The sequence below is a fragment of the Episyrphus balteatus genome, chromosome 2, assembly GCF_945859705.1.
Source record: "Episyrphus balteatus chromosome 2, idEpiBalt1.1, whole genome shotgun sequence".
Lineage (NCBI taxonomy): Eukaryota > Metazoa > Arthropoda > Insecta > Diptera > Syrphidae > Episyrphus > Episyrphus balteatus.
This window is the reverse complement of record NC_079135.1, coordinates 90,868,495-90,940,583: the sequence shown is the minus strand read 5'-3', so window position 1 is coordinate 90,940,583 and position 72,089 is coordinate 90,868,495. Positions and strand designations below refer to the sequence as shown.

The 72,089-nt window shown below is 30.8% G+C and overlaps 4 protein-coding genes across 7 annotated transcripts; 1 reads left to right on the top strand and 3 right to left on the bottom strand.

Annotated features, from left to right (window-relative positions):
- Positions 1 to 20,115: 20,115 nt before the first annotated feature.
- LOC129910603 (uncharacterized) lies at positions 20,116 to 22,066 on the bottom strand. Its single transcript, XM_055988039.1, has 2 exons — positions 21,353 to 22,066; positions 20,116 to 21,104 (listed from the first exon to the last, which is right to left on the bottom strand). The coding sequence occupies exons 1-2, from the start codon at positions 21,846 to 21,848 to the stop codon at positions 21,091 to 21,093; spliced, it is 510 nt and encodes a 169-aa protein (XP_055844014.1). The 5' UTR covers positions 21,849 to 22,066; the 3' UTR covers positions 20,116 to 21,090.
- Positions 22,067 to 22,073: 7 nt separating this feature from the next.
- LOC129909560 (uncharacterized) lies at positions 22,074 to 25,715 on the bottom strand. Its single transcript, XM_055986634.1, has one exon. It carries the CDS (start codon positions 25,713 to 25,715, stop codon positions 22,074 to 22,076), a length of 3,642 nt encoding a protein of 1,213 aa, XP_055842609.1.
- Positions 25,716 to 37,314: 11,599 nt separating this feature from the next.
- LOC129908985 (39S ribosomal protein L38, mitochondrial) lies at positions 37,315 to 40,367 on the top strand. The gene is made up of 7 exons (XM_055985858.1): positions 37,315 to 37,498; positions 37,554 to 37,709; positions 37,774 to 37,919; positions 37,984 to 38,103; positions 38,170 to 38,261; positions 39,708 to 40,000; positions 40,060 to 40,367. Exons 1-7 carry the CDS (start codon positions 37,354 to 37,356, stop codon positions 40,347 to 40,349), a joined length of 1,242 nt encoding a protein of 413 aa, XP_055841833.1. The 5' UTR covers positions 37,315 to 37,353; the 3' UTR covers positions 40,350 to 40,367.
- A 705-nt stretch (positions 40,368 to 41,072) lies between these two features.
- On the bottom strand, positions 41,073 to 66,979 carry LOC129908984 (xenotropic and polytropic retrovirus receptor 1). 4 transcript variants are annotated; one of them, XM_055985855.1, is made up of 9 exons: positions 64,633 to 64,675; positions 64,431 to 64,498; positions 46,591 to 46,675; positions 45,876 to 46,533; positions 45,437 to 45,807; positions 45,039 to 45,381; positions 44,795 to 44,964; positions 41,844 to 41,974; positions 41,073 to 41,777 (listed from the first exon to the last, which is right to left on the bottom strand). In XM_055985855.1, the coding sequence occupies exons 3-9, from the start codon at positions 46,657 to 46,659 to the stop codon at positions 41,498 to 41,500; spliced, it is 2,022 nt and encodes a 673-aa protein (XP_055841830.1). In that variant the 5' UTR covers positions 46,660 to 46,675; positions 64,431 to 64,498; positions 64,633 to 64,675; the 3' UTR covers positions 41,073 to 41,497. The 4 variants fall into 4 exon arrangements, with proteins under 4 accessions (XP_055841830.1, XP_055841831.1, XP_055841829.1 ...); XM_055985856.1 differs by lacking the exons at positions 64,431 to 64,498; positions 64,633 to 64,675 and adding an exon at positions 66,956 to 66,979; XM_055985854.1 differs by lacking the exon at positions 64,633 to 64,675 and having other exon boundaries at positions 64,431 to 64,626.
- Between the last annotated feature and the right edge of the window lie 5,110 nt (positions 66,980 to 72,089).

Genomic DNA, 72,089 nt, shown 5'->3' with positions numbered 1-72,089 from the left:
ACGAAAAGTCAAAGTCAGAGTCAAAATCAGCTAGTTTTACATTTTTTTTTTTTTTATTATTTGTTTGTGCTTTCACTTAGATGGTCACTGTGGCGTATGCGTACTTTTTTTGACTGAATAATCTAAAGGGTTAATGCAAATTGTTCTATTTTTCAGTAATTAATCTAAGAAGTTGACATTGAAACCAAAATTTCTTTAATATTTTTCAGAAAGTAAAGTATTGGTTGAATAAAGTTCTACAATTACTCAACTCAAAATGACTAACAATTTTGCTTCTATAATGCTTTACAGAAGCAACAATTGCATCTGTAAAGCTTTATAGAACCAAAATTGTTTGTCGGGTATATTATTATATATCTGTACAGTGTACAGTACACTGAACCTCGATTTATGCATAACTTACTTTTACTGAATTAAACAGTTTCAAACTAAAATGCGATAACTCAAAAGAATATACCTCTATCTATCAAAATATTATACCGGTCAATCTCAAAGAGATGGTTCAGTTCATAACTTTTTTTTTTCTTTAAAAACAATTCCAATTGTTCACTATGTGTTTTTTTTTCTCAACAACAAAGTATGTAATCTAATAATTGATAGAGTGTGGCAAGTATTTATACAACAAATAATAATAATCCGATACAATACTGTTTCAGTTGCATGTCTTTTGTTAAGTTCATCCAACTACTTTCCCTTATTAATGAATTTATTAAAAAAAAAAATAAATAAAATATTCAAATGCAATGTTATATCTCTTCTCAAGCCATATCGCGCCTTATCCGTTTCTCTTGGTGATTGATAGATGTGTTTGAAAAACCGTAGCCTCCAGATCATACTACGGTCTACAGACCGCTTTGAGAAGAGTGAAGAAGCTATTTTCTTTTCAATATGATAACTCATTAGACAGATCAGTTGTTCGTCTCAAACATACCATGACAAATAATAACTGTATTATAGTGTACCAACAATGTAAAAAAGATTCAAAAATCCCCAACAGCTGACTATACAATTCATAATATGAATGCGAATAAATAATACGGCCGCATTGTCTAGCCACCCACGTGAGAAAATTGTGTTATTTTTTTTTGTGCGACTTTTGGTTTTGGCTGGTAGTTCTATGTTTGTTGTCAGTCTTGCGTATTTTTAACGAGACTCGCTTGTCTCTGTATCTATCTGTGGTTGAACAACCTTCGCATAAAATCCAACGAAAAGAACTGTGAGTATGTAGAAACATTTTCAAACGTTCGTACTTACTTCCCATTCATCGCCCATGGAGGAAGTATAAAGTGTGGTTATGGTCATTCCACTTTTAACACAGTCGACAGTCGCCCCAATATAACAAGAATCACAAGGCGGAGCTGGAACTGGAGTTTAGAGTGGAGGTTGCTGCTTTGCTCAGCAAAAAGTATATTCATATAAACATAATTATTATTATTTCTTGCTTTTTGTTTTGATAGAGTTACAATGGTATGAGGTGAAATGAGTCATTTCTATATTTGTATTAAAGTCAACCGCCAAAGTGTTTAAATAGAGTTTTTACGGTAGGTTGATAAAATGTAGTCCTAGACTGATGGAAATTTCACCATAGTCCAGTGCATTTATAATTTGACCCAGCAGCAGTTTGTACCACCCCCAAATTTTTTTGCTGATTCGATAGAGCATTGGCTGAATATCATTACCCTGATTTTTCGCACTCGTGAAATTCACCTATCAGACGCCATCTTGGATTTTAGTTTTTATCAAATATCTCTATTTCTATTTATCTTACATAAAAGTTGTGAATTTAAAAAAAACGTAGAAAATTTAATTTCGCATCTTTTATGTTAAGAACATTTTTTTGATATTCTGAATATTAAAAAAGTTACAAGCCAAAAAAGTAAAAACAACGAAAATAAATGACAATTTTAAAGTTTTGAGCACTTTTTATCAATATTATGAAAAAACTTTCCGAGAAAAGATTGTTCACCTTAAAATTCTCTACAACTTTGCTATACAACTTTTTTTTTATATCGCTAGAAATATAAAAGTTGTAAATACTTTTTTGTTAAAAAATACCCCTTTTTTACGAAATGAATAGACTTAAAAATAAAAAAGTTGCAGGTCCTGAATTTTCTCTTGTTACACAAAGCTATAAAATACTCACTAATCATTCAAAATTCAAGATTTGGTAAAAAAGAAATTAAGAAAAAAGTAAAGATAAAACACAAACAAAAATGAGCATTTTTTAACAAAAAAAAAAGTATTAATAACTTTTTTATTTATAGCCATATAAAAAAAAGTTGTATAGCAAAGTTGTAGAAAATTTTAAAGTAAACAATCTTTTTTCGGGAGGTTTCTTCGTAATTTTGACAAAAAGTGCTTAAAACTTTAAAATTGTCATTTTTTTTCGTTTTTTTGACTTTTTTGCCTTGTAACTTGTTTAATATTCAGAATATCGAAACATTTTTCTTAATACATATAGCCCAGGGAAATTAGTAATTTAAATCGCATTTTTCGCGGGACAAAATTTTTTTCATGGAATGTGTTCGGGTGGTTGTCCTTATCATAAAAGTCAATTTGTTGGGAAAATTGGAGGTTGGGAACAGCCGCCATCTTGGAAAAGAGATTGGTAGCGTTTTTATTGAATAGCTCCATTGTTATTCATTTTAACAGAAAATGACAAAGGTAGGACTTATTAACAATAAAATTATCTAAACAATGATATACAAAACAATTCCGTGAGTTGATTAAATAAAATTTTATAGTTGGTCAAAGTGCGGGTTTGTATCGCAAGGTTGGGACAAAATGACATTTTTTCATATATCTGACGAACTTTTGATTTGTTTGGATAATTCTTCAAGAATGAATTATAGTACTTATAATTACCTATAAAATGAGCCCACAATTGTTATTGTAACCATCGTATTGTAGAAGTAATCTAACTCCGAAACTCTCCATGTACTAGTCAAAAGTGAGAAAAAAGCTAGTTTTTTGCTAGTAGGCCGAGAAAATTTTGGGAGTAGAGGTATAACCAAAATATAAGTACGCAGTTTTGCTGCCATACTCGTGTTAATGTCGATTTCAAAGGTCTGACAACTCTAATTTTGGGCTTTATACGGTTTTTGGGGGGTTAAATAACGTAAGTTTTCCAGCTAACGTGAATGGGCTAAATTTATACTATTTGAAATTATAAATATAAAAGCTGATGCTCTATTATTTTTCCTAAATCTGGACACCTTAATCTCGGCTATGGGGTTAATAGAACTCACGATATAAGCTTTTTTAACTAACCATATCAGGCTTTTCAATTCAAATAAACAAACAAAAATCGAAACAAAAAAGCCTCTAAAACATAATCGTATAAACGGCTTATATCTTGAGTTCTATTGGTCACATCCTCAAGATTGGGGTGTCTAGATTTAGGAAAAATAATAGGGAATCAGCTTGTATATTTATAATTGCAAATAGTATAAATTTAGCCCATTCACGTTAACTGGAAAACTTACGTTATTTAACCCCCCAAAACCCGTATAAAGCCCAAAATTAGAGTTGTCAGACCTTTGAAATCGACATTAACACGAGTATGGCAGCAAAACTGCGTACTTATATTTTGGTTATACCTCTACTCCCAAAATTTTCTCGGCCTACTAGCAAAAAACTAGCTTTTTTCTCACTTTTGACTAGTACATGGAGAGTTTCGGAGTTAGATTACTTCTACAATACGATGGTGACAATAACGATTGTGGGCTCATTTTATAGGTAATTATAAGTACTATAATTCATTCTTGAAGAATTATCCAAACAAATCAAAAGTTCGTCAGATATATGAAAAAATGTCATTTTGTCCCAACCTTGCGATACAAACCCGCACTTTGACCAACTATAAAATTTTATTTAATCAACTCACGGAATTGTTTTGTATATCATTGTTTAGATAATTTTATTGTTAATAAGTCCTACCTTTGTCATTTTCTGTTAAAATGAATAACAATGGAGCTATTCAATAAAAACGCTACCAATCTCTTTTCCAAGATGGCGGCTGTTCCCAACCTCCAATTTTCCCAACAAATTGACTTTTATGATAAGGACAACCACCCGAACACATTCCATGAAAAAAATTTTGTCCCGCGAAAAATGCGATTTCATGCCCATATTTTGACTAATTGCCCTGAGCTAATATAAAAGACGCGAAATTTAATTTTTTACTCCTCCTTTGAGAATTCAGTTTTTTTCAATTTTTGCTTTATGAGGTAAGTACTGTATTATCTTCCCATAAATATGGTTAAATTGTCTTCTTCGAGCTCAAAGCAAAGGGTACTTTTGCTAACAAAGTTTTTGATGAAAGAATAGCATTTCCAAATTCAGACTTTTTGGAGTCAATCCCCGATTTAAAGTGAATTCTTCAAAATGCGTCTATTTTTTTTTTAGTGCATTTTTTCATTTTTTGTCCATTTATGGTAAATTTTGAATAGTATAATTGTACAATTATATTTTTGTGTTTTCATATTTGGTAATTTTTAGTTTCCCGTGATAAATTCAGTTCTCCACACATTTTTAACAGACACACCGAAATTATGACTTGCAACAGAAGATGCACTAATTTCAATGTTAAGTTCCGCCGTTTTGCCCAATTTTTTACAAATCGGGGCCTTAACAAGTCTGTCAGTTTTATACGTGCTTGAAACACGTAAAATGCATTACCTTACCCTACCAACGTTGAAAAAGAACGTTTGTCAAAATATTTTTTTCCCTCAAAAATTAGTACTTTTTATAAAAAAAATGCAGACTCGAAGCATAATACCAACTATATGACTGACATTGACCATCATGAGATTCACCATAATATACTTAATAAATAACAGTCAACTTCCTTATTTTATGTTTAACCGTTACAGATTATTCTCATCAGTTAGAAAAATGTTCATTTTGTCAAAATAAGTTTCGTTGAAATCGAATAAGCAGTTTCGGAGATAATCGGATTTGAAAAAAACGGTTCTATGGCATGTACCGTTAATAATGATTTTCAAACAGGCTGACAGACTGACAGACGGACAGACAGACGGACTTCCGGGACCCACTTTTTTGGCATTCTCTATCATCGTAATGTTATGGAAAAATGTTATCTCAACTTTTTTTTTTGTACGAATGCATAACTTGATATATAGTACCTATATCGCAAGTAAAAATCATTAGTCTTTTGAAGTTTCTCGAAAACACAATTTCTTATTATAAAGCAAATTTAATTAATAAATAAATAAAAATAATCTGAGACTCAAGATACCTACATACATTTTTTAAAAGATATGCAAAGTTATAAAAAAGTAACAAAATATAGATTTTCTCGTTCCATCGTTTTCTTTCGTTGAAATTTCTTAAAGCTCCAATCGAAAAATGGCTATATCAATTTTTTTTAATTGTTCAATAAATCAACTAAAGAAATTTTCAATGCTAATTTTATCCAATTTTACCTTCATTTATAATCAAACTCTTTAAATGAAATAAGTTGGCACATAATGTAAAAGTCTTTTCCTATTACGTATCAATCTGAACATTATTCTTCAGAACAGAACTAAAAATTAATTTTTGACTGCAATCAAAAATTTGTTAAATACTTCCACTCTTTATCTCAGAAATGGTGTACATATTATGAGTTTAAAACACTAGAAGGGCAGAATTTTTCCTTAACGTAAGGCAACCTCAAAATCTACTTCCAAAATTCTGTACCGTAAAAAACTTTTTTAACTGTTAAATTACAAGGATCACCGCACGTTTTCATTTAAATAAAAAATGTTACTTAAGAAGCAGACTCTCAGTTCAAAATATAAAATATATTAAAAGTATTTAATTTAGGCAAAATTTATTCACTCTCTTATTATATTTAAAGACGCCATTAAAAATTGAAAATCTGTGAAATCGCATAAGAATTTCAAAATTTCCTATTTTAACCCTTTGCTTCCTAGTGGTTTCAGCATGAAACCACCTATTAATTACTTTGTTAGTGTTTTTTTTACTAAAAAATGGACTTCTCCTTTTGTACTCTCAGCTCAAAACATTCCTTATACAATGTTATTACTAGTACAATCATTATTTTTGGGAAACCGACTAAGTTACGAATACCAGAGTTACGGGCGACAAAGTTACGAGCGTCAAAGTTACGCGAAACCGAAGTTACGAAAAACTAGAGTTACGAATTCTAAAGTTATGTTAAGCTATGACATGTGATTTTTGGGTTGGCAACAATTGCGAGGAACGATATGGAATTATGGAAATACAAACAAGAGATTAAGATTTTTCTCATTGGTCAGAACTAAATGAGTAAAGCGAAAATGGGTGTTATTTAAAATTGGTTTTTGTTTGATTTTTAACTTATCCTATGTCAAATAAATAAACAAGGAATAGGGTTGTTTTTTTGCATAAAAAGATTAAACTACACCCATTTTCGTTAAAATCTATTAAAATAACCAATAAGAATCGATATTCTCTTATTTATGTTTCCATAATTCCATATCGTTCCTCGCAATTGTTGCCAACCCAAAAATCACATGTCATAGCTAAACATAACTTTAGAATTCGTAACTCTAGTTTTTCGTAACTTCGGTTTCGCGTAACTTTGACGGCCGTAACTCTGTCGCGCGTAACTCCGTTACCATTTCATTATTTTTTCATTTTAGTGTGTCATTAGAAAATATCAAAACTTTTTTCAAAATATTTGTATTTTTTTTCCGGGAGCAAAGGGTTAAATAGCGACTTTAAAATTAATCTAGTGTTAATAAATTGGGCCTTAATGGATTTTCAGAAAAGTTTGTGATAGAATATGAGTATGAGCTACATATCGTCTGCGGAAAGCAAAATTTTCGTAGCTCCATAGGATTTGTTAAGGACTTAGATCAATTGCTTTCCGCCGACGCTATTATTCAAGTCGATATTTTCATTTTTTCTGATTTCAAGCATATCTATCAATCGATATCGCAAACGATATCACTTGCCCTACGGGATGAAATCCCCTTTTTTTTTCTTTTATTTTATTATGAAATTCTTTAAAAAATATTAATTTATATATGTAGGTATACATAAAGCAAATGAACATATACTTCATACATACATACATAGCATATTGATTATTTTCTGGAATCGAATGCCCATCAATATAAAACGAAATAACGAACTTACTTTGATATATGAACATAATTATTTACCCCAGTCTATAAATAACGTTGCTATTACCCTGACATTGAACACAAAAAAAAAAATAATATAATGCATACATAGGAGTATGTACATATTATCATGCGAGGGTGGTGTCTGCTGCTGAATGTATCTTGAAAGACCACAGCTGATTCATTTTTCGTCTACCAAAAATGATTCAAGAATTTTCGGCAAACAAAAGTGATTGACACAGAATAAAGAGAGGAAAAAATAAACAGGGAAAGTGATTCACATGAATCACACCTTCTTTTATAATCAAGCCGAAACAACGGTCGGATTTTTGTGAAAAACGGGTAGGCTCAATTTGACCACACCTAGTTTTACAGATATGCTTTTTCTAAACGTAAATAATCATACCATAATATCGTTACCGGATTTGGCCTCCACAGCTAAAAAAAGCGAGACAAAAAAATTAAATCCTTTATGAGGAAACGCCTAAATTTTCTATAAAAAAAAAAAAAAAAAAAACAAAGTAAGATAAGGCTCTACTGTATTCTATTTTTTAGAAATCAACTGAAAAGATATGAGAAGCAGGCTTTTAGAAAGCTCGTTGAAGATGAGTTTTGAGTTTAATAGGGTGCCGCACAAGGTTGGATACTATAGCCTATGTTATTCTTATTGAAGATAACACTGGTCAACAAGGTTTTTGTTACAGACACCAAGATATACTTTTCTATAGGTTTTTTGGGTGCTGAGCTTGAATCCGAAGTCAGAACAATTCTACCACATCACGTTTTTGAGATAATCCCGTTAGAAAATCGAAAATGCCGCTTTTTTACCAGTTTTCGAGATTATTTCTTAGCTTTTGGTTATTTGTTTTAAATACATTTGTAACGGTTTCTAATAGAACTAAATGTTGTCTTTCTAAATCCGTTTAAATCTTTTAAAAATCTCTTATCTTCTTTGAGAAATCTGAAATTGAAATCAACGTGTTTGGTATATCTCATATTTATTTTCTTTTAATAGTAAATCTCGAAATGTTCTTTGCCAATCGATTTCAAATTTTGACACAACGTTTCATTTACATTCCAGTAAGTTCTTATCTTGTTTTTAACAAGAAAAAAAACTATAATTTTCTCACTAGTAATTATTTAGTATAAGTATCTGACACGGTCACGCTTTGATGTATCTCACTGCGATTCACCACCTTCGCAAATATAAAAACTTGCAAGATTCTAAATGGAACGTTGTGTCAAAATTTGAAAGCGATTGGCAAAAAACTTTTCGAGATTGGCTATTAAAAGTAAATAAACATGAGATATACCAAACACGTTGATTTCAATTTCAGATTTCTCAAAGAAGATAAGAGATTTTTAAAAGATTTAAACGGATTTAGAAAGACAACATTTAGTTCTATTACAAACCGTTACAAATTTATTTAAAACAAATAACCAAAAGCTAAGAAATAATCTCGAAAACTGGTAAAAAAGCGGCATTTTCGATTTTCTAACGGAATTATCTCAAAAACGTCATGTGATAGAATTTTTTTGACTTCGGATTTGAGCTCAGCACACCAAAATCCTATAGAAAAGTATACCTTGGTTTCTGTAACAAAAAAAAGTTTAATTTTGTTGACCAGTGTAATGCTATCTACTCAGCAAAAATCCTGTCTGAAATGAAATGGAAAAATTGGCTGAAGGTTAGCATCCCAATCAGCGTTGCCACAAATTGCCCAAACGGGCCATTTGGCTCCCTATTTTATATTTTGCCAGGGCCAATTAGAAATGACCCTACAAAATCTAAATTTTATAAGATTTAACTTCATATCGTGCTTAGTAATAATTAAAAGGCTTTACAAAATTACATATAAACAATCACAAATAGGTATATAAAAAATTCATTCATTTATCTCATTAAAGCGATTTGACTTTTCTCACGTCAGTGGTTATTATTTATTTTTACTAAATGGCTCAAAGCCATTAAAAATTAATTAAAAATGTAATGTATGTACCTACAACTGTGTTTTTTTTTTTATTTCTTTTTGGAAACTAATAAGATTTAAGAAATTTAATGCATTAAATAAATAAAAAAAGAAAAATAATTACAATTTTTAATAAACTACAGTTCAATGTTTTAAAGAAGAATTGGTTAGTATTCGTTAGGCCCGAACTTTTGTCAAATGGCCCCCAAAAAATTTCGAAATGCGTTTCTCTGCGCGGCAACGCTGATCCCAATGTACTAAGAAGAATCTGCACAACTGGGGAGTTGGGGTCGAAGCCTCGAAAATCCAAAACCCCGAAAACCCAGAATCCCGAAAATCCAAAATCCCGAAAACCCATAATCCCAAAAATTTAAAACCCCGAAAACCCAGAATCCCGATAAAACAAATTCCCGAATGGGCAATTTTTTTATTTTATATAATTTTTTGGGACATATTGATTTCGAAAGATAATCTTAAATGTGAAGTCAAGAAATAAACACTTAATAAAAAAATAACTGTACCTATAATTCCGTTAAAATCTTTTTGGACATGATTTCAAGTTCTTATTGTGATTGAGTTAAGTGGAAAAAAATGTTGAACTAAAATCAATACAATTTTTTATTTTTAATATTTGAGTTATAATTACTGTATGTTTAAATTGTTTATATAATTGGTGTTTAACTCAATTTTGAAGAGTTTTTAACTTTTTCTGTTTTATTTTAAGAATTTTGGCCTTTCTGGATTTTCATCATTTTGGTTTTCGGGTTCTGGGTTTTCGAGATTTTGGATTTTCGGGATTATGGATTTTCTGTATTCAAAATTTCGGAAAGTAGGAAACTGAATTAGATTTTACTTTAAGGAAACAAAGGAGAGCAACAAAACCAAGTTTTACTAGATTGATCCAGCACTGCTATAGTTAAGCCATACAAAATTTACCACAGCAAACCAATGCCCAGCCGATACATTTTCGTATATGTGATCAAATTATACTGCTAACCTAGGTCGCAACCCCTCTTTAATTACAAACAAATTTTACCATAAAGGGGATGATCGAAAAAACAAAGGTCATTCGCCTGTTTATGTCGACAAAACTACCGATTTTGACTCTATAGAGACTCACTATTTACCACCCCTGAGTTGTTTCATATTGAACCGGCATTCTCCCTGGTTAAGTACAACAAAACCAAACAAGGGTGTAGTTCGCGAAAATTCGCAACAATTTGGGATGTGGGTCTGAGGAATTCTAACAGAGCACGTGCTCTGAGCATGACAACAAAAAAAGAAAAAAAAAATTAGAAGACACTAACACTGCAGCAATTAGGGTTGTCTGCAGCCGGACTTTTATCTATGTTAAAAGGTTCAAGAACTGCATCAATTTTTCTAAGAATAATATAGAAAATAAAATAGTTTTATTTTTTGTTCCTAAGCATAGAATCACATCCACCCTCATCCCTTTTTATATCCTGCTTTGATATAAATTTTGAATGCAAGACAAGTCGGTATAGCTATAGGGTATATTCATCGACTATAGCTTGTTCATTATGAATTCCGGGGGCATTTGCGGTGAGTCATTGATTTTATGCTTCACTTCCGACTGCGATTATATATTTTCCTTTTTTTTGAAGATATTTTTAGTTTCAATTTTTTTTTCAACTTCCAGTCGTTTGTCATTGTCACTGCATTCTGGGAGAAATAAATTTTTTACATATAAAATATTTTATGTACAAAAGAACAATGTATGTACAGTACATTTGTATTACCCTCACAAAACCAATAAAATCAACATAATATATCCAATGAATCACAGTGTTAAGTCGCCATCCGTCGTTAAACTCTCATGACAAACTATTTAACTGAAAATATTATGTAGAGATTGGATTTTATTTTTTTTTTTTGTTTTCATATTTTAAATTCATTATCACTACACCACTCTCATGCTCAGGCTTGAGGCATTATTTATATAGCAAGCTACAAGTTCAAGAGTGCCTCTATTGTATCAAGTCTTTCGTTACAGAGTGAGGTTTAAAAATAAATATTATCGTTAGCTTTGTGTTCAACTATATGGAAACCCAAGATGAATGCATAAATATAAAAAAAAACACCCATCTTCTTGAGAACAAAAAAAAAAAAAAAAAAACACTTGGGCTTATTGGCACTTGCACTTGCTGCACATAGGTACAATGCGATTGATTGAACGTGACTTTTTTGTGGCGCGTCATAAAGGATGTTACTGCAGCAGTATAATATTAGAGCCAGTTCAACTGGCGCTTGTCATTGTCGTCGTCGACTTGGTTTGGCTAGAAAGCATTTGAGAATATCTATTAACTATTAGAGTTTTAAGTTTTGTTAGAACTGCAGTTTGGTTTTGTTCTGCAGTTTACAGACAAAAAAAAAAGTTGGTTGTCTGTTAAGTCGATTAACAAACTTAATTTTACCTATAGTCATAAAAAAATTAAAAAAATATTTGAGCAAAAAAATAGTTTTAAAAAAATCTTGGGGTGCAAAAGATGTATTGTTCAACGGTTTAACACCCTGAACTGCAGACTCTATATGTATGTATACTAGGGTGTGTCAAAATGCTAAAGTATGGAATTTTCAAATGTATAATAGCTTTTAAAATTTGCATTGCTTATCAAAATTAAATCCTGCGTTTACAATTTTTATTTTAATTAATATCTTTGGCTCGCTCAAAATATAGGAAGAAATCGAAGAAATTTGAAAGATTTTTGAAATATATGTTTGGATACAAAAACAAATATTAAATATTTTTAGGGTTTCACGTGAAAGATTATTCCAAGAAAAACTTTTAAGCTTATTTTTATGGGAATTGAACACTTAAGTAAAGAAGCTGCGATAAATAAGCGAAGGAAAAAATATCATTTTTTCATATAAAATCGTTTTTTTCTTAACAACTTCAACCGATTTGAGCGAGCCAAAGACGAACGATATTATAATATGTTTTTTCATATTATGAAACCCAAATATAACTTTTGACCACTATTATATTGCAAAATTATAGTACTTTTTTTCGGCCATACAGAAGTGACACACCCTAATGTATACATAAGGGCGTTCGTTATTTAAGGATTTTGCGAGAATCAAGTTCCTAAGTGGAAAAAATATTTCAAAATAATAACAAAAATTCCCTAATTTTTGCAGATTTTGATTTTGAAGCTGTGTGGCGGCCCAAGATGATTAATTTTTTTTTTTTAAATTTGAATATGAGGCAATTTTTAAGATATAGCTTTAAAGGAAAAAAATGGATTACTAAAAAAGAAAATTGAATTTTTTTATAAGAAAAACATAAAAATGGGTTTTTCTGAAAAAAGTAGGGGAAAGGTGCGAACAGTGAGACAGTGCAAACAGTGGGACAATCCATTTTTCTCTTTTCTGAAAGCAAGAACAGTAACGCTAGTTTGGGCCAAAACGTTTATTTCCCCATCTGCGTCTTTTAAATTTGTTCCGACTGAATTAAAGCTGTCCATTTTCCTACACCGAAAAATATCACACAAAATCAGGTGGAAGTGTGTAGTTTTTGGAGTGTTATGAAAAGAGTTTATAACACAAAAAAATCAGATTAATACACAGAATTTTTTTACATATGCATCACTTTTATATGTTCTTTCATAAAAAAAATATCATGTACTTAGAATTCCTTCTCGATTTTTGTAATTTTATATTTTTCCGAAAAATGACAAAAAGTAAACAGTGAGACATTTTTAAAAAGAAAACAGTGAGACATAGATTTTTAAAAAAATCGATGATTTTAAGATAATTTCAATATGATTTGGTGGTTTTTTTTCGGCTTTTTTCTAACTTTTTTTGAAGAAATGGGTTAAAGTTACATAAATTAATTAATTATACACTTGTTAATTAATTATTTTACCTTTTCATTAATTTGTTTCGGTTTTATCCGTAAGTCTCATTGTTCACCTTAGCCTGTCTCACTGATCGCACCCCTTGCAAACAGTGAAACGTTTTTACTTTTTAGTCTAATATGATGCTCTCATTCATTCTTTAACTAAAACTTTTTCTGCAACATTAAGAAAAAATATGTCTTAAACTGACTTCAAAGTCTGGTTAAGCTAGCTTGGAAACATTTTAAGATATAGGGTAGAGTTGCCTATTTTGGGCCGTCTTCAGTTTCCGGCCACCTTTCGGAAAATCGTTAAAACTAGGGATTTCGTAGAGTTTAATCCAAAATTTTGCTCTTATGCTGTTCTCTTATATGTTAGAACATATGTGAAAATTTGGAATAAATCCCTTTGAAATCACTAATTATAACGATTTTCTGAAAGGTGGCCGGAAACTGGAGACGGCCGCAAATAGGCAACTCTACCCTACCCATTTGAAAGAAAGGTGTCTCACTGTTCGCACCTTTCTCCTATTTATTTTTTATTTTTCGGTTATTGAAACGCATTTAGATTAAAATTGTACATATGTATGTAATTGTGTTTAAAATAGACCTTTCTCACTCGATGGATTTGGTCCACGTATACTTGCTCTTATGGTAAAATATGTATGCTTAGAATGTTTCTTATACCTGTATATCTGTATAAAATAAAAATTTTAATTTAATTTTTCAATTAATTTTTTAAGAATTGCAAAAATAGATTAAAAATTGTTTTTAAAACAAAGAAATCACCCTTTTGAATGGATTTAATCTCCCAACTGAGTATGACATTTAGTTTCTTGTATAAAAAAAATTGTATAGGTTTTTTCAAAAGTTGTAGGAACCTATTTTTTAATTAGTTTTTTTTTATACAAAATTTCAAAAAATTGCAAAAAAAATTGTATGCTATTCTGAAGAAAGTATTATGTATTTGCCACATAAAAACATAATATCAAAGAAATTAATCAACCCGTTTTCAAAACTTGATCTTTCAAAAAAAAAAAAAAAAAAATATTTTTTTTTAATCCAAAGCTGAGGCCTGAAGGTTTTGAAAATTTTAAGACATCAAAATACTACGGCTTCGTAATTTCATGTGTCTGATTGTTATCTCGAGTTCGATTTTTTTTAGGAATCCTAAACTTGCCCTATATCTAGTACATACATATATAGCAAGTAAAAATCAATATTGCCAAAAACTCAGCAACCAAACCTCAAAGAAACTTTTCAATTTCATGAATAGAACTTAAATAAACCTTGCTTTGGATATCTCACTCTCGGAGGAAATTTATTTCTTAAAATGCATTATTTTTCGGCAAGGGGTTAACCTTGTATCTTTTTCGAAAATCCCAAAAAAAAATGGATTTGTAATTTTTGAATCTAAATGTACTATATGAAAAAAACATATCCTTTCGAGACTTAGATCCGGAGATATCTATTTCCGAATGTATGAACAAAATATTTATGTTGATGATGCGATGAATAACCAAAAACCGTGATAAAAAAAAAGAAATCCTTAAAGCCAAAATCTCCAAAACTCACCTGGGTTAAAGATAAAATCTGCAAGAAAAAATCTCCCAAAATGTCAAATTGGCGGCATCCCAAATTTTTCTAAAATCAAAAATTTTTTCGGTTCATTTTTTGATAGCAAAACTTGCTATTTTTTTCAAATTAAATTTGCCAAAAATCCAAAAATTTATATTTTGTTGAAAAAATTACAAATAGGGAAAACATATAAAAAGGTAGGTAAGTTTAAACCAAGTTTTGTAAAAATCTAACTATTGTTGTTAAAGATACAAATGAAAGCCAACAAATCGTGTTTTTGCTTTTTTCTAACTTTTTTTTGATGTTATATAAAAAAATGATTTGAATATCTACAAATATTTCACTTTTTTCGATAGTAGGAGGTCTACTTTTCACAAAAAACTTAAAAAACCACGATTTTTGACATCCACCCTACTTTTTCGCCAACCCACCCCCTTCCCCCAATTTGGTTTGTGGGCAATTTATTTTTTTAGGCAAGGGGTTAACCTTAATTTTTTGGCGAAAATCCAAAAAAAAAATAAATTTGTATTTTTTACCTAAAAAGATAGGCCTGTTCATTGTGAACTCGTAACTGTAAACCAAAACTTGTTTCATGACTTTGATCCGAAAATATCAGCTCAAGAAGAAAAAAAAATAATATTTCGATGGCAAATTTTAATATCATTTAGAAATACCCCTTTGCTCTTCACAAAATGCAGCACATAAAGAAAAATAGATCCCTGAAAATTCCATGATAAATGCCAACTCCCTTCGTAAAAGTATTTAAGTACCTATGTTCTTTTTAATTTAATTTTATCAGTCTATTATTTCAAATAGCCACCATGGGCTTTAATTAATTTTTATCGTAATATTAAAATTGTTATTGTTATTATCAAGAATCAAGATGAACCACATATAAAAATACATAACTTGCAGCTCATCTGGTAAAACAATAATTCAACTCCAAATATAGTCAAGTGGTGTTTTCAATGTTTCCTTCCTTCGTACATTAATTCATTTAGCTATGTACGAGTATAATATCTTTTACTTTTTAGGTAAATAATCAAAAGAACCCCTATTCTTAAATTATTTATGTATGTCTCAATAAGTTTGATTGTCTGCATACAACAGAGCCGACACTTTTATAGCTCGTGACCTAGGGCTTATCTGTTTTAATTTTTTTTTTTTTCGTTTTTACTTCTTTCGTTTAGAAAAACATTATACCGGCTATAAATTTTCCAAATAAGGAAGGGTAGTTCGTGCGCATGTACGTACATCCCTTATTTGACGAGTGTTGCCATATTTCAAATTAAATTGTATTAGTGTGTGTGTGGTATGGTATCAACGAAAAATTCTTTCTCCTCTTTTCGTTTTAGTGCTCTCAGCAACATCACTTTAATGTTTAATATCTGTCGTGCGGCTTTACTACACTACACACCCATTTTTTGTTTGCTTTAATAATAATGATGCGAATGAATTAAAACTACGACTAGGTTGCATGTATTTGCTTTCATTGTTAAAGTTTTGGGGTGCAGTTATCAGTGCAAAGTTAGCTAAAATTTAGTTAATACATTAAAATCATTGTGACCTTAATTAATTCAAGAATGCAAAAAGAAACTGAAACAACAAGGCATATGCTCAGTAGATCCAGGATCAACAAACCAAGCTTGGTGAGTTAACTCGAGTTAAATTTTAATTTCTGTTTTAATTTTGAAAATAATATGTTTTTGTGCATAAGATATGTCAAAAATCGATGTGAAAGTTATATTTTTTTTAAACAGTATTTCGGAAATTCTTGAGCTTGTGCAGTCTAAGCCACAAATTCTTAACATCATTGATGTCTTCCAAATATGAGGCGTTCAGCATAATAACACTGTGCCAGTCGAAATTTTTGACATCTGCACCATTGACTTTTTCCCCCTATTTCAGACCCTAGAAATTGATTGACATTATAAGCATTGTTTTTTGAAGAGAAATTACTTAAATCGTGCAAAATGCTCAAAATTATTAAAAAAAAACTTCCAAAACAAATTTTGTTCGAAGTCGTACCGATAAATTGAAAAACTAATGATGCCGATTGATTTCTAGGGTCCGAAATAGGGGGAAAGTTTTTTTTGAAAAAAAAAAATTGCACTGTGTAATGGGTCAAGTCCATTTGAAATTTGTGCATTATTCAGAACTTTGATAAGTCGTTTTCAAGAACTATTTCTTCCATTCTATTTAAGATAAAACGAAACTCTTAATTTCTATGACTAAAAACAACCAACCTAGAGAAGTGGACTTGACACATTATTATTATTCTGCACGCCTGATATCTTCTAAACACGTAAAAACACTAAAATCGGTTGCAAATCGATGACACTGTAATTTAAGTAAAGGTTGAAAAAATATTTTTGCCACAAATTGAGAAAAAAATATGCCTTTTAATATCTTCAGCATTACCCAGAATTTTTTTTTTTTTAAATTGATTTTTGTCTCACATTGTTAACAACGAAAATTTCTATTGAATGTAATCGTTTAAGTTTCACGGCAAACAAGGAATACATCATGCAATTGTTTGAATTTGGGTCATATTTCGGCCAAGGTCTGTTCAATCAGTGGAACCAAAATTTTTTTCTTACTTAAGTGAATGGACAAAAAAGAAATCAAGTAAAACACAAATAATAGAAAAGCCGTTGATCAACATTTCTTGTTTGCATGCATCAGTTTGGACAAAAAAGAATTAGTTTAAACTTCTAACCACTGGCCGCTGAAAAATGTATAAAATTAGCACAAAACAAAAATTACGAAAAAGCTAAATTCACGCACGTGTCTCAAATGAACACACAAATTTAGCAAAAAAAAGATTAACATTTTTCTCTGTCACGTGATTTTTAATTTTAAGGGGAGCACTGTTTTTTTTTAAAGCTGTCTATTCTTACCCCTGTTACTTCTAGTTCCGCTCTCCCCTAATCCTTATATTCATTATTTCATAAAAAGGAATATAATTTTTTTTAAAGTGGTCGTATTGAGTCTCAATTCATTACTTAGCATTATAAAATACTTTAAAATAATGTGTGGTATGGTCAGATTGCATTAACATAAATTTTATACCATGATCAATCGTCTTCTTCTCCCCTACTCTTGCACATGCGATACGGTAAAAAAAAGAAAACAGAAAACAATAAATAAATATAAAATAAAGCACGTATACGCCATTGTGAACGTGGACAACGTGCATATAATGTGAATTACGACTTTGCCAACACCTTCAAATCGAAATTAAACAACACCTTTGACCCGTCTTCAAAGTGCCCATTCATGCTTTTTACTTGCTCTATAGGGCAAGTATTGGTTTCGTGTCGAAAAAAAAATTGAGGTTTTAATCAAAACCAACATTACGATGATGGAGAATTTCGAAAATGTGGGTCTCGCAATTCCATTTGTACACATTTCCACAGCCTAAACGGGTGGACCGATTGTCTTCAAATTTGGTACAGATGATTTTTATGGAATTCTGAAAGTTGATTTTTTTTTGTTTTTTTATATCTCGTTTAGAACGTATACCTCCCATACAAAAAAATACGATATTGAGAATTTCTCGAAAACAGCTCTAACAATTTTGATTAAACTTTGTATACGTTATATTTAAAGCAGTGGCAATAAAACTGCATTTTTATTTTTTCTCAAAAAAGTCAAACAATAAAAAAAAATTTTTTTTCATTTAACAAAATTTTGCCCTAAATGTCGGCTCTTCCCAAATATCAATTTTTTTTTTTAATTTAGAGCCAGCTTTTAAAACCTACAAGTAGACTAACATAAAAGTGTTTTGAACTGAAAGAGCAAGTACGTGCGACCCCAGTCGTGTATTTTATTTATTTTGCAACAAAAAAAGGACGCTCCCTCTTAAATTTTATCAAGATATCACCTCAGCTTAATATAACCATCAAATCATCCTCGAATGTTATTTGATCGATGTCGAGAAAGAATTTGACTCCATATTTATTTGTATTGAAGGTCTTAACAATAAACTTGACTTACTAGACCATAGCAGAATCAAAATAATACTTTTTTCTTTCTTTCAGGAGTTTCTGTAGTCAGCTGGAAAACAACAAATTTACAATGAAGTGCATTAATTCTGTTAACGCTCAAGGATCAAAGCTTATACCCTTTCTCTTCAGAATTCTGATCTATACAGTAAATGGGCTATCAGAATCAACTTTTTCAAATCGGTACTATTTTGCTTAAGAAGACCAAGAAAATATGTAGAACTATTTATTTGACAATCCCAGATGGAACCAGATTAACAGACAAAGGCAAACTCAATTATGTTTATATTTATTTATTTATGTATTTATTTATTATTATCAATCAAAGTTTACAATTTCAAAAAGACTAACAAAATTTAAAATGTACATCGAATCATAATTAAAATAAAGCTATATATTATGTATACAAAAAATGAATTGTATCTTATTAGTAGTAAAATAATCCTAAGCCAAATTGTAAAAAGCATACTCAATAAAACAAAATTAAACTGAAAATCGCCAGTTAGTCCATTGAAATGTTACATTAACCTTGCATTTTGGGTAGGACAAGATTTTTTTGTTTTGATCTGTAGGGGAGGTTAATGTGAGTATACGATCCAGTTTTCGGGGTTGAAAGCCCCCCCATTTGGCCGCCATCTTGGAAAAAGGGGTGTAAACTGTTTTTTATCGATATCTTGCGAACCGTAAGTCCCACAAAAAAAATGTCTAAAACGATTTTGTAGATAATTTATTTCTCTACAATTTTGATTAAGGTACTTTTTTCTGTAAAATTGCAAATAAGAAAGTTATACTTGAAAATAGATGTACATTTTCAAGAAAAAATTCTTTGAATACAACTTTTATTGAAAAAATACTCATGATAGTTTTTAAAGATCATTTAATTTCCAAAAATTTGATGTGCTCATTTTGCAGATTTCGTTTATATAAAGCTGCTGCAATGGTTTTACAGAAAAAATGTAACAATTTATTTTCGTACTTTTATATGTTTATTTTATTTTTACTACTTCAATACAGACTGATTCAAAAGGATATGTAGGTTGGGTTTAAACAAGAAAAAAATCAAAGTACGGGGGGTCCATCCCGTACCGTTTAGTCAGGAGGACAATTTTCTCAAAAAAAATGTGTTATATTTTCTTGTAAAGCCGAAAACCTTTTCTTTTATATTATTTTTAATTTAAAAATTTAACGACAAAAATATTTTGAACTAATTTTTTTCAAAATTTTATAAAATTAAGTACTAATTAAGTTTTCAAAATTCAATGCTGTAATGTGTTTTCAAACAAAAACAGAAAACCGGATGCAAAAAAGTCTTGCCGTTTTCCAGAAATTAAAATTTGTAGAAAAAAAGCTACGGCCCTTCAAAGAATTTTTTCTTGAAAATGTACATCTATTTTCAAGTATAACTTTCTTATTTGCAATTTTACAGAAAAAAGTACCTTAATCAAAATTGTAGAGAAATAAATTATATACAAAATCGTTTTAGACATTTTTTTTGTGGGATTTACGGTTCGCAAGATATCGATAAAAAAACAGTTTACACCCCTTTTTCCAAGATGGTGGCTGTAAAATTCTGTATAGAATTTGTTCCAGAATAATATTTAAAAAAAACTAAACTTAGTACCACGTTATAAATTTAATTTATTATTCTTAAATTGCAACTCTAACAAAGCATGAGTAGATTACTTGTACGATCGATGGTCGAATTTTAAGAGACTTTACAAATTAAATTTCAATGATTAAGAAGGTACAATTTTAGAGTATGGTGAATTTAATTATTGAGAGAAAGGCAAACATATGTTTTGTACTAAATTCCATATTTAAGTTAGGCGGCAAATTCAAATATTCTATGTTTTTTTTCTTATTGATAATAATGTAAGAATTTACAATTTAATTTATAATAATTTATAAATTTAAGGCTGCAACATTCCGGCCCCATTGACAAGCCATGCTTTCAATCCAAGTGGAGTGGTGCGATTTTTGTGATTGGACGTCGAAATCTTCCAGCTGCAGTCTTTAAATCGACAACTCGGACGTAATTGTCATTGCCCCGGATAACTCGTTCAACCCTGGCAATGGCCCACTTGTAGGGTGGTAGATTTTCGTCTTGCATTAGCACTAGGGATCCTTCTTCAACATTTGGTTTCACCTTGAACCACTTAGACCTCTCTTGTAAACTTCTCAGGTAGTCAGTTGACCACCTCTTCCAAAAGTGCTGTTTTAGAGCCGTTATTCTTTGCCACCTATGAAGAAAAGAAATTTGATTAATGTTTCTTTCCGGTTCCGGAAAGGAATTAATTGGACAGCCAATCAAAAAATGGCCAGGTGTCAGAGCGGTGAAATCTGATGGATCTGACGACATCGCTGTAATCGGCCTTGAATTTAGTATGGCTTCAACTTCAACAAGTGCAGTGTTAAGCTCTTCAAAGGTAAGAAGAGCGCCTCCAAAGGTTCTCGTGAGTAGAGTTTTTGCCGACTTTACCGCTGCCTCCCAGATACCACCGAAATGGGGTGCTCGAGGTGGAATGAACTCGAACTGGATTCCTTTATCTGCAACGAACTGAAGAATAGTGTTTTTATTTAAATCTTTAAAAAAGGAATCTCTAAAATCTTTTAATTTAGATTTTGCGCCAACGAAATTGGTTGCATTATCGCAATAAATTTTTGAAGGGCAACCCCTTCTACCTATCAACCTCTTGAGGGCTGCAATAAATGCGTCAGAGCTAAGATCGGAAACAATTTCCAAATGAACTGCTTTTGTAACAAAACATACAAATACAGAAACGTATGATTTGTATGGCACCTTACCACGAATCTTCCAAGAGGTAAGCATGGGTCCGCAGAAATCAACACCACAGATTTCGAATGGTCTGCCAGGTGTAACTCGATCTTTAGGCAAATTTCCCATTACTTGGTCAAATAATTTTGGTCTGTATTTATTACAATGAACACATTTGAAGATTATCGATCTTACTAAGGGTCGTGCGTTGGTAACCCAAAATCTATCTCTTATAAAACTTAAAAGAGCTTGAGGTCCGGCGTGATAGTTTTGAATGTGAAGATGTCTAATGTACTGCTTAACAAAATGACTGTCACCCGGCAAAATAATAGGAAATTTAACGTCGTAATTCTCATCAGAATTTCGAATACGACCTCCAACGCGAAGTAGCTCTCTATTGCATGTAACATCCAGAAATGGAGATAGTTTTGCTAAGCCTTTTAAAGATGGGTTTGGGTCTTTTGAACTTATTTCTGCAATTTCTGTTGAAAAACTTTGCTGTTGAATAGACCACACCATAGACATGGTAGCCTCGTTCAATTCATCTGCAGAAAGTGGTGTACCCTTTAATTCATTTTTTCCTTTCGATATTTTGCGAAATCGCAGGATATAGGCAATTATTCGAACTGTTTTTCTTATGTCACTGTATTTTCCCAGGCGTTCCAAAAATTCCGTATCGACTTGGAAACAGGCTAACACCGTTTTGATCTTTTTTGTTTCTAATATTGAAGAGTCAAGATTCAATTGATCTTATGTCACTGTTATGTCACTGTATTTTCCCAGGCGTTCCAAAAATTCCGTATCGACTTGGAAACAGGCTAACACCGTTTTGATCTTTTTTGTTTCTAATATTGAAGAGTCAAGATTCAATTGATCGACCTTTGGATTTTCTGGCCATTGGTTTGGGGGATGTTTTAAAAATTCAGGGCCATCAAACCAAATTGATGAATTCAAGTCTTGGACAAGACTTCCTCGCGATATAAGATCAGCAGGGTTGTTTTCTGATCTAACATGTCTCCAGCAAACATTTGAGGTTAGAGACTGCACGTCACTTACTCTATTAGCTACGAACGTTCCGTACAGACTACTTGAAGACGAAATCCAATAAAGAACAATTTCGGAATCCACCCAAAAGAAAACTTGGCTACATTCTACTTTTATTGCCTCTTCAACCTTTTTAAACAATTTTGCCAACAGTTGAGCACCACAAAGCTCTAAGCGCGGTATGGATTGTATTCTTGTAGGAGCAACTCTCGACTTACCAGTTATCAGCCTCACAGATACGTTACCAAACTCATCCACACAACGGGCGTACAGGCAACAACCATATGCTTTCATAGAAGCATCAGAAAAACCATGTATTTGTAGAGCTTTCATTTCTGATTGAAAAATGAAACGAGGAATCTTAAGAATATTGAGATTTTTTAGGTCTTCGAGGTACTCGATCCAACAGCTTCTTAATTCGTCAGGCAACTCATCATCCCACTTAAGCTTTGAAGCCCACAGCCTCTGTAGAAATAGTTTTGCCTTTACAACAATTGGTCCTAGAAGTCCGAGAGGATCAAAAATTCTACTTGCATCAGAAAGAACAGTGCGCTTGGTCGAATGATTGCTCGAAAAAGTGTCTTTGGAAAAGAAATTAAAGACATCGTCCTTAGGATTCCATTCGATTCCAAGGGTTTTGGTTTGTTCCATTTCGTCAATTTTCAGTTCCAATTTGGTATCTTTTACTTCTGGTTTTAATATTACATTTGAGTGCCACTTATGCAACTCAAAACCGGATTCACTTAGCAGCTTGGTTACATCTTCTTGAATTTTTCGAAGTTCTTGAATAGTATTGGCCCCAGTGATGAGATCATCCACGTAGAAATCATTTTGAATAATTTTACTTGCAAGAGGATATTGGGCTTGATTTCGAATACCAATTTCATTTAGAGCACGCGTTGCTAAAAATGGGGCAGATGCAGTTTCATATGTAACTGTATTTAAGCAATAGGTTTGAAGTCTTTCATTGGAGTTAAATCTCCAAAGAATAAGTTGATAACGACGATCATCAGGATCAACTTCAATTTGACGATACATTTTTTGTATGTCAGCTGTTAGTGCAAACTCATGACTTCGAAAACGTAAAATGATTGAAAACAATTCATCCTGTTGAGTGGATCCTACCATAAGCAAATTGTTGAGGGACAAATTGGACTTGGTTTTGCACGATGCATCGAAGACTACTCTTAATTTGGTGGACGAACTTTCAGGGCGAATAACACATTGATGCGGCATAAAATAATGGGGTGTACTCAATGCGATGTGCCTCACACGGGACATGTGTCCAAGTTTTAAATATTCTTGCATGAACTGCGAATACTGCGCTTTTATCTCAGGAGTTTTGTCCAATCTTCTTTCTAAAGAGTAAAACCTTTTCTTGGCTATATCCAAAGAATCACCTAATTGGTATGGACTGTCCTTAAATGGTAATTTCACACGAATTCGTCCCGTTTCTAAAACTTTGAAATTTTCTATAAAATGAGCTTCACAACGTTCTTGTTCCGGAGTGAGAACAGATTTGAAAGGTACTTCTTCCAATGTCCAAAACCTTTCCACCATTTTGACAAGCTGCACCAAGAAGCAGCTCCGTTTCCCTTGTCCATAACAGCTGCCCGACACTATCCAACCTACAGCTGTATTTTGCAGAACCGGTAAATTTGGGCCTAACGCAACTTGTCCTGATTCCATGAGATCAAAAAATAATTCAGCTCCTAGCAGCATATCAACCCTTTGAGGTTTGTAGAACCATGGGTCGGCTAATTCAATATTTTTGGGTATATTCCAAGTTTCTATCATTAATTGCCTTTGGGGTTGGAAGTCTGTTATGGAACGAGCAATCCAAAACTCAACCTTCTTCTCATACCCTCCAAATCTAGATTGTAAAGTCGTTATAGTATGAGAATCAATCTTAGTTCCTATAGCACTAACACCGCTTATGTTGACTGGACAAAGAATTAACTTCAGCTGAAGACTGTTTGCTAGTGATTGGGTCATCAAGTTAATCTGGGATCCTGAATCTAATAAAGCTCTAGCTAATACGAATTCCCCTTTACTATTGCGAACCCTAACAACAACAGTAGCCAAAACTATTTGAGAATCTGCATCATCGAATGTTGAATTAAGTAAAGAAGTCCGAGTCCGTCCAGCAACTGCATCAGGTCCTGAGGATGCATCAGTTTCTCCGTACCTATGCAGAAGTATGTGATGAGGATCCGAACAAACATTACATTTACTGGCAGAACACTCCTTAACTCCATGGCCTTTGCTTAGACAGTTGATACAAAGTGATAGAGTCTTTGCCTTCTTATAGCGGTCGTAGACACGTAGTTTTTTAAATTTGTTGCAATCTATAATCATATGATTTGAAGATTTACAATAAAGGCAAATTGATTTTGTCAATGACAAAGAAACATGCGAAGACTTTTTAATCTGTGATTTAGGAAAGCTAGAGACTTCCAAAGCATTGGGAGTTTTTGATTCTTTGCTTTCCAAAAACTGGCAACGATTAATTAAAGTTTTTGTACATTGATCCCATGCTGGCAATTTGGAATGATCCAGAGATTCATTCCATTTGTTGTATGTCTGGGTATCTACCTTCGACATTACTAAATGAATTATAATTCCAGTGCAAATCTCTTCATGAGTAGCTAAGGATTTGAGTGAGTCAAATAAAGCAGAAGTATCATCAACCAAACTTCTAAGCTGAGATGCCGAAACCCCTTTCATTTTAGGAAGATCAAAGAGCGACGAGATATATTCCATAAATATTAAACCCTTTTTATCGTATCTCTCTTCGAGTCGAGCGAGCGCCTTGGAATAATTTTCCTCCGTAACTTGAAATGATTTTATTGTCCCACAAGCTTGTTCACTCAAACATGAAATTAAATGATTAAACTTTTCAATCGTTGCAATCGAATTATCGTTGTGGACTAATGTTTTGAATAAACCAATAAAATTTTTATAATCTGCATATTTGCCAGTAAACTTAGGGAGCTTTTGCAGAGGAAGACGAGACAAAGGTACCAAATTCGACATTGTAGTATCTCCAGGTGCAATACTGCTTCGCCTATTATTGCCCATCAGGGATAATATTTTACTTTTGGTTGAACAATATAGTTCCTCTATTTCAGCACGACCTGTATCTATAGGACTAGCCTCTTCTATCCTAGTTTGATAATTAAGAGCTTGTCTAAAATAAGACTCTAAGATACCCAAACGACATTCAAGCTCAGTAAACTCCAATGTTTTAGTTTCTAGAAGAGTTTTGATTCTTGAAATGCTACCTTTAGTTGAAGCACGATTTGTTTTTAAATTTTCTAAAGTTTTTGCGTTATTCGCTTCAGTCATAATGAATTGATATAATTCGATTTGGAAATAAATGCAGAAAGTTTATATTAAATAAAACGAGAAAGTTTAACTCGCATGCGACTAAACTTTAAACAGCTGCGACTAGCTTAAGCCGACGAACGAAGTGAGCTTTCGATGAGACAAGTTTGATGATAGCAATGCTCTGATATATGTAAGTATGTCAACCATCTGCAGCAACAATGTTGCGATGATGCTAATAAATTGCACGACTAAGCTTTTCTAATTTCTCCAACATAAAAGAACTTAAGCAACCATATGCTCTTGAACGACGAATAATTTTATGTATGTATAACGACAAGGAGTATAGCGATGAATTTAGAAGTATGTATTAAGCTTTCGTTAGAATTTCCCCACTACCGGAGACGATGATTGATGAGCTGCAGAGTGATGATGCGAAGATGATCGTTTTTTCCAAATGATGAGCCGAATGAACGCGAGCCGATGAACACAAAGAGAAGAGAACCCTGTTTTTAAGCGTGTGTTCTAATTTGTAAGAGAATTCCAATATGTACATATATCCAATTTTTAATGTGCGAGTCACGTGGACGAATTGAGAATTCTTTTGCGAGCGAAATTATGGAATTTTTTAACTATTTTATATTCCAGTTTTTTATGAAAGAAAAAACTAATCTCAACAATATGAGATGTGCAAGAAAACAATCCTTTCGATATTAGATATGTATCATGCAAATTTTTAGAGTTGCCAAAGGATTCTTATCGCATAAATGCTTAAAGAACTTATTAGGTTAGATTTTTTTTTTTTTTTTTTTTATTAAATATATAAGTATAAACTATATATGTATGAAAGTGAGAAATAATACGTGAGAGTGCAATAATCGAAATCGACGATTAAATGATGATTTAGGTTTAAATGAGGAATTCAATGAATCAATAGTAATTTAATGATTTGATGGTAATTAAATGGTTTGTTGGTGCAGTAAATTTATTTTAAGATTAATATAATAAATTGAACGATACAGACTCACCAATATTTTTTAATTCTATAAATTATGTATTTTCGATGAATTCCTTGATTCCTTTTTCGATGATTTCCTTGATGATGGGTACAGCTTCAACCGAACGCGAAACCGAGCACTTTCACTTAAATGTCTTTAAAAGTTTTTAAGGGATTATTTCACTTTAATTGTCTATAGTTTTTATTAAATTGGACACTATAATGGTCCTGTCACGGTCGCCATGTAAAATTCTGTATAGAATTTGTTCCAGAATAATATTTAAAAAAAACTAAACTTAGTACCACGTTATAAATTTAATTTATTATTCTTAAATTGCAACTCTAACAAAGCATGAGTAGATTACTTGTACGATCGATGGTCGAATTTTAAGAGACTTTACAAATTAAATTTCAATGATTAAGAAGGTACAATTTTAGAGTATGGTGAATTTAATTATTGAGAGAAAGGCAAACATATGTTTTGTACTAAATTCCATATTTAAGTTAGGCGGCAAATTCAAATATTCTATGTTTTTTTTTCTTATTGATAATAATGTAAGAATTTACAATTTAATTTATAATAATTTATAAATTTAAGGCTGCAACAGTGGCCAAATGGGGGGGGGCTTTCAACCCCGAAAACTGGATCGTATACTCACATTAACCTCCCCTACAGATCAAAACAAAAAAATCTTGTGCTACCCAAAATGCAATGTTCGGTAAAATTTTTGTAACATTGTAGATAATGCTAATTTCACCTATTTTATATCACTTTGAATTAAAAAATAATCCAAAATTTTCTTTCACAATCCGATAGCATTTGAAAGTGTTTTTTTTAGATCCCAGAGTACAAGTTGATTGTCCTATCGAATGAACACATAGATCACCGTAGCGGATTACTTTTTTTAACAAAAAACTTTAAATGATATCGGTCGGAATGGAATTTAAACGGGTTAAATGTGAGAATAGCCCCATTTAACGCACATGCACACAAGATAATTGATTAAACTCGTTTGTGAGTTTGGAGGCGCTGCCCTGCGATGTGTAACGACTTTATTATGACGTCTTTATTAGAACTAACTTATTTAATTTGAACAATTATACGAGTATTCTTTCAGTATTAAATCATTATGAAAATATTAAACAGAAAAGCTTAAGTTAATTGCAAATCGAACTCAAAAACACAATCTTTTCCATGTAAATCATATGGAAAATAGAAATTTGCGATACGGCGGTACTTAATGTTAATATTAAGGGCTGAAACTTTTACGTTTTACAGTACTTTTTTTCGTCACATCCAACAATATTTTTTGAATCAGTCTAATATACATACCTAATATATAATATAAATTTCATTTTTTTATTGTGGCCTAATTTCCTAGGGCCGCTGAACTCGTTTTTTATTGTTTTTTAGGTTATGCTCTAATATACCGGTTCCTTTAAAAAACGTTGTCTTCTGTCAAAACTGTTTAAATCTTTCCGATATTTTTTTTATTGTCTGAGATATCTTCACTTGTTTGGCGTATTATAATATCATAAAAGAGAAATATAACGCCTCTTTTATGAGTAGGATATTTTTAAAAGAAGCGCATTTTCAAAAGAAGGGCATTTTTAAAGGTCGAACATTTTCATAAACAGGGCATTTTTGAAGGTAGTGCATTTTTGAGGCAGGGAATTTTTAAAGCTGGAGCACTTTTAAAGCTAAGGAATCTTTAAAAGTTGGGTAGGTATTATTAAAGCTAGAGCTTTTTTGAAGGTAGGGCATTTTTATAAGGACAGCCTTTTTGAAGTTAGGGCATTTTAAAATATAGAGTATTTTTGAAAGTAGGATATTTTCATAACTTGGGAATGTTTTGAGGTAGGGCATTTTTAAGGCCGCGAATTATTGAAGGTACGGCATTTTTATATGAAGAAAATTTTTGAAGGTAGGGCATTTTTGGAGGCAATCCCTTTCTGATAGTAGGGCATTTTTTAATATAGGGCATTTTCCAAGGTAGGGCTATTTTAAGGTAGGGCATTTCAAACTTAAGGTAGGGCATTGCCCCTCAATGCCCCCCCTGGCTACGGGCCTGCCACCCTCTTAAAACAATAGGATTCCCGCTTAAAATAAGGGGAATCTTTTTAAATTCTTTTAAATTTAAGGTGAATTACTTTAATTTTAATAGGAATTTTCATCTTAAAAAAAACAACTAAAAATGAAATTCTATGTAGGGGAAGTGGGGGCAAGACCGCCCACTTAGTGTTTGACTGTCTTAAAAACCAATAAAAAACATCTTTTAAATAGAATAAAGTTTTTATTCATTAAGTTTAATGTTTTTTGCAGAAACTCTCATTATAAATAAAAAATACTGAACAAAAGATAATACGTTTTGAAAAAACATCAAACAAAAAACGGTCTTGCCCCCACATGGGGGCAAATTTTGTTGGTAGAAATACCGTTTCTATTGTTTTAAATGCAGTCTATTAGTAATAATAACACAATTATGGTATATTTTCATTAGTATATTTCCAGCACAAGCTTTTTGGTACCATTTGGTACACATTTTGCACTTAATCCAAGAATACTTTGGATTGGATCAAGAAAACAGTTGCAGATAGAAGGTACAAATACAATTTGCAAAGTACTCTTGATCAGAATCATCAATTACAGTATTGTTTGCGCCTGTTGCTTAGCTTTTTGGAATATTTAACTGTGAACTTCTTTTTTAACTTTATTTAAGCTACCAGAGCTACCAGCAGTGGCGTATTGAGGGGGGGGCTCAGGGGGCTCAAGCCCCCCCCAAGCTTCCAAAATAATGTTATTATTTAGCTGATTTCATCATAATCTACATGATTAACTGAATTTTGTTCGTAAATCTTAGAGATTTAGAGGCAGCTCAAATGATCGAGCCCCCTCCAAATTCTGAAATTGTTGTTTGTGTTTGTTTGAGTAAGTGCCTTAGTTGACGTTGAGGGTTGGGATCATTTTTTTTAGGATTTTAGTCCAATTCAGAATTCTTCAAATTATTTTTTTGGTATTTTGACGTCGAATTACATTACCTTTAAATTTTGCAAAGCTTCTTATGCAATCAAGAAATATTTTGAGTACCTATATTTACTTTTTTTCAAAATTAATATTGTTCTCAAAGATATTGGAAATACAATTTTTTTATATCTCAAAATTTTAGTGGTCAACATTAAACATCAATAAGAATTTCATTGAAAATTAGTTTTTGAGACTTTAACGTCCTGCATTCACTTGCCGAAAGTGACATTAGGTGTTCTGTATTTTCTCGATCAAAAATGAATAAAAATAATCATTTTTATCAAAAAACATAACCGACTTTCATGGATCATGGTTTTATGGTTTTTCTAATAGTTTCTATGGCCAGAACTGAACGAAGTTGAAATGGAACCACATTGCACCAGCTTTCTAATACAAAAAGAATTATCAAAATTGGTTCACTCAGTCCAAAGTTATGAGTTAACAAAAATAAAAAAAAAAGACGAATTGAATACCTCCTCCTTTTTGGAAGTCGGTAAAAAAAGAAAAAAATTTCGTACATTCACCATAAAAAAAAATTGGAAAAATTTTCCAGCCCCCTCCAAATTTTTTTCTGGATACGCCACTGGCTACCAGTCATAACATATTTGATGTTCTGTATTATTTTTTTTTTTATTTATCTTTATGACTCTTTCTTTCGTAGAAAATACTTTTCAATATTCACTTTCTATTATAAAAAAAGGAAAAGTTAAAAATTTTAATTATTTCAGTGTCAAAAATACAACTGACTTTTCACATCAACGATAACAATTTGATGAAAAATCACAAAATTTGCCGTAACTCTTTGGGGTCTTAACCGAAATTGCTAAAACTTACAGGCATGATCGATCGTACCAAAGGGCACCTATTTTATGTTGCAGGTGTTGCCAATTTCACTTTTTTTTTATACAACATAGTGCGAAAACCGTCTTGCCCCCACTTCCCCTACATAAGTCTTAATATTAAAAAACTTTCTTGGAAGAATAAAATTATTTAAAATTAATGAGGAAATCGTCATAATATTTGATTTCAAAAACACAGTACACATAATAAGGTAATATATTCCGAACGTTGTCAAAATTTGTTTGTCAAAAATAGGCATCAATCTGTCAGGTCGGCCTTTAATTTTTATATTTCAATCGCAGTAAACAGGAAATTTGTTTTTGTTTTAATTTATAAAATGTCATTTAAAAATATTATAAATTGAAAAATAACAAATTTTCTTCGTGTTTCATCGCGGAAAATGGTAAATAATTGTTTAAAAATTAGTGGTGTGCGTGGTTTATCGGTTTTTGTGCGTTTTTCGTCGGTATTTTAAACAATTAAGAATTCGGTAGCTGACATTGGTCGCCAAAGTGTCATGTTTTGACAATCTGGCGACGAATGTCAGTTAGGAATATATTACCTTTTTATGTGTACTGTGGTTGAAAAAAGCTTAAACATTTTTTTTAAATTTTGATGAGACTTCAGATTTAGTTGCAGTTTATCATACCAAATGTCAACAGTTAGAAAGTCTGATCGTAAAGCACTTGTCTAGTGACCGAAGAGTTATAGGATCGATCATATGTGCCCTTGATTATGAAAGTGGACTAAGTCACTTTTTGCATTGTTTAAAGAAAAACTTAAATAATAATTTTCTTATAACGATTTAATTATAATTATTCTTTTATGAAATCACTAGAGTAGCAATAAAGAAGTTTATTTACTGCAATTTCGCGTTCAAATAAACTTTACCCCTTAAATAATAATTATTTTTAGGCTAGATTTGATGCCATTTTTAGGAGTGACTTAGTCCACTTTCATAATCAAGGGCACATATATATATATATATATATACAATATTTATTATAAAGATTTTCACGTCAGCGTGAGCAGTGCTGACGGTCGTTGGCTGGTAATGGTTGAGGGGTTGAAATAGATTATAGGATCAATCCCTAATTAGTGGCAGTTTTTTTTTTTTTATTATTATTTATTACTATTTACACTTAGTCTCAAGAAAAGAATTGTCTCGATTTCCCAATGCATATTTTTTCCAGGACAAAAATGTTAGCTGTTTTAAATTGGTAAACTGCTCAGATGATCTAGTACATTTAACACTAGATGTACTCATTTGTTATGTCGCCACCTCCACGGATATTAGGGCTCTATTCAACGTTGCGTTAAATAAAAAAAAAAACATATATTCTTTAAACAACTTCTGAGCTTTTTTTAAGCTTAAAATGTATTTATCGAATAATAAGTTTTATGAATATATAACATATTCGTGCTAAGAAGGATTATCAGTGTTCAGTAGTACACTTATAAATAAAAATGTACATTGGATTAAAAAAAACTTTTAAATGTTACTTCTTGCCCTTGTTAATTCTAGTCCAGCTCTCCCTTAATCCTTTGTATCCATCTTTTTATAATAAGGCTTATAATTTTTTTTTAAGTGGTCGCATTCCATTCAGAATTATAAAATACTTTAAAATAATGTCTCATATGTACATTAGGGGGTTTGTTATTTTTGAATCAAGTTCTTTTAAGAACTACTTAAAAGTAGAAAAATGGTTTCTAAATAATTATACAAAAATCCGCTAATTTTTTAGATTTCTATTTTGACGCTAGATGGACATTTTTTTTAGATAAAGTCTTCAAGTAAAATTTTTTGATCAGATTCTTGTCTACATTAAACACCGTTTTCAAAAAGGTGTAGACCATTTTTTTAGGACTAGGGGTTTAGTCAGGACATGCATGTTTTTTTTTTTTTTTTGGGTTTATTTTATTTTTTATGCTACTACTACTAGAAACAGTTTTTCCAAAAAAAAACCTAAATAGCGAACACCCTAATGTACATGATCAGGTTGCATGAACGTAAATTTTCTAGCTTGATAAACCGTCTTTTCCTTTCCTACTCTTGGACATAGGTACGATGCGGTAAAAAAAAGACAACATTATATTATAAATACAAAATAGAACACGTATACGCCACAGTGCACTTGGACAACGTGCAAATAATGTGAATTACAACTTTACCAACACCTTCAAATCGAAATTAAATAACACCTTTTTAGTTTTCAGTCCCTATTATGCATTTATAAGTACCTAATAATGAACATTTGATAAAAAAAACCTGAGTTTTGTAACAACAATTACAATGAGTCAATAAAATTGCACTTCATTTTAAACAAAATTACAAAGGACATAATAAATATTAATAATTACCTAACTTATGCTTATACAAACAAAAAGAACATGACCAATTGTCTATTTCACCTTTTAATTTGTTTGAAAACACCCTTATATGAGCACAATCATGAGAAAGAAAATAAATGCATTAAATACTAGAATATCGTACATAAACATAAAAGGATATAAAACAACTCTCGCAATGCTTAGCTGCAGCAACAAAATCTTCACTGAAAATCATTTACCTATCCAAAATCTAGTAGCTGTTTTGCCTTAAGCTCTTAAATTACAACAAGCCGCACCAAAACCGACTATATGTACATACATTTTAAAACTTAATCAAGAAGTTATTACCATTAAATCGCGCTTGAGCCTGAGATGCTCTGACCATAGTGCTACTGTATGTTAAGTATTGAGGCTGAGCAAACAGAAAAAAAAATAAACAAAAACAAATTTATAAAACTTGAGACTTGTATTTTGAAACTGGAACCTACTCGTATATCAAACCACCAAAAAAAGTAATTTTTCTTTATGAAACTCGAGACAATCTGTCGCCATTTATGTCGATGAATGCATGTTGATTTTTTTAGACCTTATATGGCAATGGTAATGAAATAAATAGTAAACCAGAAAGATAAAGTAGGTACATAGAGTTGAATTGACACAGACTATAGGAAAAAATTGCCTACCTACATAAATATAACATGGTTGTGTATTTTTCATAACCACCTTGAGAGTTTTTGATTTGTCTGGCTAAAAGACATATAGCAATCAATAAGGTAACTTTTGTAAAAATGTGTGTTATAACGGTTTATTTATATTTTTAATGGTGGATTTGATTGAGTTGTTGAAGTTGGAAGCAATTCAATGAAAGTGAAAAGTGAAATTAAGTTTGTTAATTGATTGATACGAGTAACTAGTTTGCAAATTTAATATGATGTCCAACTTTAGTCCCTTACTATTTCGATCCGTGCCATTGAGTTATTGAGTAGTTTTAGTTTAAACGGCTTGAATATTTTTTTTTAACTGCTGGGCCACGCATCGCACAGAAAAGTGTACCACACAAAAAGCGTTTAGAACTCCACATATATGACGACAAAACAATGAGAATTTGTGGAAACTACTTTTTAGGTTCTAAGAAACAGAAATTTAAAAAATACTTGGCCTGGCGTGTCAAAGTGTTAATAGCTAAAATTGACTATATAACAGCTAATTTATAGATAACGAGTACTTCGATTGACTATCACAAACAACCATTTTTCAACTATTTAAAATAGTTATTCCGATATTAACTATTTTTTTCTCTGAGTGTACGATCAATTGTTTGAAAGAATATAGCTGAAATCTTGGGGTCGAACTACGGCATTATGTATGTACGTTAACTTATCTTTTTATTCTGATTAAATAAAGAGAGCAATAGTCAAAACGTTAACGTACGTATGCCGTAGTTTCACCCCTGATTTTAAGATCAGCAAACGTGTAATCTGGTTAGCACACGCTATAGTGTTACCAAACGTTATGACAATTCTTTACAGCAATAACTGTAATTTTTGGCCAACATTAGTTCAGAAAAGACTTTGTATTCCATCATTCGAAAATAAATCAACTAAAATTTTTAATAATAATTCGTATTTGAGTTTTTAAAAAAAGTACACATACGCCCGAGTGAACTTAAAAAATTCTAAACAAATGAGAGGTAGGGTTGAATTTTGTTGTTTTTTTTTTTTAAAGTTCACATAGACCTTTCAAAGTCTATATCTCATCTTTCCCATGAATGATTTTGAAAATATATCACACATATAAAACAACGCAACTTAGTTTTTTTTTACGTCAGAAGGGAAACAAGGATTTGACGCGTGGCCTAAAATGGCCCCCCTAAGGGAAATGTCCCATACCTCGAAAAAAACTAACATTCAAACTAAAATGCTATATACTTTTCAAAGTTTAATATATTACTCTCACATTTTTGAGCTTTGCGAGTTAAAAAAATTCCAAAAAATATTTAAATTTTTTAATTTTCAAGACGTCTACAAATTTAACTGATCAAATTTAACTGGGTAAAATGGCACACTGTCCAAATATACGTGATTTTAAATGAAAAATCGAGTCAAAGAGCTCTTTTTCCATTTTCTTGGAACAAGTGGTGCTTAATCCCCCCCCCCCCCCCCCCCAAAAAAAATTTCTGTGAGACATTCAAAACCCTGTTCCTGTTGGTTTCTCATCTACTTACTGTAGTTTTTGGAATTTCGAATAATTTGGATGCTTTTTTACGAATTTGGACGGAATCAAGGACTTTCCTCAGTCCATGGCTTCCTCTCTGTAGATCGTTTATGTTTAGCAACCATTTTCACAATAAAAAAATGAAAATGTGAAGTCAGTATAAAATGCCTTGTTAAAGTAAGTATGCCATTTTACCCGAGTACTAAGTAGGCCATTTTGCCCATTTTGGGTTTTTTGAATTTAAGTTTTTACCGAAAAATCTAAAATCGTTCTAAGCCAACTTATTACAAGAAAAAATTTCATAAAATTATAACGAGTGTACTTTTTGAGGTGGTTACACCTGTCGAATTTTAAATAATGGCTTGAAGTTGCTAAAACTTCGTATGTGTCGGTTTTGCCAGATTAACATAAGAATCGCGTTCACAAAACTTTCTTATTATGTTCGATTCTACGATTTCTAGCAGGGGGGCCATTTTACCTTGGGGTGCCATTTTAGGTCACTTTCCCCTATTTTTCATTCAGATTTGGGACAGTTGAAAACTGCCGTATAAAATCTATTTTATAGAAACAAGTTTTACCTTTTACTTTTTTTGCAGAACATAAAAATCTAGATCTTACTGTTTTGGCCCCTAAAGAACCATTGAGTTTGATATGCCTGCTGTACAGTATACACGGGGGTCCGAAATATACAGTTATAAAGTTTTGACACCTAAAACTTCATTTGGAACAGATCACAAATTAGCTCTATGTAGCAGAGAAGGAACAAAATCGCAGTAGGTACACATAAAAAGGTAATATCTTCCAAACTGACATTGGTCGCCAAATTGTCAAAACATGACAATTTGGTGACCAATGTCAGCTACCGTAATTCTTAAAAGCAGAAACACAATCACGCTTTGCCAGACGCGTCATCGCGTTACGTTGAGAAATCCTCAAAGCGCACTTCTGTCACTTTGACTTCGAACAGCTGATTGAAACATAAAATCTGCTGTCAAATAAAAAAAAAACACAGTCACTCACAAAATTATTGGGTCAAGTCTTTATCTTGATTTAGTTGTGGAAAAATGAAAAAGGATATTAATGTGTTTAAAAAATGCATAGAAATTTGTTTATTCTTTAATCCTATAGTTATAAAAACAAAAGCAATCAAAATAAATTGTTTTTTACCAGTAAAACTCAGTCTACAACATCATTAAATTATTTTTGTTTTTAATAAGTAAATTGTTTTGATTTAAAATATCTCGATGTCGTTTTTATGTGCAACATCTATAAAGAGAAATTAAAAAACACACCTAGTTTTGCAATAATTTTTTTTTTATTCACATTTGGCGCAATAATTATGTGGGTGACTATGTCTGATAAATGTCAGAAAGCGAGCAAAAATTCAGTCTGGTTGAACTTTTGCTCGCTTTTTTACGTTTCCTTACGTTTGTCAAAAAAGCGTACGTAGAAAAATCGTCATTGTGTGAGGTTACACAGATTTCGTATAGTTGAACTTTAGGCAGTTGTCAAAATCGACGGCAAAGCGTGATTGTGTTTCTGCTTTAATTGTTTTAAATTACCGACAAAAAACGCACAAAAAAAGAAAAACCACGCACAACACTAATTTTTTTTAACTATTATTGACCATTTTCCGCGACGAAACACGAAGAAAATTTGTTAGTTTTCAATTTATAATTTTTTCAAATGACATTTTATAAATTAAAACAAAAACAAATTTCCTGTTGACTGCGATTGAAATATAAAAATTAAAGGCCGACCTGACAGATTTGTTCCCACTTTTGACAAACAAATTTTGACAACGTTCGGAAGATATTACCTTATTATGTGGACTGTAAAACAAAATAACAATAAAATAAATTATCCTTAATAAATTGTTTTGCACACTTGTTCGGTATGCTCTTTTACATCAGCTAATACAAATATTGCACAATTTAATATTTTAATTGTTTTAATTTTTACTTTGTGCAGTTTACGATATTTACCATTTTACCAGGTTTACCCAGATTTTACACCATTACATGAATACCCCTACTATTTTTTTTTGTTATGCGTTCTACTGAAAATCCCTTTATGTTTCTCCAATGAATCATTTTGAAGAACAACCCAATGAACAAACCTCTCTCATACAAACGATGTGTACTTACCACAAGACTAACCGATTGTGAATAGGCCATAAATTCTACGCATGTCAAACGTCAAGTTTTGACATTTCCCATTTAACCTATGAATTTTTTCGAAATCACGGAAAAATGTCCTACACAAATTTATTATTAAAAAATAGTTTAAATTTTTACTTAAAACCATCATGTACATTATTAATAACATCCCGAAATGGTCATCGACTTCGTGGCAAACCACCAGGTGTTGCCAAAACAATTGAACAAAGATTACAAGGTATTTAAAATGATCATACAAAAATGTATTCTTACCTGTTTTCTTTCTTTTGAAGAGGATAATCCAATTGATCCAGAAATTGCGGAAAAAATCAACATTGGTTTTCCAAAATTAAGAAAACCACGTTCAGAAGAACTAAAAGAACGTCTTGCTCATTTAAAAGCCCAAAGAAGCAGTTCACAGCTGGAGAAAATAGCACGAAGAAATAATTGTAAGTTGCTTGCTTTTTGTATTTGGAAGAGAATAGTTTACATAATAACCGGGTTATTTTGTAGTAAGCATTGATTTGGACAAGGTCTATGAAGAATACAAGAATACTACTGGTCAATTTGATCTCAAGAGAATAGCTGATCATTATAATGTATTTAAAGATTTATTTGGCGATGCCTATTTTGTTCCAAGAGTTGCTTTAGATATCAAGGTACATTTTGATCATTATTCTATTAAATTGTTGAATTCTTGAATTACCCTCTTTCTGTTTAAAGTATGAAATAAGTGATGATACACTTGTTCCCGTGTACAATGGAAATATTGTTAAACCATTGGAAGCAGCAAAAGCTCCACTTGTTAGTTTTGATGGAGTTTCAGATCCAATTACTGGAGAGGTTTGTATTTGTATAACCTTGTTGTAAAAGAAACAAGACACTTCAGGTTTTTCTTTATTATTTTAGAAATCGAAGAAGGATTCTTACTGGACTTTGATTGCCACAAATCCAGATGGTCATTTTACTTCAAGTGACTCAGAGTATGTTCATTGGTTTGTGTAAGTATCTTAAATCTTTTGCTTTGCCATCAGCCAGATTGACAAATTAAAACGTTTTATATGTTTTGATTGTAAATACTATATGAAAAAACCTAAAATTTAGAATCCTATACCTATACTTGTAAACAGTATTGGCAAAAAAAGTAATCTGATTAACGACTACTGATTACAAAATGTTATTTTGTTATTTGTTATCTTTTTATGTAATTAAGTCTTACATATTATATTGTACAGAAGTTTTATCATTGTTACGTACTGCAAAAACGGTAAAACTGCATTAATTTAACACCGAACCGAAATAATAAGCATTTTAAAACAACATTTCCAAGCCTATTTTTAGAGTTTTGTTGTTCAATTTTTTGTTAGTTTGAATTGTTTGAAAAATGTCCAACAAAAGTGGTTGTCTTAAAACTCTTATATTGAGTTCTATTAATCAAACTTTCAAGATTAATATGATCAGACTCAGGGAAAATGACAGAGCATCATATTTTATAAAAATATATGTATAATTCAATTTTTCAATTTATAAATTCAAGTGACCTCAACTCCAAAAATTTATAAAGCGTTTCAATCGCTCCACTTAAAATAAAAATAATTTTAATAATTTTTTATTATTTTTGTTATTTTTTTCTTCGTTATTAATTCAATTTTTCCTATTGAAAAATGCATTAACAATTATAATAATATTGCAATATCTTACATTCTTAACGCAAAAGTTTGTCCTAAGTTATAGTTCTTTCATTTGATACCAATTTCATTAATGGCCTCTTAACGTCCAAAATGCCCATTCTCCTTTGTTTACAAATTTATTAAAAAACATAAATGTTAAAAAAGAGCCAAGTAGTACTCCTATGTTAAAATTATGCTGGCACAAAAAGTACTAAGATTTAAAAGTGGACCAAGTTCTAAAGTTTCGTTTTAAATTTGTATCAAGAAAGTAATCGATTACTGAAAGTAATCAATTACTGCCAACACTGCTTGTAAATTACCTTCAGATACTTGCTCAAAGTTTTTCATTCATACTCGTTTAGGATTAAGATAGTTTCTTGAAGGGTAGGCTACGGTTGTGTCGGTAATTCTTATTCCTCTGCAATGTTGTTTATAAACAAAGAAAACACAAGAGCACGAAGCGGACATCCTTGTTTTACTCCTGTACTGGTATTAAACCATACCGAAAAGTCTTCTCCATGACAAGCAGCTGCATTCGAATCTGTGTACATTCCTCGGATAATGTTTATGAATTTTGTAGACAGCCCTATCTTCTTTTTTAAACCTTGCTTGTAAATCAGATAAAATATTATTTCGACTTTTTAGGCACATGGTCATAGCCATAGCTTTTATATTCTAAATATTGTATTCAATTTTAAAGAACCAAATGTTAATAAATTAATTACTTACTTACTACTTATATTTGCTTTTGAACCTAACCGAAGTTATAATTTTCAGTTCCAACATACCCAATGGAGACGTTGCAAAGGGTGAAACTTTAGTTGAATACATGCAACCAATTCCTCCAAAAGGAATTGGCTACCAACGCTACATCTTCGTTCTATATAAACAAAATTCAAAACTAGACTTTAGTGGATACAAAATAAACAAGAACAATGACCTGGAACAACGTACATTCAAAACCCTTGACTTTTACAAAAAGTACCAAGATGAAATAACCCCAGCGGGACTTGCATTCTTCCAAAGTGATTGGGATAAGGGAATCACTGATTTCTATCACAATGTTCTAAGTGAGTGGTAAATTTTAATTTTTTTTTTAAATTGAAATAACTGTCTATTTTTCATACAGATTTAAAAGAACCTATCTTTGAATATGAATTCCCCAAAGCATACCTACAGGATCAGAAGTGGTTCCCTCTGAAACAACCATTCAATTTGTACCTTGATAAACACCGAGACATTAAACAAGTAAACAAAGAATATTTAGAGAAGAAACTAGCAAAGTCACATCCATTCAAAGGAACAGAACCACCATTAAAATTCCCTAACGCACATCCTATTAAGAATGTACCATCGTGGTTGAGAACAGAAATTAGAAAAGAACGCTTGAGTTTGGGCAGAATTAATGATTACAAATAAATTTGTCTTGTTACTAAACTTTTGTGAATAGATTTTGTTTAAAAAAAAAAAATAATATTTGTTGGTCTTTTCTATTAATTTGGGATTGATTTTAATTGATAATAATGGACCGAGAGCTGGCAGCTTTTTGCGTGAAATGTAACCAATTCTTATTACTGCTAAGTAAGTGATGACAAAAACGTATGTCTGCCAACACGTTTCGTCACCTTTGAAGAGAACAAGTGCTTTAAAAGTACTGTTTCCAGATAATTGATTTAGGTCCAATTTATTCACTCTCCATTATATTTAAAGTCTCCATTAAAAATTATAAATCTGTCAAATCGCATACAAATTTTAAAATTTCCCCTTTTTAATGGCGACATTAAATTTAATGGAGTGTGAATAAATTGGACCTTAGTGAGGGTAACCATTTAAAATAAGTTGGATCCTGACGCCCTACTCTCCCTAATTCTAATATTACTCATAACAGACGTTTTACCCAAACACCCGACAGTCGATCTCAAAACGCGTATTTTTTTCCTTTTGAAAGATAACGCGCGTCATTTTTAAAAAATGCACGATACTTTTAAAAAATGACGACCGTAAATTTTGAAAAAATGACGAGCGCCACTTTTGAAAAATGACGCGGGTCAGTTATTCTTGAAACTTTTCTTGTTGAACAAATAAAAAACACAATTTTGCTATAAAAAATATAAACTATATATTTTTTTGTATTATAAAATAAATGTAAATGTACTCAACAGTTATCCGATTTAACCTACAAACTACAACTAATTTTACAAATTAAAAAAAAAGACACATGACGTATATAATAGGGAATAGGTGATACAGAGGAATGGTTTCGATTTTATAACATTTTAATTTTGAATGTGTTTCTAATATTAATTATTGTTTTTTTTTTCTTTTTTTTTTTTTAATTTTGTTGCCTAAAAGCAGTCCTTCAAAAATAAATTTGTTGGTTCTCTGTTCTATATAAGTAATACTGCCGCTTCAAAAATAAGCGTTATTTTTTTCTGCACAATGCAATCGGTTTTTTTCGCGTTTTTTGTCTTGTGACATTTTTTTTTATCTTAAAAGCTATAAAAAAAAGTATTAAACTAACAGATTAAAAAAAAATATATATAAATTATTTTTGAAATTTGGAAAACTTAAAGTTTTTTGGTCCCTTCAACATCGATATTAAGATCTTGCAGAGATCCACGTGGATGCAGAAGGCTTCGTTTTTCGGGATCTTTGGATTTTTTAGGCTTAGGTCGATTTGTTTTCGAATATCGATTAACAACACCATCTGGTTCGTCCATCATTCGAAGAATTTGTGTTTGATCAGATGAATCTATTGGCGCGATAGATATATCACGAACGGCACGAAATTTACCGCAATTATTCAAGTGTTCGTTCTCCAGTCGGAAAAAATTCCAAACAAAGCGTCTAAGAGAAATTATAATCAAATTATTTTTCAATCTAAAAAGAAAAAAAAAAAAATTTATTACTTACCGAAACACTTCGAGAATTGCTGTAATTGAAGTCATTACTTCACTGGGAACAAATTTCATTTGGGTTAAGTACAACGATAGTGCCCAGCTAAACCGCAACAATAAATCTTCTACAATAGCAAAGTAGTAGAACTGTAAGGTACAAACAGATGCAATATTTTGAACGTTTCAATTGAAATAATGAATTTATGATTCAAACAATATTACAAAAAGCTTTGATTTTTTTATTTGATTTATTCTAGAAGAAAAAAAAAATAAATGTTTAGAAACCCAAATTTAAGTTTTTGAAACCGTTTTGAAAAAGATTTACAATATAAATTTTCAAATTAAGAAAAAAACTAAAATATACGTTTTCAGGAAATTGGCAAAGAAAAGTTATTCGTGTATTAAAAAACATTTTTTTTAAAGAAAATCACAAAGAGAGACTGAGTGCGATCTACAATGTTAGCTTCGCTTTGTAGCCCTTCAAAAGTAGATATCTGATGAATATTCAGTTTTTTTTTATTCGCCACCATCAACAAATAAGGTGTTATAAAAAAATAAATATTCAAGCCTACCCGAGTCGAATTTTTTTTAGGTAGGTAGTTTACGTAGAAATGGCTGCAAGGAAAACAACTGACAGACCACTAATTGATCCGTTCTGATACTATGATATTGCAAAGAACTTCTCCACTAATTAAACCATAGGGAGATTTTATTAAAGCGCTGGAGGTTGAAGATGACTGTGTTGATTATAGATTACATGCATTTTTTAAATAGTCAGCCCTATCGGCAATAAAGTTTCCCTGGAAAAATTTCTCTATTTCGAAAAATCGGTATCGGCAAAACTTTTTCCATGGAAAAACTTCCTAGGAAAATATTCCCCTACAAAAATACCTATCGGGAATGAAGTTTCTCCCCCGAAGTATTTCTGTCGTTGCTTTGATAGGGAACAGATCTTTTGAAGCTAAAATGTAAGTGTTTTTCTTTCAAAATAGAGTATTAATTTGCAGCAATTTATTGCTTTCCCGGGAGAGAAAACCTACTCCCGGGGAAATTTCTCACGTGAGATTGCCGATAGGGCTGAGTATTTTTTCATTTCGTTTGGCATCTCTTGTTTGTTGCTTTTAGTTTCTTACTTTAGCATGAGTTTGCAAGGTGCAATTGTTTCCTAGATTATCTCTGTGTCTCAGCAACCAAAAGAGGTGAATTTTACTTTGTCCATAGTCGATAAAACTGGCATCCCGGAAGTGATACGCCACAGTGACCATTGGCAGAAAAATTTGACTTCCCAATGCTTAACGAGCCAAATGAGCTCTTAGAGCCTTTTGGATTTCTTTTATAAAGAAGAATTTCAAGAAGTTTTCTTTTGAAAATCGTTAGGTTTTTTAGGAAAATATTTTTTACAAACTTAGCTATAAGCCGTTTCTCAAAAGATATGTTAGAAATAAGATCGTATGCTTTCTGAATATTTCTTTTAAAACGTAAAGAATTAATGTCACATTATTTTTAGTCCGAGTTCTAATAATATAGAAGAAAGCGTTCTTAGCTTTAAAAAAAACGTGAACAAATGTGATGACCTATTGATCAAAACCTCTTGAAGTCTTAAGAATATTTGTTTATCGTTTAATGGTTCAGTTCATTGATTTATCCTATCTTGAATACATTCTAAAATTTTATCTTTTGTATAATTGCAACAGTGAAACCAGTACGTGGAAAAATTTGACAAAAATCACTTTGGATGCATAAACCAATAATGGAGAGTGGGGCACATTTGAACACTTTTTGCTTTCGCAACTGCTTGAACGAAATATGTTCGTTTTCTTGATCTGTAAACTTTACTAACATTGAACAGTAACATTAAACTTCGATTTCAAGCAACATTTGGTTAGTTAGACGAAATATTTAGGTATCAAAAAAATTAAAACATTTATCACACCCATTTCAACACTGCTTCAGGAGAATCTGCACATGAAATTTAATCTATGATAAGCGGGTTTTCTCATAACCACAAGGGTTAAGTAAAAATAAGACTGGAAAGTTGCAAACCACGTTAGCAATTACACGCGACAAATAGTGATACAAAAATTCTATTTACAGATGATAATTTATGCTATTAAAATCAAAAAACGATTACTTTTATCTATTTTTTATAGTCCTATATTGTTTAAGGGTCAAAAATGTATAAGTCTATAAAAAAAATTATCTGTAAACCAACAAATAAAAAACTTTTGTTTTTCCTTAGCAATCATTTGTTGTTGTTTACCGTGTTACATTTTACTGAGCTAAGTATTGAGTTACCAATAAAACTCGCATAATATAAATTAATCTTAGCTTAGTTTTTAGCAAAAAAAAAAAAGTGAGAGAGAGTTTATGGCACGACAAACAAACCATAATTGTCGTTAGAATGGTGCGTGTGGAACCTATCTTCCTTAAGTAATGATTTCCGCATCTTCACAAAAAATAAGCAGAAGGAACTAAGTCAATTTTTCAGCTTTTATACCAGCAAGAGATAGGCCCTAAGGAAGTCAAGATTTATCAGTGAAATTCGAACTCATTTGAAAAATACTAGCCGAAGCATAGGGAAAAGAACACAGACAAAACAGTGCATGTCAGAAGTCAGGTATCGTTAAAAGCTTAGGCCCATAAAAGCTAAAAACATTTTTTTCGAGAGACGTTACTTTTCTTCTTTGAACTTTATAATGGCAAAATATATTTAGCTATTTTTAAGATTGTTGCTACCTTAACGCTCCTGCACATTTTTTTTTATCGAAATTGATATAAAACGCTTCTATGCCAGGTACCGTGTTAATAACGCTTCAAAAGATATTTCATCATCAATCATAGTTATATCATGTGTGATTTCCTAATGAATCCTAAACTTTGCCCCACAGCACATATTATCTGATCAATTTGATGTGGATTAATTATTTGAAAAAAGAAAAATCTTACATACAAAATTAATTTACTTACCGTTGATGTATAAACAATTTCTTCTCGTAAAAATTTATTTTCTCCAGCATTTTTGTCAAACAAGCCCCAATCCATTTTAATGTCCCATGTGTAGGCATAGAGTGATGAAACAATTGAACTTATCATCCACAACCATGTGTAGGGATTATCGAATGTATTTGTATAGTTAACTTTTTATCAAATCAAAAAATGATATAAAATTTATTAATGTTCTCAAATTCAAATTGCAAAAAAATCCACTTACCTCCATAAAAGGAGCGTAATGTTGCAAATATCACAACCAAAAATGTTGTAGAATATTTTCCAGCATTTACCAAATGGGGAAAAGCTTCTTTGGAATCGCGATAACGACGCAGACATTGCGCAAAACGAAACCATGCTGGTAGACAATTGAAAAACGGGCGAATAAGGAAATCTTTTTCCAAACAAACCGATGTATTATTTGCTTGCGCCCAATCACCATTTGTGATGTAGAAACAAACTAAATACTCAAAATCAAGCAATGCTGTTACAAGTGAATTCAATTGATCACCCAGCCAGAAATCAGCAAAGCCAACATGGAAAAATGGAGCTGCTATCATACGACCCTAAGACAAAACAATATTTAAATATGTTTAAGGATAAATTTAAAAAACAACTTACAGAAATTCTTAATAACCAAAACCTGGCATCATGATGAAGGACATGGAATGGGTTAAGTAAAAATACGAACATTATTACAGTCAACGTTAGGGGATTCACATAGGCAGGTATACTCAAACTGGAACTATACACAAAGCTCAACATGCTTAGAGTCCATATGACACCAAAAATTGCTGCTAGTTCCATCAAATGCTGCTCTGAGAGATGATTTCTTGGATCTAGCTCAAAGATAAGTACATGATTTACACCCGACGATCGCCAACCATAAATGTTGACTCCAATAAGGAAGATAAATTCGATAATAAGTAACGGCGCTCGGTACAGTCTAAAGGTTACTTTCAAGTTTTCTCCGCTAATGTCGTGAAAGATGACTGAAATTTTTAAGAAAAAGTTGAAAAGGTGCTCAAAAACGTCTTTTATGTGTAATAATTGGTTTCACCTGATAAGAAAACCACAATTCCAAGGACAATAAAACTACCAGAAAATAAGCCCACTTTAAATGTTGTCCAAGGACTTTGCTGTTCACCCAATGGAGGCACCCGAAGGCGCTTCATAGCTCGCTGGCGATCACCAGATTCCAATTCACTTGTGACGAGTGTTTCGGTATCATTGATTATGTTGTCAATGTCTTTGTTGGTGAAAAAGTGAGACGCTTCAACATAATCCTGGCGCCATTTCGCTCCAGCATCAACACGAAGTAGCTTATCGTGTTTTTTCAATATTTTTCGAAAGCCAGTGTGATTTAAATTCTGGTAATTTTGCAATAAAATCAAACTCAAATAAAATTCACTAAATGCCAACTTCAGTTCTTGGGCTTTTCTATGTGGCATTCCAGCTTTTTTCAATGATTTTGATTTCTTAGCCAAACGTTCAGCATCATCCATGCATGTTTTTAGCTCAGCTTTAAGAGTGGCAAATTTTCTTGTTGCTTCAGCTAATTTTTCCGAATAGAATGTATTGATCTTTTTAAGTTCTTTATCACAGTAATGAAAGAAGCTTTCATCGAAATTAACAAAATGTCTTTTAAGTACATCATCTTCAACGCTGTCAGCGGCTGGTGCTTCTTCCACCGCCATATACAGCATTGCTTTCATTTCCTATATAAAATAAAAAATAAATTAGAATTTTATTAGAATAAAAGATGTTTAACTTACTTCATAATTTATATATTGCTTTCGCCATTCGGGTGTTATGTGCGCGGAAAGATGTTCCGCGAACTTCATGTTGACGGATTAGATTCTGTTGAGAAATAAATTTTGAAAAATGAAATTAATTTACTTTTGGCTAGACAATTTTTGGTGTGGTTATTAGAGGAGGTAGCAATTTGATAGTAGAGTAAGGTTCTTATCACATCAGAGTTGACTGACTTATCATTAAGATGAATCATTTTTGTATAAACTAAAAACTTAATCTGACGTGAGACTTTATATTTGAAATCGTTGCGCAGCATAGGTATTTGGAATGAATATTTTAAGTTGCCAGTTTTCCCACAATAATTTTGGAAAATATATGAATTGTAGGTGTTGATTATTTATGTTTGAGGCATTTTTTGAAATATCGACTTTATGAAAAATGCATCTTTTCTTTTTTTGAGGGAGCAGTATCTCTCTATTTATTTTAGTTCTGATTGGAATGACTAACGCAATATCATGAAATTTTCTTATCTCATTTATTTGTATACAAATTATTCATTCGGCAGTTTTTTTTAACAATAAAAATAATTGGTACTAAAATAAGCATAAAAAGCTATTTCTTTAAATTAGGAACAAAAATTATTGAAATTCCAATACATTAAAATGTTTTTTGCTTCAAAGGAAAATTATTTCATAATTTTTTATATGTATATATAATTGGAATTGGTATCTTTCACCTTCTATGTATACATATGTGGTCCAAAGTCTGTCGAAAATTCCCCTAATGACTTTTTTAAAACTGTATTCAAAGAGGGAAGTATGGTGGAGGTGATGTTTTATCAAGTTGAAAAATGTATCTGATGAAATAAGACACATTATTTCGTCATTTTCAACCCTGGATCAAGAAAAACATGCTTATACGACTTTAAAAAAAAGTTGTTATTTCATTTATGCAATTAGGAATATGAGTATTTCAGTACAAATTCTGACAGCCCTTGAGTTGGTCTTTTAGTATATTTTGTTTTGGCCATTACTTTTATTAGACCCTCTATAAGGACACATTTTTAAAATAATGTTACACTAATTAAAATTGGGATTGATATTTTTGTATTTTCAATCGGGCTTTTTTGGTCACTTCCTTCTATATACAAATAAAAATTTTGATTTCATACTTTTTCATTACGTTTCGTCGTAATTTCTCGACTTCATCGGGGGTATTTTATTAAATCTGTTTTAAGTTTGTATTTAATTTTTTTTTTAACACTATAGGGTCAATGTGGGTAAATGTAAACAATTTCATGTCTTTTTTTTTCTTTTGACTTTAGATTTTAATATGTTTTTACAGAACAACTTGACAGGTATCTTCAAATGCAAATATGAAATGATGGCAATTCTTTTTTATAAATATAAACAAATATTTCCCATATTGTTTAAATTACTGTCAAATATGGCATGTTTACAAATACCCCACCATGTTTGTGTTTTTTTTACAAATTCGGGGTAAATGTAAACGGTGGTATAAAATTTAGAATTTCCTCTTTATCATATGGATAACGACTTGAAAAACGTTCAAGAAGGTATTTGACAAAATTTTTTTCAAATTCCAATAAAAGTTTTTGTTTTCTTCCTTTGATTCTTTATATAGGCACTCAATATGCATCCTTAGCAGCTCTGAACGTCATATTTTTTTTTTTTACGTCAAAGACCGATTTTGCAACATCATCCACTGAAATTGATGTGTTGGCTACTTTAAAATGTGGCTCCGTGGCACTTTAGCAATAGTAATTGACTAAAAATACTTTATCTTTAATATAACCAATAATTTCAGCAAGAATATAAGTTTACAGAATACGTTGTTTACATTTTCCCATTATGAAAAATTTTCTGGGGCAAATGTAAACACATGCAAATCGACATAAATGTCCTGTATTTTAAAGTTTGTTTGTTTCACATAGAATCTACAGCTATGGACAAAGAAATAGCACACTTTTGATTTTTCTTACAAAAATTGGATTTATTTGGGACCTTTTAACTTATATATTATAATTTTTACACTCAGTCACAAAAGTAAGTATACACCCCTAACTTTGTTTAACCAAGACCTCAAAAAAAAGAATCTAACAAATTTTCGAAAAAAATTTAAATGTGGTTTTATTTCATTAATCATTGCCTACATATTTACAAAAAAAAATTTGTCAAATAATCAATACTAAATGAAAAAGTGACAAAAAATTAAACACAGTACAAAATTTCGCATTACAAAAGTAAGTATACAGAGAAGAAAAAACTATGAAAATCGATGTTAAAAGTATAAATATCTAAATTTTTTTGGGAATTAATATATTTTAGGCTACCCTCTAGACTTGACGAGGTCAAACTCACTTGAAGGCATTGATTTTACTAGATTTTTTGCAACTTTTGGGCCGAATCTTTTCCACTCTTCCTAAAAGACTCATTTCAGCTAATCCTTTGAATGCTTCCTTACTTTTCTCACCAAATGGTCCAACAGATGCTAAATAGTATCCAAATCGAGTGACTGGGGGACGTTTGGATCTGGTTTTGAAAGTTTTTGATCAAAAATTCACTCAAAAATACCGAGTTTTGCTTAGGGCCGTTACCTTTATTGAAGAAAATCAATCCATCTTAGCCTCATTATTCGACAATCTGGTGCAGGTTTGTCTATAAAATATCTAAAAAACAATACCCATCCATTGTTTCCTCAAGGAGACCAAATAACCCACACCAAAAGCTATAAGCAAAAACCCCCATACCATAAACGAATCACTGCCGTTTTTACCAGTACCAGCTTTTTGATGGGATTTTGTTACTTTTGTATCTTTCTCCAAATTTTACCAGGTCCATCTGAGCAGTACACTTCGTCTTATGGATGTGGCAATATTTCTAGAAAACCGATAAAAGAAGTAGATCCGAAAAGAAAGGAAGGTACTGGTAAAAACGGCAGTGATTCGTTTATGGTATTTATAAAAATTTATTTTTAAAAATTATAATTTGTAGAGAATATCCTTTTTTCTTGTGGACAAAGAAATAGCACACATTCCGAAAATCATAAAAATAATCATTTCTAAGCAAAAATTCTTACAATTTCCAATAAATTCAATACTACTAAGTTGGTAACTTGTTAGTAGACCACAGTTTTTTGAAGTTCCTTCGCACCTCTTTGGTAAACTTTCAACTAACGTCTGGTATCCACTTTGTGGAGTACGGTACCACGCTTCTTTGATTCTGGCCCAAAGATCGTTTGAATTTTTGAATTTTCTTTTCCCACGCTTAAGCTTGACATCAATTTATAAATTTTTTATGGGGTTAAGATTGTGAATTTGAGATGGCTAGGTGCAAACATCGATTTTTTCGTCCGAAAACCTATCTTGTACTATTTCTGATGCATGTTTGGGTCATTGTCATCTATGAATATCTAATTAACTGGTGAGAAATATGGTTCCTCGGTATTCTAATGTAATATTAAGACAAAAGAATTTATCAATTCTGCCATCCACCTAACCAATGGGTCCTTACCATGCCAGGAAAATGCGCCCCAGACCATCAAATCCAATCCTCTTAGTTTCATCGTCTTGAGATAATACTTTGGCTTGTCCTTTTAACATTTTAGGCGATGGACAAATGTTTTGTTATCGGTTCCAATGCAGTTAACCTTTATTTCAACACTCCAAAAGACTCTCATTCAAAACTGCATGTTTTTATTCAGATGTTTTTTTAGCTTATGTTAGGTGATCTTTCATGTGTCTTTTTATATCATTGGATTTTTCTTGCTTACCTGTCTGTACAACTCAGCATCATTAAGTATCCTTCTTAAAAGTCTGCTTGACACTTTTTTCGCGGAATTCTATATTTACTTCGGGCAAAATCGTGCGAGATGACTTAAAAGGCACATATTTGCGTTTCTTTGTGATCGCTCTATCCACTCGTATGGAAGTTTTGCGGGGCAGAAGTTAACGCAATTTAATTTCAGAGTTTAAATTTCTATTTGCTCTTTCTAAATAAATGGCTTTATCCATCATTTATTCGAAAAATTTAGAGTTTAAGCTAATTGAGAAGAATTTTTCCCTTGACTATGAAGATCAAAAGTAATTCTCCCTTTTTTCGAAGTTTAATAATTTTGTCTGCCTATTTTTTTCAAAAATACTTGTTAATTAAATAGTAGCAATAAAATGAATGCATTTTCGTCTACAACTTTTGAACGCGGAATAAAAACTTAACGGTTAAACAAATGTGTGCTATTTCTGTGTCCACTAGCGAAAGAGACAGAAAAAGCATTATATTGCTAGTGCAAATAAATATAGAAAATAACGGTATTTTTAAGATATTTTTGTCTCCATCACTTTATTTCGACAATATACCAAAAGAAAAAAATGTATAAAAAGCATTCCTAATATCTAAAATTCGATTCGCATGATTTTTCTCAATAGTGTGCTATTTCTCTGTCCATGGCTGTACATCAAAATTCAAAACTAAAAAGTATTTGCAAGTTATACTTACTTAATTGAATCTGCAAAAATATTTAATATTTCTGAAAGACTAACGACTTGTTTGGCACTTTAAAAAACTATCTTTCACGGAAAATACGCTCGTCGAATGAATTCTCTCTTGACAGCAATGAGTTTGACGTATAAGTTAAAAGATACATGCGTCCGCGATTTGTACTAATGTATGCGTCAAAGAGATTTAACTGAAGCTTGTTATGAGCCATGTTCTCATTTACCCCTGTTTACATTTACCCACATTGACCCTATTAGAAAAAAATTTTAAAACTTACATGAAAATATTTTTTTTTTTGCTACATTGAAAATTGGGATTGTAGTTAAAATTATCACGCGAATAAGTAATTAAGAAAGTTAATTTTAATATTTCATTTGACAAGGTGTTTAGGGAATAAATAATAAGATTTGAAACCAAAAGGAAAACACCTTATTAATAAAAAGCTATACCTATTAAATTCGTGTTGTTGAGCACTGTGCTTGAGTTACGTTGACTTTGCCTTGCCCGTTCTATATATTTGACAATTTCAGAAATGCCTTTCTAATCTGGTATAGTGTCTAAAACAGGGCTGTAAAAATACTATATTAGGTAAATTCCACACTAAGTTGAACTGGAGATACAAAAATATGGAAAGCTCCTATATGTTCTACATTTATTTTACAAAAAAAGCTTATAACTTATAAATAAGTGGTCGTTATCAAGTGAGACGAAGTGTATGCAAAATATCAACTAAATATTCGTATACAATTTATTGCGATTTGAATGATGAACTGCATTATGTAAACTTTTATTTTATTGAGCAGTTGCCAAAACTTCTTTTACAAGAATGTTTTACTGAATGAATTCAGTCGCATAACAACAACTTAATGTTGTTTATTTTTTATCCATTAAGAAGCACGACAGGTGGCCTTCTATTATTTGAAAAATATCATTTTTGGCAATTTGATCTATATACATAGTTTAGGTAGATATAATTTGTTTTTCGTCGAATCATTATCATGACAAATTATGAATTATTTGCTAATCACTTTTCAAAATAAGATACTAAATGTGCCATTGATAGACACATTGGTTATTGATTAAATCAAATAATGGTAGTTGCGCTTAAGATGGATAGTGACTTAAAAAAAAAATCTAAAAATAATTGATTGAGGAGTGGAAGAAATGTGTCATAATATTAAGTTATCAAATTGAGTCTTTAATATACCTTTGCATAACTTTTAAATTTTAACAGATTGTTCAAATGAGCTGGCACTCTGGCAGTCTCTATTGGGGGAGTTTGGGAAATAAACAATAACGATGCAGTTCTAAAAAAAATGATAGTCCCAAAATAATGGCTGGCAACAAGATAGATCTTCCCTCCGTCATATCAAACAACTCAGAAGAAATGGAGCACAGCCATTTAAATATTGAATTAACATGCGTGGTCCAATACTGTTAAGTTCACGATATACAAATTTCAAAAACCTGGTTACTTCACCCTTTCTCTTCTTGCGATATCTGAAGTTTATTTATGATTCAATACATTAAATACCAACGTTTAAAATACAGAGAATTTTTCTCCATTCGCCTTTGGAAAATAAATTCAGAAATTTTGAGTTTTCCAATTAACTTGAATAGGCTTAATTGCAGCTTTTTAACATTATAAATAAAAGGATGTAGTACAGGCAAAAAGTTTGCTTTTGGGATAAGAAGCAAGGCTTTTTGGGACCAATTACAGATTTTACTGCCTCTTCGAAAAAACACCCTTTCACCTAATTTTTTTTTATGAAAACTCGTTTTTCTTGCTTTCTATCCCAAATTCAATGTTTTTACCAAATTTCATTAAGGTGACCCATCATTTTTGTTTTCACTCAAAAAACCACCCTTTTAGATTCAGCATCAAAAAATACCTTAAAAACATGTGTCATATCGTCGGCCTCATAAGGAAGCCTCTCGTATCTCCCAAACTCAAAATTTTACAGGAGAGACGAAAGAGTAGAGAAACAACAGGGTAGTTGGGAGGAAATTTCTGCGCAAAATTTATATTTAAGTCTATTTAGAGTTTTCGGAATGACTTCAAATTTTCTGGGTTGCTTGAGGCTTACGGAGCATCAGTCCTAATATGTATTTGGAATGTGCAATAGCGTGAGTTTAGCCTATTCACGTCGGCGTCGTCAATTATAAAATTCGTTTTCTACGCCTTCGACTTTCTTTTAATTTGGATTAATTATTTAAGGCAATGTGTATTTAAACATCATGAATGTTATCTTTAAGAGATAAATATTATTTTAAATTTTTTTCGAGTTCGAAAGATTTCTAAACAAAAAATTAAATTTTGAGTTTTCTTATTTTTCAGAAACATAAAAACATTACAACACAGAAACGCGAAAATCCTACTCCTTACAATTATAATTATATGTTGATAAAAGTATGCATTTTAATACTCGATTTAAAAATAAATTATATTCCTATGTAAAAAAAGGAAAGATAGTATTTAAAATTAAGAAAAAAAATTCAAATAATTATTTTTAGCCACTTAATAAAATCTAGCTAAAAGAGAAAGTATGTGGGAACAAGTTGTGCACTTTATTTGTATTTTAAATTGCATTTGGTTGTATTTTTTTTTTTCTTTTGGAATTGGCACAAACTGTTTTCGTATCCAAACTTAAAAAGCTATTTTCGTATTAAGTGTTTTCATTTGAATAAGTACCAATACACTAGACATGGGTAGGTATATGAGCATTTGTTTAGCGCAATTACCCATTAAAACGTCAATCGGTGTATGAATTTCTAATGAATTATTATTTATTTGCATTAAAAATTTTTTAAATTTAAATTTGAAACACTTGAAAACATTACCACTCACTCATCGTTAATATAAATAATAATTTTAAAAATAAATTATCTTGACAAAATTAAGTGCAAATAAAATTGCAAAAAAAGATAAAAATAAAAATTCAAGTATATTTAAAGTATGTTAAAATTTGAGCTTACTAAAAGTAAAGGAAAAATATTAACGCTTTGACATTTAAGTTCGCAAAAGATTAATGAGAACATTGTGTGAAATCGTCTTGGAAGATATTGCGAAAGCTAAATATAAAACGATATAAAATTTTGTTTGTTGATTTAAATAATCTAAATGTTATTTTTTTGTACTTTAAAAATATCATTTATTCAGATAATACCTACTAATGGTTTGAAATAAAGCCAAACAAAATAAATAAAATATCACTTTTACACTGGAAAAAAAAACAAAAAATGCATTGATATTGCAAAACTAAAATAATTATTTTGTAAAAATTTAATTTTTAATATATAGATATTGATATGAGATATTAAATTATAAAATAAAATATTAAACTATCTAATCAAAAGCAAAATGTTCAAAGTAGTTGAAAACAAAATATGAGAACCAGATTTTTCAGGGTAAACAAAAACATTTTTAATATTTTAAGCCCATACTCCAAAACTTTAGTATACATAATAGAACTTAAAAACTGCAAATAAGGTTGCAAATAAGTGACTACTTAAGATTCACTTGAGATTCAGCAGGTGGATAGGAAATACAGTCAACGCCAAAAAAAAATCACGATTGTATAGTTTTTGTTTGGGTATAAAAATACCAAAAGTTGATTTTTAAAAATGTTTAATAATTTTTCTTCTACATTCAGGGTATAAACTTGCTTATTTTATTTGAACAACTAAAACTTAACCAAAAATCAATTGGTTACTTTCAAAATTTAAAATGTGTATAGTTTTTGTTGACGTTGTGTGTAATTTGATAAGCAATATTTAGAAAACAATGCGTCTATTATTTTTTTTTGTTCTGTTTCATCATTACAAATACTTTCAAAGTTTAACCTCGTTACTTAATATACTAAAAAAGTACGTTAATTTAATTATACTGATAACGATAAACCTCTATTACCCCAATTGAAATTAAAACTAAGATCTGATCTTGAAACGAGGATTCCTTAGATAACACTTCAAAATTATAATAATGATATCAATTTTACTTACATTATTTTTTTTTTCTTTGTACTGTCGTAAGTGTTTGTGTAATTAATTTGTAATAGAAGTTTTTTTTGAAACGCAGTCTATTCACTTGTTGCAAAATCAGATATCTTAAGTAGTTTTTTTAACCCTAGAACCTTATAGATACTCATATCATAATAAAAATCTTTGTTCTTTCTTTTGAAGACTACTCTGGGTAGTCTAGGAGGGTTAAAGATTTTAGGGTTTAACATCAATCAATTTGTATTTTAAAGACTTACTATATATTTATAATGTGGCGTTTATTATTTAAAAATATATGGCCTTTTTTTATTTCGAAATAAAATATGTATATAGTATAAAAAACTAAAAATACGCTTTTATCATGCACTAAAAACTATAAAATAATTTAATCGACTTATTGGAAATGGTTAGATCAAAAAGCGTCGAGCGCTTTGTTCAAACTTTATAAAATTACACGCAACAAAAATGCGCTCTACGCTTTTTGATGTAACCATTTCCAATAAGTCTATTAAATTATTTTATAGTTTTTAGTGCATCCTAAAATCGTATTTTTAGTTTTTTAAACTACATATATTATTTTTTACTTTTTAGTCTTATCTGAGATAATTGGAAGTAAGCTAAAATTGATTTGGGGTGTTTCGAACCCCAATGTCCCTCCCCAGGATCCGGACCACCAAAATATTGTAAAGTCATCTGATTTATAAAGTATTCATTTCGATACGATTATTGAAAGTATAGGCTAAAATTGATTTTTGGTGTTTAGACCCCTCAATGCCCCTCCCCAGGGTCCGAACCACAAAAATATTGTGTTGTCATCTGAACTACATTTGTACAGCTGCGGTCAAAAAAATAGCAGTGCATCGAAAAATATTTTAAGTAAAACATAAAACATAAAAAGAGTTTCGATGTTGGATTTATTTTTTAGTAAAACTATTTTAGATACATTCTAGATTAATTTTTAGTATGAATGAAATTTAATTTATTGCTAATAGCTAAGCAATAATCCAAAAACAAAATAAACCAAAAAATTAAGCGGTCAAAATAATAGCAGTGATTTTCTTTTTCTAGTAAATTTAAATAAAACAAAGGCACAAAAAGTTTAAATAAACGGTATTTTACTTGGCTAAAGCTAGCATTTGCTCCCTTGACCTTTGTTTTTAATTAAAGCTTGGCAAAAACCTTTTATGGGGCCGACAAGTTTCTTCAAATTCTTATACTAGACCCTAGAATATTCTCTGGACTGATGAGAGCAAATTGATTCCGCATGGTGGCAAAGGGTCTCGGTAGTACTACCAAACACGAAATATAACCCTAGGTAAAGCAAAAAAACTATTAAACACGGAGGATCCAGTACAATGGTTTGGGGGAACTTGTCCTACTACGGACTTGGTCTATTATATTAGATTAAAACTAAAATAAACCAGCAGTAGTACCTGGATATCTTGTAAAACAGTATGCTGCTATACGTCGACTTCAAAATACCGCTTAAATGAGTCTTCTAACAAGATAATAACGCAAAATACTTCAGGAGAGCAGCCAAACAATGGTTTCAAAACATTAAGATTTAGCTTATGGAGTGGACTGTTTAGTCTTTGGACCTCGATCTTTTCTAGAATCATTGCGAGGATATAAAAGAAAAAGTTTATAAAGCAAAACCCAAACATAACGGCAGTTATGGACCGTTGTTGAGCAGGTTTGGTGAGCTAAAACACCTCACAGATCTCAGCGACTTGTCGGCCCCATAAAAGGTTTTTGCCAACCTTTAATTAAAAACAAAGGTCAAGGGAGCAAATGCTAGCTTTAGCCAAGTAAAATACCATTTGTTTGAACTTTTTGTGCCTTTGTTTTATTTAAATTTACTAGAAAAAGAAAATCACTGCTATTATTTTGACCGCTTAATTTTTTGGTTTATTTTGTTTTTGGATTATTGCTTAGCTATTAGCAATAAATTAAATTTCATTCATACTAAAAATTAATCTAGAATGTATCTAAAATAGTTTTACTAAAAAATAAATCCATCATCGAAACTCTTTTTATGTTTTATATTTGATTTGAAATATTTTTCGATGCACTGCTATTTTTTTGACCGCCACTGTATATATGTATGTGCAAAGTTTCAGTTCGATACGATAAGTGGAAAGTGGGTCAAAATTTAGTTACAAGATTTTATTACATTGTTAGTTAGTTAGTTACAAGCGAAGCTAATAAAAGCATATTAAAAATTCAATTATTGAGACAACTATTCTCGGTATAAATGGGAAGCTCAACCATTGATAGGATTTGTTTTACTTAGAACAAATGTGATCTTGTTCAAATAAGAGATGAACAATGAGCTCAGTGAAGCTCACTGAAAACCTATAAGACAATTTGCACGTTTTTGTTAATAGGCTTAAAATAAATATAGTTGAAATATTGTAAAAATACTCAATATTAAAATAAATATATTTTTTTTTGCATTCAAAAACTTACCTCAAAAGCTTGTATAAAAATTCCATGTCGGCAAGTCGTGATTTTTAAAGTATAACTGGGAGGTGCAGTTTAAAAAATAAAAAATATTTTAGAGTGTTTTAAACATGCGACATATGAATTCAAGGAACTTTTTAATCACAAATCCAAAATCCAGAGAAAAATCAAGAGGAATAGACAACTATAACGAAAGTTATATCAGCTAAACTATAACCGAAAACTCATTAGATGCGAAGGTACATTGATTTAAATTGGCAAGAATATTTTATTGCTTTTTATACTAATCCCATGCAGTTCGTGCACTTAACACTATTCATAAAAAAAAACATTTTTTCTGTTCATTGACGTCTAGATTTTTATGAAATATTTTAGCTTTGTTGTGCATGGCCAATGGAATATTCATGCCAAATTTAATAGATTTACCTTAGCATCTGATGGATTTTCGGTGATAATTTAGGTGATATACTGATATCATAAGAGGGTTCACTAAAAACGCAAAAATGTTTGTCTTAATTTAAGTCTCGCCATTTAAAACATACAAAAATATATTTTCAATTTTTTCAAACTGCACCTCCCAGCGGGACTTTTAAAATTTGCGACTTGCCGATATGGGATTTTTTAGACTTTTAAGGTACGTTATAGAATATCCAAATAAATATATTTGCAAATATATTTAAGCATATTAGCATTTATTCCAAGTTTTACCCTTCTTTTTGCTTATTTAACTGTACTATAACAATCTTAATGTTTTTAGATATTTTTTTATTTAAATACGTAGCTCTATTTTGGCAAAACTTAAATTGATTAAAAAAAAAAAATAATTTCATTCGAAGAAGAATTAATAACCATTTCAACTTGTCTGATAATTTTTTTTTTTACAATTTTTAGTTCATAGAGAGAAACGGAAGAATATATCACTATATTTATCAGTGTTTCCGTTGTTTTGTTTTATTTTTTTTTAATATTTGTTTCTACTTTAAGTAATTATCTAAACAATATGCTTGTGCCCACACTTTGAAAGGTTTTTGATTTTAATGAAATTAATAAAATTTTAAAAAATAAACACAAAAGTTGGAGCTGTTTCTGAAGACTTCCGAGGAAAGGCTACAGTTTAACCTGGGAAATATTTCTGGATTGATTCTAGGACATACCTACTTGTGGTAAACATTTAGGGCCATTATCACATCTTCTTCTAAATTGGTTAAAAGTTTGTCACCACCATTTTTAATACTTACAAATATGTTGCTGCTGCTGGCGAAATTTAGGACTTGGTAGTACCAATAACCAATTGTTAAAGATTCTTCTACAACCTATAACTTGGAGTCCTTTTTTCGTTCTTTTTTTTTTGTATCAGTAAACTTAACCATAGTTCGATAAACAAAAATTCTTGTTCACACCCTTTTTTTAAGTAATATCCGCGATTCTATTATCTTTAACGTCCTCCTCTATATTATTTGAACTCAGACTTTATTCGTTACTTTTTAAGAGGCATGTTAAAAAAAAACGAAGTATTGGTTCTTATTCCAAAGAAACTTTCGAGCTACGGCTACTTGAAATCATGTAAAGGAACTAATGACAGACTAATAATTAGCAAGTTGTATGTTTTTGTTCTTATTAATTCAATATTTAATACAAAAATTCATAGCATTCCTTATGATACTAAGCAACTTGTATACTATGAGCAAGTACGTGCAACTTAATCTTTATTTAAATAAAATTACGTCATTTTTAAAATAATTTGTATTTCCTTTTTTTTTAACTGCTACTAAAAGACATGCCTCCGATTAATTTTAATTTAAGAGATTGGTTTTTCAATAAAACATTAGTTACGGAACGGCAAAACGCATTATCAGCAAAAGACATTCCAAACGATGAACAGGTTTACGTTTTAATTCTTTTTAAATTTGTGATTCATTGGGTGAAACCAAAATGTTTCCACCAAATTATACATATAAATTAACAAAACTTTGGTAGCACAATATTGTACTGATACTGATACACTTTGGGACTCGTTGACTTAATTAAAATTTCATTTAAATAATTTAATTATGAAAGTGTGTATCTTTACGAAATTTAACATCCAATCTGCTATCTACCATTATATTCAAAGTTGTACTTCTTTTTTTTATTTAATATGCCTGAAAAAAAAACTTTTTGTTTATTTGATTCTGTTTACCTATTTTCAATCATTGGTTTGTTTGCTTAGACTTGATTTTGAAATATGTAAATATTAGGTATGTAGGAATAGATCCCTTACCAACAAAATTATGTTACTCAAAAATAAAAATAAATTGGAAACGATATGAATTTACATAAAACCAAGAACCAACATTGTTGTTTTAAAGTTTACTTAAGTGTATCTAATTGAAAGTGGTTTTAGTTAAGAAAAAAAGAAATTAATAAATTGAACTTTGCAAGTTTTGTTGTGAATTGAATTAATAAGAATAATGAAAATATACCTAGTTTACAAAAAAATATTAACAATAAAATAATTATCATTTTTAGCAAAAAAAACAAAACCGACTTCCATGGATCAAAACTGGGTTTTATGGTTTTTAAAATAGTTCCTATGGCTAAAAGTGAACTAAATTGAAATGGGACCACACTGCAGCCACCAGCTTTCCAATACAAAAAGAATTATCAAAATTGGTTCACTCAGTCCAAAGTTATGCGGTAACAAACATAAAAAAAAAAAAAAAAAAAAAAAAAAAAAAAATACAGTCGAATTGAATACCTCCTCCTTTTTGGAAGTCGGTAAAAATAACAATGCATCCAACAATTTGAAATACAAATAAATAAAATAGAAAAAGAGAAAAATAAATAATTATTAAATAAATAAATTTAATTAGTCTTGGCAATTTCAGTAAAGATACTTCAACTGATTTAAGCCCGCTATCTTATTTATTTTGATTGCATGATTTATTTCTGTGGTTCTAAATCAAATGTTTGCAAATTGTCGATTTATGTGAAGCGGCACCTTAGGACTAAGTTATAATGTACTCGTAAAAGATATGACAGAAGGTGGTTTTTTTTTAGGGATTAAAAATATTAATATCTGGAGCTTTATATTAAATTATTAAAACGGCTGTCTACAGCAATTTAACTTATTACTCTCAACCATTTTGGGAAAAATTGAATTTCACTTTTTCTTCTATTGTAAATTCCGGACGAATTTGGAAAACTACCTATATTTTAGCGGTCTACATCTCTTTTCTCACTTAAATTGGATCTATTATTTTCAAAACATGATATAAGTACATTTTTTTCAAAATTTGTTTTTTTTTTTAACTTATTTTGTTAATTTTTGCACCGAAAAATTGAAAATTCGCACAAATCATTTTTTTAAATTCAAACTACTGTGGTTTGTTCACCTTGAGTTCTTTACATATACCGAAAATCATCATCTGTCCCCCTCCGTTTACTAGATATTCAAAAAACAATCTTTTATAGCAACTCTCAAAATAAAATATCAATTTTTATAAAATCCCAAAAATGATTTTTTTTAATGCAAACCAAAAAGCATGGTTTACTAAAATTACTTAAGGGTTGGGGTCATACTATACGCTATATCATGAAGGAAAAAAAAAATGGTTTCAAAACGTTTACAAAATATTGAATTCGTTTACTTTTAATCCAAGGGCCACTTCCTTTTGAATTATAGGAACTGGCGCTAAACTGAATCAATAGGTGTTAGAAACCTGACTTTTTTTTTTTTAATTTTTATTGAAATATTATATAAATATTCCAACATAACATAAATGTTGCTCTGTAATTCCCTAAGTCTGATCTGATATTCTCTTTCATACACAAATGTCCACATTTTTTTTCTAATTGGAACAACTTGTGACATTTTATGCCAGTTGGTTGCAGTTGGTGTATTTTTTTATAGATTCATATCCCATCAATGGTTCTTCAAAATAAATCTGCTATAAAAGTTTAGTTTCGTATTTGAATTTAGCAGTTTCTAAGCTTTGTGAAAAAATCGTAATCTCGCTGATTTGAAATTCAATCAAATATTTTTTTGTTTGCTCAGTTATTAGTGGAGTAAAATTAGATTTATACCTCGGAACCCAGGGAAAGTCGATGAATCTGTAAAACGAGTATAGGGCTGCATTATTAAAAGGTCAAATAAGAAAGTTAAAAAAAAAACATTTCACCGCTCTCGATTACAACAATTTTTGAGGACCGTTTACTGCCATTTCGTATGAAAGCGTTCAATCGGAATTGCTGTCTCATTTTAGATTTTGATCAAACTTTGTAGCGTAGGGATGTTCTCTAGGACTGTAAGGAAGCAAATACATGATGATTTAATTTTAAGTTGCGTGGTTTCCCCGCTACCCGCATTCGAACTTTTTGAAAACGTCATTTTTATATTTATTTTACCTTTTTTATGCTTATTTTATTTTACCAATTTTATGCTTAATTTTACTCGACTATATTGGATTCTTATTCGAAAGATAGGTTTCTTGTATGTTTTCTTGTTTTCTTTTTACTGTTGCAAAGATGAATTGTTTTAAGGGTACGTGAACCTTGGGTAAGTGCTTTCTGTTTTTATTTCAATAATTTTAAAGTTTGTTTTAAATTTTATTTTGTTCACACCCTAGTAACAACTATAAATGTCATAATCCTTTTCGTTTTTGTTGTATAAATTAATGTAAATGACTCAAAACACAATCACAAACGTAGAAACCTAGGTACTATGTACATTATATTGAGGAAATTCAAACTTCTGTTGAAATATAGTTTATGAAATCAAATCATGTTATAGAGGTTTGAATACTTTAATTATTCAACTTATAGAGTTTGCAAAAAAAAAGGTTCAAGAAAATAGCACGTTCAAGTTATTGGATTGTTCAAGTTATCGAATGTTCAAGTTAGCGAGAGTCCACTGTAATAAAAATAATGGCGCAAAATTTTAAACGATTAAGTAAATTGCTAAAGCCAAAAAGTATATGGATTTTTAACTTAGTAACTTACTAAATGGCTTTAGCAATTTACTAAATTGTTTAAAGTTTTGCGCTAACAATTGTAAATTGATTTTTAGAACTTTGTCAAGAAATCATCCGTTAGATTTTTAATTGTTCGAGTGTAATACGTAAGCTACTGAAAAACATACGTTTAAATTAAATTAATGCAAATTGTCATTTACAGACTCGATACAAAAGTAAAATTTATTGAATATTGTTATCAGTTGATTAAGGGGGCTATTTGCACGATAGTTTGATCTACTAAAAATAAGGCACAATGGTTGGTGTAGCCTTATACTACTTGTGCGACTATAACTGAAATTTAACCGACTTAGAACCGATGGGGATGATATTGACCCATTAATAATTCCAACAATAAAAAACAAAACTGCAAATACTTTCTATGGTCAGTAAGTGAAGGAAGATTAATTAATTTGAGTCTTTGAGAGTAAGGGGGAAGTTTATATCATGTGACCACGGAAATAAACGAAGACAGAAAACCTTCTCTGAATTGCTTCAAGTATTGTTATATGAATGGCATAGTAAGGTGACCGCACTTCACAGCTATGTATGTATATTCGAGTATTGGTCGGTCGTACAAAGGACACAAAGAGCAGTTTAAGAACATAAGGGTCGCAGAATGCTATGTAATAATTTTTTTTATATTTCAGCGCCCTAGATACTACCTCCAAAGCAAGATTTACATATAGCAAAAGCGAAATTTAATAAATGATTGCCATCATCAGCAAAAGTATTGAAACTTAAAACTGAGTATTTTCGAAATTCTATTGCCCTAGTTGTGAATAAAAATTGACAATTTTATATGTTATCACCCGGTTCTTATAACATTTTTTCTGAAATATCTACCCTACATTAATGCACATACGAAACAAGATTAAATAAATAAAATAAAAAACCAACCAATTATTATATAGACGCCAATGAAAATTGTTCAAACAAAATATATAAAATATACGCCGTTACGTTAGCAACATTGATAAAACCTATATTATTATTTCTTAAACAGAGAAACTGTGTCAATAAACTTAAATCAGTACAACAAATATATAAATTAGAATTTTCCATAAAACCAGAGAAGAGAGATAAGACAAGGGCAATGTCAAATCATTGCTATAGACTAGACTAAACAGATTTTAATACTTAACATGTGTTTCTACATAAAAAAAAAATGGTAATTTTGTCTGCTCTCCGGCAAACTAATCAACTCATAGGTAATCATGAACATTTTGTTTGAGATTTTAATTAAATACCTACAAGAAGCAAAAAGAAAGAAAACATTAAATAAAATGCAAACAATGCAAGTGTTTCGTGTTGTGTTTTCTTTGCCAAGGGATTACTTATACGAATTTCGTTTGCACATTTTTTTTAACTTCTGGCAAACTTAAATTCTTTGCAAATGAAACACAAAAAAAGAACCTTTATCAGCACTATTTTTACAAAAACAAATATTATAAAAAAATTTTTGTGCTTCTGGAGTAGAGATAAATAAATAGACTCAATAGAATAATGTAGATAAAAGATAACATTCAAGGCTGATTCTTCTTCAAGTTCATTTTATATGAAAATTATAAATTCATTTTACTATTTCATTGCGCTCTTTCTTACCTGACATCAAAGTTTTTCATTATTAGAATCAGATGATTCTAATTTATAATTGGGATAACCACTTTCATCGATAAGAAAAAAATAAAAAAATGTCACGAGAAAACACTTAAAAAATGTAATTAAACGCATAGAAAAATAATATACAACATAGAAAATAGAATAATAAACACAAAGCATAGAGGGACGTTGTTTTTTTGTTTGTGGTTTGTGCTTGCTTAAACTTTTGTTGAAGACTTGATTCTTTTTTTTTATTTTATAATCGCGCTGTGATGCTTGCTTACTACTAACCTTGTTTGTTTTTTGTAGAATATATCATTTGCAGCCGGTTTGATTGATGTGTTTTATTTTGTAGAACACTGAGTATTGAATTTGAGTTAGAAAAAACAACGAATTTAATTTAAACAGTTTATGGGTGAAAAGAACAAAAAAGAAAACAAAACAAAAAATAATAAAAAAAAAATTAAAAGGGCACATTCGGAGATACCCTCACCTTTCAAGATTTCCAACACAACTAAACAAAGAACAGCTGACAGAATGTCAAATTTTGATCAAATGTCAAAATTTTGACATTTGATTTGGATTTGAAAGCAGGGATGGTTTGAGTAGAAAGGTAAATTAAATTTTCTAAGACCAAGATTACACGATTTTTTTTTTTCGTGTATTATAAAATAAATTCGTTTGCTACGAGTCTGCGGTCGAACTACGGCATACGTTCGTTAATGTTTTGACTATTGCTCTCTCTATTTATGTAATCAGTAGAAAATGATAGAGACATAAAGCTTCAATACGGTAACGTACGTATGCGATATAGTTACTATAGGTACGGTGACCGATGATTTTGCTTTCGTCGGGTTCCTTAATAAAATAGACAGAGCAAAGTCAGAGAGCATTGATTTTTTTTATTTTTATTAACCATTTTAATTTGTTTTTAACTATTTTTAATTTTAATTTAAAATTCAAGCTCTCTTTAGGGAATAATTTAATTTCAAACCAAAATGACGCCTTCACCCCACACCCTAGATAAAGTACTATCATGATACTGAGCACACGATCTTAGTAATAATTCATATGTGGTCAAATCAATCTTAAAATGGCTCTAAGCAAGCTCTAAACGCGGTGAATGGCGTTTAAATTAAGCAATCGTTAAGCAACGTTGCTCAAATGAGTAAATTTTTTATATATGTATACACATTTTGTACTAAAAAGCTATTTATAGGTTGTTTAACGTTAAACAACCTTTAATATTCTCTTATAAATATGGCTGCAATACTTTTATTCAAAAAATAAAAAAACTTTTGTTTTCCAACCACTGTTTTCTTGTTTTCCGTGCAAAGTATTTAAAATTTTGAATACACAAATAAGAGAATTTTGAAATACGGGACAATCACGGAACACTTATACGTCCCGGGTTTATTAAATAAAAACCCGGGACAAACTATAGAAATACGGGACAGTCCCGGGTAAACCGGGACGGATGGTCACCGTAACTATAGGGCAAGTTTAGGATTCGTAAAAAATCGTGTCTGTCTGTCTGTAGGAACCTCGAGCTACCGCCTAAACTACTGGAGCTTTTTTCTTCAAACTTGGTAGTTAACAGTTTTGGGTGATTCCCTAGAGGACAAATTAAAATTTTTTTTTAGGACCAAAACAAACGGTACCTGTCATATAACGGAAATAGAAAAGTTAATTTTTTTTCAAAAACGGCTCCAACGATTTTGATTAAAATTTTTGTAAGTAGTGAAACAAATAAAAGCTTTCTTTGGAAATAAAAAAAACATTTGTTGTACCACTATTAACGGTACCTGCCATAGAACGGTTTTTTGATTTATGAATTTCTCATAAACGACAAAACATATTTCGACCAAAATTTTGATAACTTTCAAACGTATCTTGGTTGTTTCCACTTAAAATTTGGTGAAAAATGTTAGTTCAATTTTCGTTGCACACTTGGTTCCTTTCTCTCACAAAAGGGATTCCTTCAGATGAATCCTGTGTGTGATGGCTTAATAAGTGTTGAAATAGAAGTTTTTGAAAATAGTTTTCTAACAAAAATTAAAGCAATTTTTTTAGTTATACAGGGTGTCCCACAGTCACCGTCCCAAATGAAAACCATGGATTGCTGAGGTAATTTTAAGTCGAAAACCCTAAGAGGTAATTATCTCGTTATTTTTCCGTTTTTTAGTTATGATTTTTGCTCTCTTTTCCCTTAACTGGCTTTATCTTTGCCAAACTACGTCTGATTTGAAGAAAATTTTTTTTTAACCAATCCAGAATTTATTGCAGTTTTAGTTAGTCTCAAAAATTTTTTCTGCGGGCAACCATTTCTCCGCCATTTTTAAGTTGTTTTTTTTTCACTTTCTTATCATTTTAATTAAAAAAAGACGTTAATGAGTATTAATTTTTTTCGCTTATTATTAAAGCCCAGTTTATTTTCTTAAAAAAATAAGTTTTTTTCATAAAAAAGTATTTTTTTTTTTATTTTTAAAAACTTAATCCAGCTGTTTTTATAGGTTTTCTGACCGTTATTTATTTTATCAAAAAATACACAATTTAGTACGAATTTGTTTGCTTTGCAGATTGAAGGTATTTTCCATTCGTTTTCGCATTGAAATTTTTATGTTTAATACCACATGGAAATTGTGTTCATTTGCACGTTTGACACAGATTAAAAATATGAGTCTTTCAAGTTTCTACAATTTTTCAAATTTAATATTCATTAATTCACATTAAAAAAATTAACACACACTTTTGGAATTAAAAAAAAAAAAAAACGAAACAAGAAAAAAAAAACTAAAAACCAAGAAATATCTTACCGAACGTCCCAACAATTCAATTATCCAACTATAATAAAACCACGAAACTTTGGGTGTTATTATATTAGCTAATTGCGATTTTTTTCCTGTTATGTACTTGAGAAAAATTGTGTTCTTTAATTTTGATAACAATTGTTGGAAATATGCAAGCAAGTATGTAATTAGAACCAATATTTGAATAAGAAGTTCCGGAAGATAAGAAATGCGATCTGTGCAAGGCTTTTTGGATAGTAGATTTGAATTTTTTACATGAGTACTAAGCATTATTTGCTACTGCATTTATTTACTTTACTTAGCTTTACCTTGAAAAGCGAAGAGAACTGTAAATACCTACATTTATTTTTCATTTTATTAAACAAAGAAAAATTGAAGTCGCAAGTACTTGCCATTATAGGCGTAGAATGATAAAACGTGTTATGTTAAGTAAATACAAATTTGTATGCAATTTTGAATACAACGAAACTCGATTTAAAAACTTTAGGGTAGATACACATCTCATCCTCTACCGCCATCAACTTAGCAGCACTTAGTGGGGATTTTCAAAAATTTTTATGCAAATAATTAGGTGAGAATTAGGTGAAATTTAGTGAATCAATTTTACAATTTGGTGAATCATAGTTTAAAAGTTATCAACAAATTACGTAAGGCGTAAAGTTAGCAGCACTTGGTCATGAAATTCAAAAAAAATTTCTCCATAATTCAGTGTCAATTTAGTGAATCGTATTCCATCAGTTTCATAATTTGGTGAATCATAGTTTATTAAATAATAACTAAAATAGAAAAATTAGCAAACGTGACGTAACGTAAAAAAAGCAATCATGGACACAAACCTCACGAATGAGAATGGCAGAGTTCAACACACCAAAACTGAACCTAAATTCAGATTTTTTCACATTGAACGCACTTAATATAAATGTATACTTATGACAATGCGTTCAGGTGACGTTTTTCATTTACAAGATACACTTTGATTTGAAAATTTCCAATGCGAGTTACAACAAAAATGCTATTTTATAATACAAAAAAAGTTTGTTTACATCTTCACTAGCCCAGAACTAACATTCAGTGGAAGTTACTCACAAGATAGATTTTGTTTTTTTTTTCGCATGAGTCTTGGACACTGATCTGGCTTGGAACATTTTTGAACTTCCGCAGATGATTACTTCAAAAGTATGATTCACCAAATTCTGAAATTTGGAACATTTATTCAGAAAAAGACCACAAGCATTTTGGTACATAATTCATAATTTGGTGAATCTTAATTCAAGAGTTACATGCGATTTTGTTTTTTTCGCGTGCGTCTTGGAACATTTTTGAACTTCCGCAGATGATTACTTCAAAAGTATGATTCACCAAATTCTGAAATTTGGAACATTTATTCAGAAAAAGACCACAAGCATTTTGGTACATAATTCATAATTTGGTGAATCTTAATTCAAGAGTTACATGCGATTTTCTTTTTTTCGCGTGCGTCTTGGAACATTTTTGAACTTCCGCAGATGATTACTTCAAAAGTATGATTCACCAAATTCTGAAATTTGGAACATTTATTCAGAAAAAGACCACAAGCATTTTGGTACATAATTCATAATTTGGTGAATCTTAATTCAAGAGTTACATGCGATTTTCTTTTTTTCGCGTGCGTCTTGGAACATTTTTGAACTTCCGCAGATGATTACTTCAAAAGTATGATTCACCAAATTCTGAAATTTGGAACATTTATTCAGAAAAAGACCACAAGCATTTGGTACATAATTCATAATTTGGTGAATCTTAATTCAAGAGTTACATGCGATTTTGTTTTTTTCGCGTGCGTCTTGGAACATTTTTGAACTTCCGCAGATGATTACTTCAAAAGTATGATTCACCAAATTCTGAAATTTGGAACATTTATTCAGAAAAAGACCACAAGCATTTTGGTACATAATTCATAATTTGGTGTATCTTAATTCAAGAGTTACATGCGATTTTCTTTTTTTCGCGTGCGTCTTGGAACATTTTTGAACTTCCGCAGATGATTACTTCAAAAGTATGATTCACCAAATTCTGAAATTTGGAACATTTATTCAGAAAAAGACCACAAGCATTTTGGTACATAATTCATAATTTGGTGAATCTTAATTCAAGAGTTACATGCGATTTTGTCTTGGAACACGATACATGTGTCCAAAGGTATACAAATAGCTGTGTTCCTTTGGCCTTTTAAGTTTAATAGGAGTAAAAAAAGGGGGCCTTTTTAATGATAAACAGGGTTATATGGGTCTTTTAGGTGTGAAATTAGTGATGACAAAAAGCTTCTCACCATCGTTATAACATCGAAATTGTTAGTTGGGTTGGGTATGGATCAAGTGATAATAAAAAACGGCTATTTTTTCTATAGAAGAAATGGAGTTGTTTACAACCAAAAGTACTTAGCAGTAGATACTTATGGCGTTTTCGATTGGCAGTCCGGAAGCGTCCGGAATCATTCTGAAAAAATTTTATTCATACAAAACTGTCAGTTTTGTGCGAATAAAACGCTTTCAGAATGATTCCGGACTGCCAATCGAAATTACTATTAAGGCCAAAGGAACACAGCTATTTGTATACCTTTGGACACATGTATCGTGTTCCAAGACAAAATCGCATGTAACTCTTGAATTAAGATTCACCAAATTATGAATTATGTACCAAAATGCTTGTGGTCTTTTTCTGAATAAATGTTCCAAATTTCAGAATTTGGTGAATCATACTTTTGAAGTAATCATCTGCGGAAGTTCAAAAATGTTCCAAGACGCACGCGAAAAAAACAAAATCGCATGTAACTCTTGAATTAAGATTCACCAAATTATGAATTATGTACCAAAATGCTTGTGGTCTTTTTCTGAATAAATGTTCCAAATTTCAGAATTTGGTGAATCATACTTTTGAAGTAATCATCTGCGGTAGTTCAAAAATGTTCCAAGACGCACGCGAAAAAAACAAAATCGCATGTAACTCTTGAATTAAGATTCACCAAATTATGAATTATGTACCAAAATGCTTGTGGTCTTTTTCTGAATAAATGTTCCAAATTTCAGAATTTGGTGAATCATACTTTTGAAGTAATCATCTGCGGAAGTTCAAAAATGTTCCAAGACGCACGCGAAAAAAAGAAAATTGCATGTAACTCTTGAATTAAGATTCACCAAATTATGAATTATATACCAAAATGCTTGTGGTCTTTTTCTGAATAAATGTTCCAAATTTCAGAATTTGGTGAATCATACTTTTGAAGTAATCATCTGCGGAAGTTCAAAAATGTTTCAAGACGCACGCGAAAAAAACAAAATCGCATGTAACTCTTGAATTAAGATTCACCAAATTATGAATTATGTACCAAAATGCTTGTGGTCTTTTTCTGAATAAATGTTCCAAATTTCAGAATTTGGTGAATCATACTTTTGAAGTAATCATCTGCGGAAGTTCAAAAATGTTCCAAGCCAGATCAGTGTCCAAGACTCATGCGAAAAAAAAAACAAAATCTTTCTTGTGAGTAACTTCCACTGAATGTTAGTTCTGGGCTAGTGAAGATGTAAACAAACTTTTTTTGTATTATAAAATAGCATTTTTGTTGTAACTCGCATTGGAAATTTTCAAATCAAAGTGTATCTTGTAAATGAAAAACGTCACCTGAACGCATTGTCATAGTATACATTTATATTAAGTGCGTTCAATGTGAAAAAATCTGAATTTAGGTTCAGTTTTGGTGTGTTGAACTCTGCCATTCTCATTCGTGAGGTTTGTGTCCATGATTAACAAATGCTTTTTTTACGTAACGTCACGTTTGTTAATTTTTCTATTTTAGTTATATTTAATAAACTATGATTCACCAAATTATGAAACTGATGAAATACGATTCACTAAATTGACACTGAATTATGGAGAAATTTTTTTTGAATTTCATGACCAAGTGCTGCTAACTTTACGCCTTACGTAATTTGTTAATAACTTTTAAACTATGATTCACCAAATTGTAAAATTGATTCACTAAATTTCACCTAATTCTCACCTAATTATTTGCATAAAAATTTTTCAAAATCCCCACTAAGTGCTGCTAAGTTGATGGCGGTTCATCCTCTTTGATTTTTTTTAAATGAAAATTACATATCATCGGCTAAGGGTGCAAAACTCGTAAAACCACTTTTTGACAAAAATTAGATTTTTGAAAATGTATAAAGTAGGCATCGAAATTTATGTTTCCATAAAAGAAAAAGTTTATAAATTTGTTTTTTTAAACGACCAAAAGAGACAAAATTAAACATGAAAAATGTATAGAGCTAGTACAAAATTGAAAATTAGAAATTGCTCTCCTCAACAATTTACAAAAATGGATTTACGAGGTTTGCACCCTTAGCCGAGGGGTTCCCAGGTTGAGGGGAAAATCACCATTTTTGCCGATTTTCTTAGACGAAAGGGATAAAATAGGGGACGGGGATAAAAAAGGGGAAAAAATATCTAAAAGGGGAAAAATTTAAACTTACAAAAACGTTAGACACAATCTTTGAACAATGGAATCAATTTAAATGAAACTTAATTTCGAAATAAACTATCACATTGCACGCTTAGTGGATTTTTTAATTTGACAGCTCTACTAAAAACTAGGGTGCTTCCATTTTTTAATTCACTCCTCAAAATATATCATTAAGGGAATCTGTACTTTTTTTGGGTATATCAAACGACATTTTCACCCAGCAGCCGCGGCAGTAAAAAAAATAAAAGTAAAAAAAAATACTTATACATTTTTAAGACATCGTAAAAAAGCCTGCCTTAATCGGCATTGGCGATTGGAGGATATACTACTAGCGCCGTAGTGGTCAAAAATTGTAACCAAATATACAGGACGGAAGGGACTAGCGCCACCTAGCCTTCACAAATTGTAAATAGTTTTGTTTACGTCAAGCTGTCAGGCCATCTTTTTTTTTTTGTAAACAAACACTCATCCTTCGCATTTCAAAAAAAAATTCTTTCGGGGTTTATTGTTTTGTAAAAATTCATATGTAATACAATTAAATACATAAAAAGGAATATAAATATAAAATGCTTGAAAAAGTAGTTCATACAATTTAAACAAGTATGTAGTGTGGTGTTTAGATAAATGTAATTTTTATTAAGT

Bases quoted from the DNA above. Each gene is read 5' to 3' on its own strand.
- LOC129910603 (XM_055988039.1), bottom strand. From the start codon at position 21,848: ATGTCTATGGTGTGGTCTATTCAACAGCAAAGTTTTTCAACAGAAATT.
- LOC129909560 (XM_055986634.1), bottom strand. From the start codon at position 25,715: ATGACTGAAGCGAATAACGCAAAAACTTTAGAAAATTTAAAAACAAAT.
- LOC129908985 (XM_055985858.1), top strand. From the start codon at position 37,354: ATGTCCTACACAAATTTATTATTAAAAAATAGTTTAAATTTTTACTTA. The intron at 37,920-37,983 runs GTACATTTTGAT...TTCTGTTTAAAG, and splicing joins GAGTTGCTTTAGATATCAAG to TATGAAATAAGTGATGATAC. The intron at 38,262-39,707 runs GTAAGTATCTTA...TATAATTTTCAG, and splicing joins GAGTATGTTCATTGGTTTGT to TTCCAACATACCCAATGGAG.
- LOC129908984 (XM_055985856.1), bottom strand. From the start codon at position 46,659: ATGAAGTTCGCGGAACATCTTTCCGCGCACATAACACCCGAATGGCGA. The intron at 46,534-46,590 runs GTAAGTTAAACA...TATTTTATATAG, and splicing joins AGCAATATATAAATTATGAA to GAAATGAAAGCAATGCTGTA. The intron at 44,965-45,038 runs GTAAGTGGATTT...TTTGATAAAAAG, and splicing joins ATTACGCTCCTTTTATGGAG to TTAACTATACAAATACATTC.